This window comes from Manis pentadactyla, chromosome Y, assembly GCF_030020395.1.
Source record: "Manis pentadactyla isolate mManPen7 chromosome Y, mManPen7.hap1, whole genome shotgun sequence".
NCBI lineage: Eukaryota > Metazoa > Chordata > Mammalia > Pholidota > Manidae > Manis > Manis pentadactyla.
In genome coordinates this window covers 4450332-4522420 of record NC_080039.1, presented here as the reverse complement: position 1 = coordinate 4522420, position 72089 = coordinate 4450332, and the positions used below count along the sequence as shown (strand labels likewise).

General features: G+C 37.2%; 1 pseudogene; it reads right to left on the bottom strand.

Moving 5' to 3' along the window:
* Positions 1–18206: 18206 nt before the first annotated feature.
* LOC130682188 (regulator of nonsense transcripts 3B-like) lies at positions 18207–66922 on the bottom strand (annotated as a pseudogene).
* Between the last annotated feature and the right edge of the window lie 5167 nt (positions 66923–72089).

Below are 72089 nucleotides of genomic sequence, written 5' to 3'. Positions count from 1 at the left end.
CTGGGCCAAGTTCTCTATGTAACGCAATGATAGCTTACTGTCTAAAGGTATGGAAGCAGCAGCCCAGCAACAGGCCAGTTACATCATCAGGTGGTTTGAATACTAAAAATTAAACATAAGATTTTAGAGAGGGTGACATGAAATGTCTATAGGTAGGTACCTTCTTAATATATCTGGGGGTTAAGGCAACCCTATGCTGTAGGCAGCTATTGGTAAATTCTGTAATTCTCAAGAATATTCACTAGCTACATGTAGAAATTAATTTTTTTTAATCCATGACATTTATTTGTATTTAAAACTAATTGAAGTGAGCAAACCATTTTAGGTTTTACTGCTTCATTGTGTTTTCTAATCACCACCACTCTGAGTTCACTTTTCTCCTAAATAGCCAGTCTAGAGCTTGAAAACCAAGCAATCCTTTACTGTTGAACAGCTTTTTGTTTTTTTAATTTTAACTCTTTCCTGGTAGATGGCTCTTGCCACTGGCTAAACCTTTTGTGAAAAAAGTGATTTCAACAGTATTAAAGTTAAACGGAATAAATTCTTATGAATTCAGGCCAGTCAATAAAAATGTTAAGATCTATTTTAGCCAGATATTACTGATTAACAATATTGATTTATTGGGGTTAAGTGAGTGGTCAGCCCTTGTACCTAATCAACAGGCAGATCTTTTCTTGGAGACCTTTTGGCTTTTCCAAACTATGTCATACAGGCTTTTCACATTGTTTACAAAATTATAGAAAAGTTTCTGTCCTAGTAATGGGGTAGTAAAGTTTTAGACTTAAAAAAAAAACTAATGTGTTTTGCAACACCATGGATTAATATAGAGGGTGTTATGCTCAGTTAAATAAGCCAGGTAGAGGAAGACAAATACCACAGGATTTCACTTACTTGTGGAGTATAACTCCCAACAGAGCAAAACAGAAGAAAAAAATACCAGTAGGCTAATAGACACCAAGAAGGGACTAATGGTTACCAAAGGGGAGGGGTTGGGGATCATGGGGGTGTGGTTGAAGGGAGGGGTCTAAGGGGCACAATAGTCCACAATCATAATATAGGTTGGTCACAGGAACAGTAGTACAGCATGGAGAATACAATGAATGATTCTGTAATGTTTTCCAGTGTTGACGAATAGCGATTGCACTAGAGGGAATGAGGACTTGATAACATGGGTAAATGTCAAACCACTGTGTTGTGTATTTGAAACTAACATAAGATTGTATGTCAGTGACTTTAATAAACAAAAAAACTAATGTTTTGTTTCCTTGTTGGTATATTAGCCTGATCAAAGTGACAATTTTTATCCTGATAAATTTCAGTTATGTAAGATGAATAAGTTCTAGAGATCTGCTGTACAACTTTGTGTCTATAGAAAACAATACTGTATTACACTTCAAAATATGTTAAGAGGGTAGCTCTCATGGTATGTGTTCTTAGCACAATAGAAATGAAATGTTCTATCACATGTATAGCCCTACCAAAAAGAACTCCACCATTTTATAGTCAATTGTTTTGCTTACTTCTGCAGTTGAACTTTGTTTCAATTTTCTTTCATTCCTTTAGCTCTGCTGAAATAGTTTCAGCTACCCAAAAAGTTTTCCTCCTAGTTGTTTTGAAGCATAATGTAGATTTGGCTTTTGTTAACCTAGTTCTTTTCCTTTGCTCACTGCTTATTTTCCAGTGTTTTATTTTGAAAAAATTTAAACGTGATAGGAAGTAGAAATAATTGCCAATGAGCATATGTATATCCACCACCTAGATTCTACAATTAACATTTACTATACCTGCCTTATAAATCCTTATTTTTGATGCATTACAAAGAAAATTGCAAACTTAAGTACAGTTTACTCTTAAATATTTCAGCATGCGTCTTGTCAACTGGAAGTCAGTGTTAAAAGGTTTTTTTTTTTTGCTCTTGTAAAGTTTCCATGCACTGCAATGCATGAATAGGTCTTTGATGTAGTGAATTTTGACAAATGACACATCTGTGAAACCCAAGCTCTTATCAAGGTAACATTTTCATAACTCAAGAAAATTCCCCCATGCTCCTTCCCAATCCCCGCTTCCCTGATCCCCACCCCTATTCAAACACTGTTCTGATATTTCCCCCATCATAGATTAGTTTCTATTTTTCACAGTGTATGTAAATGAATCAGACTATGTGTACATTTGCATAAGGCTTCTTTCAGCATAATGTATTTGGAATCTCATCAATGTTGTGTCAGTATTTCCCTTTTATTACTGAGCAGCATTCATTGTAAAGATATGCCATTGTTTGTCCATTCTGTTAATGGACACCGGGGACATTTCCAGTTTTTAGATATGAATAAAACTGAACCTTTTTGTACAAGTCTTTATTAGCATTTTTCTTTTCATCCCTCTTGGAATGGAACTGCTTGGTCTTTAAGTTAGGTGTATATTTAGTTTTTTAAGGAACTGCAGAACATTCTTCTAAAGTAGTTGTGCCAGTTTACACTCCCACCAGCAATGTATGACAGTTCCACTTTTCATCCTGGTCAAGATATGGTTGTGTCAGTTTTTTTGGTTTTAGCCATTCTGGTGGGTGTGTAGTAAGTGATATCTTGTTATGGTTTTAATTTGCATTTCCCTGATTGTGTTTAGCATTTCTTCACTTGTTTATTTGCTAGTTGTGTATATTCCCTTTTGAAGTATATTCAAATTGTGTTCTATTATTGAGTTATAGGAGTTCTTTGTGTATGTTGGTTGCAGAGCTTTTTCAGATATTAATTTTTAATTGTCCTGAATTATCTAACCAATATATAAATGTTACATACGCAATCATGCTTAAAAGAAATTAGGCTGGGACTTGGAATGAGTTATTTGACTGAAAGGGAAATAAGCTATTCTTATATGCTAACCAGTGCTCTGGTGGCCTAAAAGTTAATATTGATTAGAAAAATAAAAGACAGTAAAACTTAAGGAATCTAAATTAATGAGGGGAAAGCTAATTGCTGAAAAGTCTATTACTACAAAATCTTAAAAAGAAATGTCAACTCATACTTGAGAAAATATTGCCCAAATGTACCCAGATTATACTAGTTTATACTAGATTTATACCCATTTATAGCCACCTATTATTAATTATACTAGTTTAATAATTATTTGCTTGATCCAGTTTACATGTGTTCTCACGCACAGATGCAAACTGTTCTGTATAACATGTGTCATATTTGGGGTACTCTTATAAGAAATTTCCAGGAGAAGGCCTGTAAGTTTTCTCAGTGTTGTAAGCTATAGCTTTATAGCTGTATTGGTCCTATCGTATCATCATCTCCAAGTTCTTTATAAATGCTATTCAATGCTTAAATATTCAATAGTCACAGCTTGGTTTAATGGGAAACACAAGTTAGAATGATACTTATTTTCAATCATGTATTTTTTCAAATATATTGGAATGGGGAGGTCTCCTTTAAGTGTTTCTGCTGTTTCAATGATAGTGTAAAATGCATTGTTTATAAGTGTTTATTAATAATAGTTGGCTATAAATGATTACATTGGAAAAGGAACAAAACAGCTTAATCTGAGCAGCCGTACATTTCAGGGGAAAAAATGAAATGCTCTATTTCTGTTTATACTGAAGCTAAAAATACACAAAATCATTTTATTGAACAAGATATTTTTGAACACATTTAAGGATGACACTGAATTTGCACTTTTTACAGAAAGTATTTAAAGTTATAGTTACTCAAGGAGGTTTTAGTTTTCAAAATGGTATTCTGCAAAGCCAAAGTGTGATTTACACAACTACATTTGAAATTTTCCATGTTCATGGTTAAGCTCAGGAGATACAATTTTAGCCTTAAGTTTGATGCAAACATTTTCTGTATGGTGATTCGTGACTGAGGTCTCCAGCTAGGCTAAGAAAGTGAATGAAACACCACTGGTTTTCTGCTCTGCTTTATTGTCTATCAAATGTTACCTCCAAACTACATTGTTTGTTTCAAATAAGAAGAAACTCTTCATCCTCAATTTCAACCCTGTGGAGAAATATTTGAAACAATCCTGTGAAAAGTTTAAATACTGATATTTTCTTGAATACTACCACTGGTGCACATTCTTATAAGAAGGACAAAATTCTTCACTTGAGAAGGGTGTGTTTGTTTATCCTTGTCTGAATTAAAATTTCCTTGAAAAAGTCTTTGTGTTTAGGTTGAAATAAGAGAACATGCAGCTTTACTTTTACTATCCTAAAAGAGTAATTCGAACAGTTAAAAATTTTTAAATGAATGACTTGTCAAATTGGATTGCCTTTAACATTAAAACCACAGACTAACTAATGTGTTAACCCTTTGGGTTTCGAGGTTTCCTCATGAACTGACACAGCATTCATTTTAAGTGCCATTGGTTCCATTGGTCCTATCGGACACTTGAGAATTCTGCCTCTCTTGACCAAGTATACTAAATACAGTTACCACTCTCCTTGTTGGGACTACAGGCTACATTGCTTTAGCTATTTAAATTGATCACTTAATACATGTTGTAAAAGGAAGTCCTACAAGGTGTGACCACAGAGTGATCAAGCTGTACTTTCATGTGACTAGATCGTATACAGGAAATACCTCGTCCAAACATGTGATTTTCAAATGACCTGAAAATTCAGCTGCTGCCGTCCTCCTACTAGAGTAGCAGCCTACTTCTGCTACCAAAGATTCCTGAGTCCAAAACTCTCCCTTCCATTTTTCTTTGACAGCTGGGCTTTTCTTCGTGCTGGAGTCTAGTCACACAGTGTCATTCCTTATGGATCAGATAAGCTTTGGGTTGCCAATTCTGGGTTTGTTTACAACATTAGCCTTTGAAACTGGGAATGTGTTTTACTGTTAAACACAGATGTTTCAAGGGTTCACTCAGGGTCCTTCCCAAATTAGTGGAGGTTCTATACCTAAATACCATGTTATCTCATGTCTCCTCCTTGGGAGGCTATAAACTTACTCTGGTAAGGCTCCCACATTTCAAGCATGTTTGATACTAGCTAGATTCCAGACTGCAAAGAGGAACAAGGACTCTTAGGGGTGTTGGAAATTTTTGTATTGTGATTTTTGTGGTGATCCCAGGGATATATATAACTGAAAATTCACTGAATTATATACCCTTTTAAATGGGTAAAGGTAATTGTAACCAGTAAAGTTAAGTATGTTGATTTCTCAATATTAAGTTGAGAAAAAAAGGACTGGATGTCTCACTGTTTTATAGTGGTGCCTATCAAAGTGCCTTTTGTGTATTATCGCTTGAGCCAGAAAAAGTAGAACTCATTTTGATCACCCAATTTTTTACCTAATATGAATCTAAAATTACTTCTGAACATTTCTAGAAATTTAATCATATAAGATGATGATTTTCTACCATGGAGGATATTCAGAGGTTATATTGTGGATTTTGAAAGTCCTCCCAAAAGCAGAAGTCCATGGTGATTTGACTAACGCCAGAATTTGAATATGGGTACAGCTTCAGGTAAACTGCTATAAAAACCAATGTTCATCTGGGTGTGTAAATTCTGGCATGTTTATGAAAATATCAGTCTCATTTATACCCTCACTTCATGTGTTTATTTCAAATATGTGAGGCTAAAATATGACACCAGATGTAGAATCTAGATTTCTCTCATACCAACCAATTTTCCCTTTTGTTTCCTCTCAAAGTATTTTGGCAAATTCATTTATTAGATAAAACTTGGAGAAATCAATCCTTCCAGTAATTGCTCAAATGTGCATATTTAGAAAAGCCAGTCTATATTTCATAGTTTAAAATATAATCGTATTATATGTCTGATGTGTTCAACTAAGGAATATGTGATCACTAGGGGAGAACTTGCTATGATATGAAATTCAACCTAAATATTTACAATTCATAGCTAGTTTTAATATACTGTTACACTTCTGGGTTTTGTTGAAGGGGAAAGTGATGTTGATAATGTTTTAATCCAGAAACATTTTTTTCCCCGTGGGAAGCACCATGTCATTTTGGTCAGCTAAAATGTTTGACAGTTTGGTGGCCTTATGTTTTAAAGTGCCTATCCGTGCTTGTCCTTACTTTGAAAGCTTTTCTGTTTCTTTGCTACCACCATGTAAGTACCTCAAGTTTATCCCACAAACATCCAAAGCCTCATTTTTATCTTGTCTTCCAAAGGTTAGTTTTAAAGGTTGAATAAGACCAGAGAACTGCCAAGAGGGTTTCTAGGTTGGAAGGCAACCAGCGGGAGTGAGTATTTGGGAATATAATGAACTTTGTGGGAAAAGACATAAAATGGCCCAGCCTTTCTTAAATGTATGTGCAAGTGATTGGCCACTTCATGCTAAAATAAAAGTCACACTGCCATACAGTCACTGAAGTGCCACTAAGGGTGATGCGTTTGTATGTGTGTGTGCATGTGCTGAGTTACAGCTCCTGGGATGTTAGGTTGCCCTGAAAACTGCTCATAGATAAAGTCAAAGGGGAAAATATGCTGCTAATTGGTGAAAATGACCTTCACACTGCAGGCCATTGTTACCTCTTCATCTTTTTTGGCACTGCAAGGTTGTTTGGAATTGTAAAGTCTTTTTGACAGTAAGTGATGAGGCTAAGGCAGATGTGCAACAATCATGGATTTATGAAGGTTGATTATAATGGTCAAAAGTTGCAGGCACATTCTGCTATTACATAAATTGTTTGCCTTTCATTTGTGTAATAACAGGAAGCTTCTACAGAGCTTTCACAACTTTTCACAGGTAAGAAAACTACCTTTTGGTATAAGGGCATTTCACTTAACTTTATATTTAAACAATTATTAATATGTTCATGTCTCAAGTACCATAAGCACTGATGGTATAGCTTCAGAAAAAGACCACAACTTACAGACAATAAATGAAAACATATACAAATCCACTCTAGAGTGGGAATAAAACAAATATAATGAGCTTGAAAATCCTAGAACATGGAGGAGCCAAGATGGCGACATGAGTAGGGCAGTGGAAATCTCCTCCCAAAACCATATGTATTTTTGAAAATACAACAAATACAACTATTCCTAAAAGAGGCGCCAGAGAATACAGTACAACAGCCAGGCTACATCTACATCTGTGAGGACTTGGCATCTCAGGAAGCGGGTAAGATACAAGCTGCGGCTGGCGGGACCCAAGCGCTTCCCCAACCCCAGCTCCCTGGCGGGAGGGGAGGAGTCAGACCGGGAAGGGAGTGGAAGCCCAGGACTGCTCAATAACCAGGCCTAGTAATCCACACCGGGAGCACAGACACACATTGCATGGTGCGCTGGATACTGGGGAAACGGGATAGTAAAATCTGCGAGCGGGTCCCTGCAGCCGGCTCCCCTGGGACAAAAGAAAAGCAAGTGATTTTTGAAAGTCTTAAAGGGACAGGGGCCTCACAGCTGGATGGAAATGTTACGGCACACTTGGCCCAGCAGGCTGGGAATCCTGAGGAACTCCAGGCACCCCAGCCCCCTGGGAGGCAACGCAGCCCCGAAGCCCCTCACGGCAAAAGCAGCCTGCTGTTCATTCCCCCTCCGGCATGGCCCCACCACAGCAGCTGAGCAGCCTGAGAGCAGCCGTGCCCACAGCAGCCGCCCAGGCCAGTCCCAGGGCTGCCAGTGGCGAGCAGCTTCTTGGCACAGAGGCACGAAGGGGTGCCATTCTTGCAGGAGAGCACACTTGGCGTGCCTCCTCTCCCTGCAGGGCTCTGGGCTACCCAGAGGGCTGCTCCCAGTGTGCGGGGAACCAACACAGGCAGCAGAGAGGGGCAGGGCGGCCAGCAAGCAGGAAGGGACTTTGTTGTCCCAGCTAACACATGCGCAACCTGCCTACGACTACCTCTATCGCCATGAAAAGGCAGAAGAATTTGGTGAGTCCAGAATCACCCAGACAACCCCTGAGAGAGGAGGGCCTGGGGAGACATATAACCAATCTTCCTGAAAAAGAATGCAAAATGAAGGTCATAACCATGCTGATGGACCTGCATAGAAATATGCAAGAGCTAAAGGAACAAGTTAGGAGGAAGAATACAGAAATAAAAGACTCTCTGGAAGGACTTTTAAGAGCAGACTGGATGAGGTGCAAGAGACCATTAATTGAATAGAAATCAGACAACAGGAATACAGAGAAGCTGAGGCAGAGAGAGATACTAGGATTTCGAGGAATGAAAGAATATTAAGAGAACTGTGTGACCAATCCAAACGGAACAATATTCACATAATAGGGGTACCAGAAGAATAAGAGAGAGAAAAAGGAATAGAAAGTATCTTTGAAAAAATAATTGCTGAAAACTTCCCCAAACTGGGGGAGGAAATAGTCTCTCAGACCATGGAAGCTCTCAGATCTCCCAACCAAGGGACCCAAGGAGGACAACACCAAGACATAATAATTAAAATGGCAAAGATCCAAGACAAGAAAAGGGTATTAAAGGCAGCCACAGACAGAGAAAAGTTCACCTACAAAGGAAAACCCATCAGGCTATCATCAGACTTCTCAGCAGAAACCTTACAGGCCAGAAGAGAATGGCATCATGTATTTAATGCAATGAAACAGAAGGGCCTTGAAACAAGGATACTGTATCCAGCATGATTATCATTTAAATATTAAGAAGGGATGAAATAGTTCCCAGACAGGCAAAAGTTGGAGGGATTTGCCTCCCACTAACCACGTCTACAGGATATTTTAAAGGGACTGGTCTAGATGGAAGCACTCCTAAGGCTAAATAGATTTCACCAGAGAAAATAAACTCACAGCAAAGAGAGGATCAACCAAATACTAACTAAAGGCAAAAAAATAAAATCAACTATTCACAAAAGCAATCAAAGGGAACACGAAGAGAACAGAATAAAACACATAACATAAAGAATGCAGGAGGAGGATTAGTAAAGGAGAAAATAAAGAATCATCAGACTGTGTTTCTAATAGCTTAGCAAGAGAGTTAAATTAGATGGTTAGATAGTAAAGAAACCACCCTTGAACCAAATTCAAAAATACATCAAGAGGATCATACACCATGATCAAATGGGATTCATCTCACAGATGTAAGGATGGTAGAACATTCAAAAATCCATCAATGTCATCCACCACATTAACAAAAAGTAGGGCAAAAACCACATGATCGTCCATGATCATCTCTATAGCTGCTGAAAAAGAACTCAACAAAATTCAACATCCATTTGTAATAAAAAACTCAACAAAATGTGTATAGAGAGCAAGTACCTCAAGATAATAAAGGCCATATATGATAAACCCACAGCCATCACCATACTTAACAGCGAGAAGCTGAAAGCTTTTCCTGTGAGATCAGGAACAAGACAGGGATGCCCACTCTCCCCACTGTTACTCAACATAGTACTGGAGGTCCTAGCCATGGAAATTAGACAAAACAAAGAAATACAAGGCATCTAAATTGGTAAAGAAGACATCAAACTGACATAATTTGCAGAAGACATGATATTGTACATAAGAAAAACCCTAAAGACTTCAGTCCAAAACTACTAGAATATCTGAATTCGGCAAAGTTGCAGGATATAAAATTAATACACAGAAATCTGTGGGTTCCTATACACTAATGAACTAGCAGAAAGAGAAACCAGGAAAACAATTCCATTCACAATTGCATCAAAAAGAATAAAATACTTAGGAATAAGTCTAACCAAGGAAGTAAAAGCCCTATACCCTGAAAACTACACGACAGTCTTAAGAGAAATTAAAGAGGACACTAACAAATGGAAACTCATGCTATGCTCTTGGCTAGGAAGAATTAATATTGTCAAAATGGCCATCCTGCCTAAGGCAATCTACAGATTCAATGCAATGCCTATCAAAATACCGACAGCATTCTTCAATGAGCTGTATTCTTCAACAAACTGGAATAGTTTTAAAATTCATATGGACCCACAAAAGACCCCAAATCACCAAAGTGATCCTGAGAAGGAAGAATAAAGCAAGGGCGATCTTGCTTCCCAAATTCAAACTCTACTATAAAGCCACAGTAATTAAGACAATCTGGTACTGTCACCAGAACAGACACACAGATCAGTGGAACAGAATAGAAAGTACCAAAATTAACCCCAACATATGGTCAGTTAATATATGATAAAGGAGCCATGGGCATACAACGGGGAAATGACAGTCTGTTCAACAGATGGTGCTGGCAAAACTATACAGCTACATGTAAGAGAATGAAACTTGATCACTGTATGACCCCATACACAAAAGTAAATTCAAAATGGATTAAAGACCTGAATGCAAGTCATGAAACCATAAAACTCTTAGAAAAAAACATAGGCAAAAATCTCTTGGACATAAACATGAGCAACTTCTTCATGAACATATCTCCCTGGGCAAGGAGAACAAAAGCATAAATGAACAAGTGGGACTATATCAAGCTGAAAAGCTTCTATACAGCAATGGACACCACCAATAGAACAAAAAGGCATCCTAAAGTATGGGAGAATATATTCATAAACGACAATCCGATAAAGGGTTGACATACAAAATATATAAAGAGCTCACCCACCTCAACAAAAATAAAAGAAATTAATCCAATTTAAAGATGGTCAGAGGATCTGAACAGACACTTCTCCAAAGAAGAAATTCAGATGGCCAACAGACACATGAAATGGTGCTGCACATCGCTAGTCATCAGAGAATTGCAAATTAAAACCACAATGAGATATCACCTCACACCAGTAAGGATGGCCACCATCCAAAAGACAAACAACAACAAATGGTGAGGTTGTGGAGAAAGGGGAACCATCCTACACTGCTGGTGGGAATGTAAATTTGTTCAACCATTGTGGAAAGCAGTATGGAGGTTCCTCAACTCAAAATAGAAATACCATTTGCCCCAGGAATTCCACTGCTCAGAATTTACCCTATTAATGCAGCAGCCCAGTTTGAAAAAGACATATGCACCCCTATGTTTATTACAGCACTATTTACAATAGCCAAGAAATGGAAGCAACCCAAGTGTCCATCAGTAGATGAATGAATAAAGAAGATGTGGTTCATATACACAATGGAATATTATTCAGCCATAAGAAAAAACAAATCCTACCATTTGCAACAACATGGATGGAGCTAGAGGGTATTATGCTCAGTGAAATAAGCCAGGAGGACAAAGACAAGTAACAAATTATTTCATTCTTCTGTGGAGTATAAGAACAAAGAAAAAAACTGAAGGAGCAAAACAGCAGCAAAATCACAGAACCCAAGAATGGACTAACAAGTTACCAAAGGGAAAGGGACTAGGGGGGGTGGGTGGGAAGGAAGGGATAAGGAGGTGGGGAAGGAAGGGGCAGCATGATTAGCATGTGTAATGTGGCGGGGGACACAGGGAAGGCTGTACAATACAGAGAAGACAAGCAGTGATTCTACAGCATCTTACTACACTGATGGACAGTGACTGTAATGGGGTATGTGAAGGGGCGTTGGTGATGGGGGAGTCTAGTAAAATGTTCCTCATGTAATTGTAGATTCATAGTATCAAGAAAAAGTACGAGAACATCCTGGTGTGCTGCCTGAATCATTCCATCAATTAACTCCTTTACTTCTTGAACATTCCATTTTTAAAAATCATTGCAGCAATAACTCTTTTTCTTCTTGAACATTCCATTTTCAAAACCCCCTACCAGCTCCTTTTTCTCTGGACCACCATGCAGCATACAGATAGAAATCCTAGGCCACATATCAGCATACATACCGTAATATCTCAAGTATGCAGTAAGCCTAAGCTATGCAGACTTAATTCTCCAAAAATATTTATATTTTTACAGGTAGGTTCTTCTGACCTAAATGATCATTTTATCTTCAAACCAGGTACCCCAAGTCCTGTGAACTCTCAATATTAGCATTGCAATTGTGCCACAGGGGATGCTGTAATGACAATTCATTTTAGCAAATCCTCACATCTTGTGAAGTTTCTTTCCATTGAAGTTATTCCTGCTCCTGCTCCCTTCAAAATGATTTTGTAGTTACCAAAAGTTATGAAGGGCCATGGCCAGAGCAACCAAATTCTATCAAGTTTCATTGGATGAGTTCTCACTTTTACAAATATCCTCCAAAAATCTATGCAAACCAAATCCCACAACTGTTGGAAAAGTTGATGGAAAAGATCACCAGAAATACAGTGAAGATAGCATTTATCTGTACTAAAGTATGTCTACATTGAATTGGGGTATTGGGTATTTGGTTCCCAATGGCTGGTTCTATACCAACAAAATTGATTTTTTGGAACAAATTTCTAGATAAAGCAAGCCAAGGAAACCATCTAAAATGCCTATAAATTTGAGGCCCAGACACAGGGCGTGGATTGGAGGGAGCTGACAAGTAGGTATAATGAGGTTATTTAAATGATGTGAACAATCACATCAGCTTCTATTGGCTATGTCTATACAAGCAATGTTTATTAGCACTGTTTTGAAAACTCTGTCACCAAAATAATATCAATTTTTCTTATGTCCTTTTTAACAGGAAAAATACATCTGCTCTTAAGTACTTTTTACCAGATGAGCTAACAATCTAAGGTCTGGGCCACTTAATACCACTTGACTTAATCAAACCATTTGAGTCTCACCCACAAGGCAATATGAACATCAAATGATTTTATTTTCTTGCTAATGTATCAACTTAATTTTCACCAAAATTCTCAGCTTTGCAGGAGAGGTTTTGCACTGTAATAAGAATTATAAAGTCCTTATTGAAAAAGTATTTGATTATTATTTAAGTCATTCAAAGGCAGAGGGTCTAGTTTTTTGTAAGTTGTTTAATCAAATTGTGGAGATACTTAGATGTTTAGGACTTCATTGAAATAGAGTAAATTAGGTCAGAGTGGAATGAAAAATGAATATGGGAAGCAGAAAATTTCCAAGATTCCCATATAACCAGACAGAAGTATAACCTGGAGTGTTTATCTCCCTGTAAAGTTTGGCATCTTCCAAAAATGATTTTGAGTTTGCAGTCTTTCCCTTGTGTTCCACAGGACTTAAAAGTAGAGGAGATATTTTAACAATGGCCATTTTCTAATATAATTAAGACATTTTCTTTGTAGCATTTTTACCTTTACTAATTATCAGGGAGACTTTGATGAAGCAAATGAATACAGGTGTCTAGAAGTGATAAAGCCAACAGTAATGGAGGTGAACCATGTTATAGACATTTAGACAAAGAGTAAATAATTTCTGTGCCACTTACCATTATATTTGGTGGAGTACATTTTTAATTTTGCATTTAAATGCATATGTCATTTTGAAATTTGTGCATTTCACAGCATTTGGGAAAATGAACAAAAATATATGTGTTGGTCATCCCATTTCCACATCTGCTATGTACAACATATATATGCTTACTAATGTATAAGTTTATGGTATAGAAGATTTGGATTTATTGGCAGCTGTGTGACTTGAGCAAGTCATTATGCTTTTCTGGGTGTGTTGTTTTTCCTATTTGTAAAAGAAGAGGTTAAATAGAGTAGATCCTCTTAAGGTTCTCTTTTAGCTCTAATTTTTTGTTTATATAAATTTACTCTCAAGATGGCTCATACTCTTTCTGGGGTCAGAGGACATACTTAAGCATTGGATTTGAAATACCTTTCTTGATAGTAGCTGATCCAGAGGGTGGAGAGTGGAACAGAAATCTCTTTCCCTTCCTATGTTTTACTGAGTTAGAGTTAATAAAAATGTTGGTGTCACCAACATAGAAGTTAGGGCAATAGCTGTTCAGCTTTAACAAATAACTGGCCCAGTCCCCAACATAGCTAGACCTCCACACAGCTAGTGACGTTTTAATCCCAAGGTACAAAGATAACCCTGAGAAGATCTGAAAAGGAATGTACTGCCCATGAAATAGGGCACTTATTTCTTTGAGTAGTAGAGACTGGCTGCTGTGATTCGTACACATTCTCTCTTTAGAACATAACTGGGAGGTGACTGTCTAGACCCTCTGCCTTTTGAATCACTTAATAATCAAATACTTTTTCAATAAGGACTATACAATTCTTATTATAGAAGTTAGGACAGTAGCTGTTCTGCTTTAACAACTAACTGGCCCAGTCCCCAACATAGCTAGACCTCCACACAGCTAGTGAAGTTTTAAGCCCAAGTTACAAAGATAACCCTGAGAAGATCTGAAAAGGAATGTACTGCCCATGAAATATGGAACTGCTTTCTTTCAGTAGTAGAGATTGGCTGCTGTGATTTGTATACATTCTCCTTTAGAACATAACTGGGAGCATGACTATACCTAGCTACCCTTTTCTGACAGGTTGATAAGCTGCCAGAACAATTATACTTAGGTTATCATAAGTATATTGCATTCAGGAGAAAGACTCATCTTTCTCTTGTGATGAAATAGGGCCATGTATTAGGTTTTGGTGCCATCAATATTAGAAATATAATCCAGATTCTATTTATTATTCAGAGTGAATTTGCCCATTGGAAAAGTTGGATCTGTTACTTTAGAAAACTTCCTTCTGGAAAGCAATCTGTTTTTTATGTCAGGGAAATTTATGATAGCCCTACTTAGCAAAGCAAGAGAAAAGTTGTATTTTTTAATAAATGATCATTCAGATATGAGCAAGAAATTATTTTGGGACCATGTCTTGCCAAATGGGTCTTGATTCAGCTTGTTCTCTTAATAACTTTTCCCTGGATAGATCTGAGCTTTATTTTTCAACTCCCTCTCTTCTCCGACCCCTGCCCAATTTGTCTCTTTTTCATGTGGACTATTTTGACCATCAGTCGATGAAGCTAGGCTGGAAATGAGAATCAATTCAAATAACAGAAACTACACTGTCAAAAAATATGTTTTGGGGGCATATTTACATTGTTTTAAAATGATTCATTTCACTCTCTTACTAGAAAGTAAACATGAATTTAGATGGATTTCTATAGCTGTTGACATTTACAAGAACAGAGTGACACTAGCTTTCCTACTCTTCTCAGCGTTACACTATTAATTTAATCTCCAGAATGCAGACTTAGGGCTGTTTCAGGTCAAATGTTAGAGTGTAAATTGGGGATACTTTTCTGCTAATGTTGGAAAAGCCACCCCTGTTCAGTAGGTTATCACACAGTTGTTATTAGGTCTAATGTGATGGCCATACACATTACAGACTTCATTTCTAACCTGCATTTTTATATACTGATGAGGTACTCTTAAGCTGTATAAAACAATTTGTTTGGATGTATAAATGCAGAATTCTTTGAAGACTGAATTTGGTTCATGTTTATAGTTCTAAACATGGGTTTAGAACTATAGGGTTCTTTGTTGTCTGGGCCACTTAATACCACTTGAGTTAGTCAAACCATTGGAGTCTCACCCACAAGGCAATATGAACATAGGGTTCTTTGTTGTCATATATGTAACATAAGTTTACACATGCAATTCCACTGTCTCCAATGAATATTAGAAGTGCAACCTCAATCAGGTTATCTAGATGTAAAATTGTTTTGTTGCTTTTATCAGAAAGCAATTAATTAAAATGAAGGTGCTCTTTTTATATTTCAATACCTCAACAGGATGTTATTTTTCTCATAAAAAATTTCAAATCCAGGCTTTTAGAAATGCTTTTGAAAGCAATAATGATTAAAGCTATCAACAGTAGATAGGACCCTATAAATATATCAGCTAGTTATTTTTTCTTGCCAATATATGAAATGTAGTGACTATTCGTTAGAGTACAGAAGTTTTTAAAAACAGTACACATCCTAAATACTAATCTCAATGCTATCAAAATGTAAAATGTAAGTTAACTGAAATACAGAAACACACAGATTCTCATTGTCCAGTTTCTTGGCTTTTTCTCTTTTGTCCAGTTCTTTTTCATCTCCTTTTCTGGTGACTTAAGCAGCTTTAAAGAAAAACAAATTTATTTTTATTTTGAAGGGTCGAACACTCTCGTCTGACTCCATCAAAAAGAACAGTATACTAAATATTCTAAATTTAGGCTATTGAAGGCCTTTATCTCTGCAGGTACTCAAACTTTCAGGTGAACAACTAGTGCACAAGAGCACTAAAAGGATGCTGCTAATGTGAAAGTGTTACCCACTCAAATGAAGAGGTTTAATCACTTTGTGGCAATAGGATCAAGGCTCCTTTGGCTTGAAATGCACTAACCTTCAAGTGAACCAGTGCACACTTCCATGTATGCCTTCTGTACCAAGGCAACATGTTTCTATAACTTGATGCAAAAATATGCCACAAATTTAAAAGGGTAGGCAGGTCACTAATGTGAGATTGTTTTTATGTTGTACTTGAAATGACAAATACTTTGGTCATCAAAGGAGTGATCCATTGCAAGAATAATTCTGCCTTGAGCCTGAGAGTAACATACTTATGATGGCACAATTGTACTATTAGAGGTGAACAGCAAGAATTACTTGGCATTTGGTTTAAAAATTAAAATACCTCATACAATGGAACAGTGAAGTCCCATCTGTACTGAGCAGGAACTCTATTCAGTGTCATAAAGATACGACAGAATGCAATTCCAAAGTAAATATGGTTTACAAAGTCCAAATTGCTAAGAAACATTTTCTCACACTACTGCTATAAATCTCTCTAGAACACCCCCAAGTGTTGGATATTCAGAGAGATTCTTAGGCAAAATCAAAGAATTTCATGTCTCAGAGTGAAGGCTTCATACATACATAGGCTCATCTCAGGGTGAAGGTTTCACACGAGTCACCAAGCAAAAGGCAAATCACACAAGACTTAAGCACGAGGTGTTTCAGCACAGCCGCTGCAAATGACAAGTCCAACACTAAGAAAGCACCATTGTAAAGTGAGGCTACCATGTTCAGGTTTCACTGGAAGTGTTCTTATTTCTCTAATGGACATCTTTGTTAGGAGCCAAGATGCTCATTACGCTAATAAGAACTTTAATGAACATCTGTAGCACAGCTGTCTCTACCTCCTGTCTTGCTATGGTTAAGAATAGCAAGTCAGGTCACTTGTGGCACGGCAGACAGAGCGACTGCTAGAAAGAATTAAATGGGAACCTCCACACCCTGCCACCAATGAGTCCTGGAGAGCCTTGGGGAACCCTAGCCACATAAACTATATTCTGAGATGGTAGGAGACCCTGTTACCATCTCTGTGGCACATTTTCTTTCTCTGACATGGTAGGTCTTAGTACTTCACCAGGAAATTTTTTGGAGCAAGAGCTGCCTAAGCCATGCCCTCAGAAGGGAAGCAGTAAGGCTGGGAGCTTTCTACAAGTTTTTCCCTTCCTAAGTGCAATGCATTAATCACAGTCTGCTGCTCACAGATTCCCAGGTAGATGCAAGAACATAATGGGGGGAATCGTGAGAAGGGAAAGCAGGGAATGCAGGATATTTATCCCTAGTATTCCCACAGGGAGGCTAGTTATGATAGGCACATAAACAGAAGACAAAGAGCTATGTATGCATGGTTGTCCTCTAACTGTCTATTGGTGAAGCTTCTGGGTACACAGCACATCAGGAAGTCATCTGGGCTTTCTCTAAATTAAAAATTTATAGCAGTTAAGCTTTAAGAAGCCTCAAGTCAGTCTGAATGGGTTTTCTACAGGTAAGACTACCATCAACACCAAAAGGGTTTAACGAAGACCTGGGTGTGAGGCATGATAGTAGGTGCTCTGTATCATGTACTTGGTCCTTACATTTTTCTGATTCACAGCTTGTAACAGGAACCTGTGAACCTGAAGACAGTGGAAAACAAACAGATGAGGCAACTTCATGTATCAAATATGAAGGAAAAGCTGAATAAAAACCTGTAATTCATGCCAGCCAGCCCTAAGCCTTTATTTATGAAGAATAGAGAACAATAATCCAAAAAGTGAGTATCTACAATGGTAAAAATAATACATATCTGCACCGAATATGTAAACTACTTAATCCTTTAAAATTATCTTAAACTAAAAAAAAAGAATGTTATAGGAAAGATTTCTATTGGTTTACCTCCCCCTCCCAAAAAGACAAAACCAAAACCAAAACACTATTTACACCAACACAAGGTGCATGCGTATATAAAGAAGTAAATACATGCAATTTTCAGCAACATGCATTCACTTTAAGTTATTTTCATAACTTAATCTTTGGTTCATCATTTAAATTGTCCCTTTCTGGAACACTATCTTCCTTAACTTTTCTCTATCTTTCCTTTTTTGTTTCTCTTCTTCTTTCCAGTTTATCCTCTCTTCTTCTCTTTGTCTTTCTCTTTCTATTTCTTGTCTCCTCCTTTCTTCTTTTTTTCTCTCATTCTCTAGAAAGAAATATCAACACAAGCCTTCAAACAAGATAATCATCACCAAAAACTCAATCCCAAAGGTATGATGTGCACCCACTAAAATGGATCATCTTTCCTTCCTATGTTCTACAAGTGGCATTCTATCTCCTTTACCCCCTCCCCACCCCATTCAGAACATGAGAGAGAATTAAGACCAAGGCCTGCTAGTGGCAGAGTCTCCTACTGCTGCCTTGTGCTATTTCCAGAAATTTTCAGAAAATCAAGAGAGTGGACTCTCTGGGTTTGCAGAGTGAATCCCTGGTCCAACAACCAGAGTGAAGGAAAAGGCCAGAGAGTGAAGCCAATGAGCTAAATCTTTACAGAATAATGGTAGAAAAAGAAACTATTTATCCTATAGTATCCCAATGCTCTTACATTTACAGAATGCAAACAATATATAAAAGTATTGAGAAAACTATAAAAACAAAAGGTTTACCTACTTGTCTTTTCAGGAAACTCAAAAGTGGGGTTGTCTTTTTAGCTACATAAATGTAAACATATTATTAATAATACTTATCAACCCCTAGAAAGGATTCCATTTTCTGACATTCCCTGACAACCACCAAGGTGGGAAAATAAGACCCCTTAACAGAAAGTTCACAGCTATACTGTCAAACAGATGTCTTACAGTATTCTATTTCAATTGTGAAGGTTTAAAATACTTCTGAAAAAGTGAAGAAATTCAAATGAAAACAGTACAATTATTTCAAAAGAGAAATTCCCAGTGTCAGTGAGAGTTAAGCACAAAAGATATTCTATTTTTTTCATATGTCACTATAAATTTGTTCAACTGGGAAGAAATTGGAAGAAGGGACTAAAATATCCTTTTGACACCTATTTCCATTTCTGTAAATTCATTGTAACATTAGAGATAAGCTTATACTATGCATCCATTAATAAAAACCAAGTTTTAGAATAATATTTATTTCATTTTTCAATATTCTGAACAATGCTATTTAGTCTCAGAGCTAGCGTTTTGAAAACACACTTCCTTTGGATGAATTCCTAGGACTACAAATCCTGTGTCAGAGGCTATGCTTATGTTTAGAGCTGATACATTAGCAACAGTGTATTAGAAACCAACATCCAAACTAGAATTTCTTAAGAGGTTTTCAATTTTGCAGTACCTCATTTCATTTTTTGATATTTTCAGGTCAAGAAAAAATTTTTAGGAATGTGAGTTTATTAGAAGAAAACACCAATTGATGTTCAAAGGCTTACCAAAATCTAAAGGTCCCGTGAGTCTCTTAACTTTTTATACTTATGTTCATTTGTGTGGCACTAAATAAAGGTCACAGAGAATTTCTCCCGTCTTACCAATGCATTCTCATCCTGTGAGGCTGGTATTATCATTCTCATTTTACAGTAGAAGAAACACAGTTTCAAGGAACTTAGTGCCTTCCCAGTGGCCACACAGCTAAGCTAGGATGGAAGTGGGAGTCACACAGGTCTTCTGAGGAAAAAGAATGCTTTAATTCCTCCTGCCCACTTACTATTAATTCTCTATTTTTTGCTTCCATTTCCTCTAGCAGTGTTTCTGGAGTAGATGTTATTTTCTCATTATCTGCAACATAACATTCCAAAAATGTTCTATATTCTGGATCTAAATAATTGTTTTAAGTAAACAAAATAGGAAATATTACCTAGGATGTTTATCAAAGGTGGTAATTTTCTACTTCACTGAAGATTGAAAACCAACCTAACCATACCCACAAGATAAACCTTTTAGAGCTTTACTGGTCACTTAACTCTCAGAACTCCTGATATCCACTAAGGGAGTGTGGGACTAACATGGGGTCAGGGAAAATGAGACACAGCACATTAAAACAGAACTTCCAGGGTTGTTAGTTGGCTTTTAAAATGCACTATTCCTACTAATCAGTCACACTTACGGGAGAACTGAAAGTCAGTTATGGGAACTTCAGAGGGTACTATGTATAAGCATGTAGCAATTCCTGTATGGGTATATCTCAGTTTAAGTGAACTCAACAAATGCAACTCAGTTGTTCAGCAAAAAGATAAATTGGGTGTATGTCCTAGCTGTGGCACTGGAGGTGATGTTAATTCCTGGAGTTCTTTCCTAGATATGTCTGACATCAGAAAGGGTAACAAACCCGAGTCACCCTATTGCTTATACTTGGGAGTTTCTATGCACTCTGGAGCATGTTACTTGATCTGGTCTTCCAGGCCTGAATCTGTGATACAACCAATAAGCAATGGTGTCTTGAGTCTTTTGTTTTTTCTACAAAATAACCATTATAGTAGTAAATAACGAAAATAAAATTAGATGATTCTAAAATAGCAGTGTGATACAAAAAATACTGCAGCTAAGTCCTTATCCAACATAACAAATTATGGAGAGCTCAGAATCTGGATCCAGTTTACCTTAAATGGCAATTATTAGTTTTTCAGTTCCTGTATTTCAGTTAAATGTAATTCCTAGGCATGCAGTTAACTGCATATTTAAAACAGAGAAAATAGGACTGGCCACTTCATCTACTTTATGTTAACTTACTTGAGTACAGAACATTTTCTATCACAGCTCTCAATGGTAATTCCTCCTCTTTATAAGAATAATGGAAACCAGAAGTCAAAAATATTATCATAAAAATGGTAATAAAAGGCGTTAAGGAGTTGCTATACTTTGAAACATCTGAATTTTTCCACTGTGTTCTAATCAAAATACCTAAGCTGATTTACTGCTCAAAAGACAGCAATAGATTGCTTAATTGTGGAGGAATGAAATGCTACCAGCCAAAGAGAGTGGAAATTATAGAGGAACCCCACCTACATTCTAACAATTAAGCAAAGTTTTCATCAGTGAATTACATTTCTCATGAACTTTATTCCATGTTTCACTATTTAAAAGACTGGAGTCCAATTAATTCCCACAAAGGTAATGTATTTTCAAAACCCAATGCAATAGTTTTACATAACTAGAACTATACTGTACCATCATCGATAGTCCCAACTTTGGTAACTCTTTTCTTAGTCTTCTTTTTTTGCAGCTTTTTGAAAAGTTGCAAATTCTACTATAGCAGGATATTCCTGACCTGTTTAGAAAAAATACCACACTTGCTACAACAAAGAAAATATCAAAGGTGGATACAAGAGTCAACCCACTGTTTTTCAGGCCTCTTTGGTGGTGGTCATCTTAATAGGACTTCTCCACAGACATAAATAACACTCACATAATTAAAATAAGCATATTACCAAAGGAAGCCCAAGTTCATACTGATAACATAATGAAAAGATACGGCAGGGAAGTAAAATATTCATTTAAGTTGAACTTTGAAAGCATGATATTTTGATACATAGGGGAAAAACTACAAATTAATTTTAATTTAAAAATATATCAGAAATCTCTAGAATAGGCAAATCTATGTAGATAGAATGTGGATTAGTTAGAGCTGGGGGTAGTTTTGGTGAGAATGAGGAGTGACAGCTAATAGGTATAGGGTTTCTCTTTGGAGTGACACATGTTCTTAAATTAGAGTGGTGAGAGTTGCACAACACGGCGAATATACTAAAAAAATACTGCACTGTACACTTTAAAAGGGTGAATTTTGTGGCATATGAATTGTATCTCAATAAAACTGTTATTAAAACATGCACCAGGAGCCACTAAAAGCATGGGCAATAAAAATAGATAAATTGGACTATATCAAAAATAAAAACTTCTGTGCATGTAAAGACACAATCAACTGAGTGAAAAGAAAACCTACAAAACAGGAGAAAATATTTGTGAATCACATATCTGATAAAGGTCAATATACAGAATATATAAAGAACTAGAACAACAAAATACCTACTTAAAAAATGTTCAAAGGACTTGAATAGATATGTTTCCAAATATAGTATACAAGTAGCCAAAAAGCATAAGAAAAGATGGTCATATGCTCAAGCATACGCTAAGATTAAAATATTACTTGACTAATCATTAGGGAAGTGCAAATCAAAACCACAATGAGCTATCCCCTCACACCCATCAGAATGTTTACTATTGAAGGAAAAAAGCAACAAGTGCTGGTGAGGACTTGGAGAAATTAGGGTAAATTAGAACCCTCATGCATTACACTGTGTGGGAATGCAAAATGGTGCAGCTGCTCTAGAAAATAGAATGCTGCTTCCATACAAAATTAAAACAATTTACCATATGACCTAGCAATTCCACTTTTGGGCAATGTTCAAAAGATGAACAGATGTTTGTACACCCACACGCATAGCACCATTATTCACAACAGCCAAGAGGTAGAAGCAACCCAAGTGTCCACTGATGGTTGAATATACAAAATGTAGTATATACATACAGTGGAATATTACTTAGCCTTAAAATGTAAATCCTAACACATGCTACAGGATGGATCAACCTTGAAGACATTACGCTAAGTGAAATAAGCCAGTCCCATAAAGCCAAATACTATATGAGTCCACTTACATGAAGTACCTAGAATGGTCAACTTCATAGAGAGAGAATGGTAGTTCACAGGTAGAATGGTAGTTGTCAGGGGATGGGAGGAAGAGGAAATGGGAAGTTGTTGAATGGGTATAGTTTCAGTCTTGCAAGATGAAAAGGTTCTAGAGATTGGTTATACAACAATGTGAAATGTACTCACCACTACTAAACTGTACACTTAAAAATAGTTAAGATGGTAATTTGTGTATTTCACCACAATTTTTAAAAATGCAAATAAAAGGGAATGAGGTAATGACACATGCTATATAAAATGGATGAAACCTGAAAACATGCCAAGTAAATGGGGCAGTCACAAAAGGCCACACGTTGTATGATTCAGCTTATATGAAATGTCCAGAATCCACAGCTAGATTAGGATCTACTGAAGCTGTAAGTGGAGGAAAGAAGGGGAGATGACTGCTAATGGATGTAGAATTCTTTTTTGAGTGATGAAAACACTCTGGAATTATATAGTGATGATGGTGGCACAACTTTGTGAAAGCACTAAAAACCACTGAGTTGTATGATATGTGAGTTGTATCTCAATTTTAAAAAGTGACTACTGGAAAAAATACACCAGATCGCTGCTATAGAGTAATGTCATACAAGATATGAAACGCTATGGTCAGATCATTGGCATACAGAATAAGTCACAATAAAATAAGTAGAATTGACCAGAAGGTGTCAGAAGGCAGTCATGGAAGAAACATGATTTTGGAAATTCTAGTGAATGCAGAATCAGATTAGCTTAATAACTGATATACGTGAGAAGAAATAGATAAACCAAACTGAATCAGAAGAAAACAGTGGAAGATAAGCTGAGAAAACAAAAGTGAGGCCAAACTGTGGAGACTTCTGCCTAGCAAGCTAGGAAGGAGTTTGAATATTTTTCCCACAACTGTTATATTTAATGAGTATTTCAAAAAGACTAATTTCATGGCAATTTAATGGACTGAATTACGTTGAAATGGAAAAATTGAAAATCCCGTAAGCTTAGATACAGTGGTTATTAATCATTAGGTGATGACAATATTAAGTGAAAGTTTTGGTAAGCCTAGGTGAACAAGATATTAAAAAACAATAAAATGAAAAGATTCATTATTTGTTTAATGTGAAGAGGAAAAAGTTAAACACAGCTCAGAATACCAGGAAATCACTGTCTACTGGAATAAAGTCTGAGTGGAGAAGTTGGTAGTTTGGGGAAACTGGCGGGGGGGGAGGATTAATAAAAGCTGGATAAACACAGTGGCAATCCTTCAACTTTTATTGACATGTTTCCTGACAAAGATTTCATTTTTACAAACTCTGAATTGATACTGAAAAAAACAACAAAAAGACACATCATTCACCTATGATTGCAAAGCCAAAAGAAAAGTGGAAAAATGCAGTTTAGACATTCTCTGGCTAAATGTTGTAAGCAGCAGATAATAAATAAAAGGAGTTGGGCCATACCCTTCAGACTCCTGGACACAAAGTGGGAGATCACCAGGTTCAGTGTTTTAATGAGGTACAACAAAATGTTAAACAGTATTCCACCTGGGAACTATTGGCTTAAAGGATTTGAATTGAGTTAACAAATGTTGATCCTTGAACCAAGATGAGAATTATACATTTAAAATTTGTCATACAAGTTTAGAGAGTCATTTATCAGTATTATTGCTGAAACTAGTAAACAGATCACCTAATCCAGGGCAAAAAAATTGTCATAGAAGAGAAAAGAGCAGCAATTTCATTCAGTTGATCAAACTACAGAAATAGCAGGTTAATAAAAGTACTGGACGGCTTCATATCTTAGAAAAGATATGAAGGCATTAAGAAAAAACTGTGAAACACTGTAATGCAATGTTAAAACATACAAATGATAAACTCCCCTTCAGTTTCAAAGACACACCTTTATTGTCAAGGAATACATAACCGTCAAAGCGATCCCTGAACAAAATAATGTCCTCCTGGTTTTTAAAGTTCATGTATGCTCTGGTGTACATATGAGGATAAAGACAGCAGAGAGGAAAGCAATTCTGTAAATGTGCTCGCAGGTACCTGGCTGAATTACAAGTATACATACATTAAAGAGACAGGCTCAAAAATCAAATGTAAAACGGGATAAAAAAGAATGGGAGAAACTATTTTTCATTTACCCTCTTCCCTCTTTTATTTATTTATTTTACATAGTATCATTAGGAAAAAAACTCAAAGTAATCATGCTCGGGCAGAGGCTGAAGATGTTCCTGAAGGTGCTCCTTGGTCAAACTGGGAGGTAATCTCCGAATTACCACCTTAAAACTGTGTCAGGAAAATAAAATTAGTACAAAGCAATTTTCTGTCATACCTGAAAGAAAGAAATCACCACCCCTGAAGAAGTCTGGGCTTTAAAAGATTATGAGATCATTTATACAAACCTAGGACAAAATATTCTTTTAATGCTCAAAACTAGTCAAACATAACAGTAACGTGGTTTTTAAAAACTCTTAGAAACGAGAACTGCACGGAGAAAGGAAAATTTCAGGTTCAGTTAACCCGAAGCCCCGCAGTTAACTAGGTTTTCGCATTTTCTGTCGCTCATCTTTCAATAAATACTAGTAGTGTTAAGAAATTAGTAGACCAACCCTGGTCTTTTGAGGATGCCACGAGTTCTTGATTATTTCCCCTCCACCTCCAACACATCCGAAAACAAAATCCTTCCTCTCATTAAGCATAAAGAACTCAAAACTCTAAGGAATACCAAATTCCCTTATTGCTCCCGAAACAGGATGCACCCTATCTGGCCCCAGACCATTAATCCCACCACACTCCCTCGGCCCGCCGCCATTAATATGCACACAAACCAGTCCCACCTGATGGCCCCTTCACTGCTTAGTAATTCTCCCCAGCTAACCTTTCAATTTCTCGTCCTCTTCACCCAGTGCTTCCCCGGCCCATTGGCCATCTCAGAGCTGTGACCTAAACCTTCTCGTCTGGGATTCCCCCGTTTTCCTCACACCCACGCAGGGGCTTCCCCCATTTCGGGCAAGTGGATGGGACAGGGTGATGCGGTTCTCACTCAGGTGAAGGAACAAGAGGGGGAAGCTGGGTGGGAAAGAGGACAGCCCCACTCCCAACCTTCCTCCACGGGTGTGGGACCTGTCCCGCCCTTTCCTGGGCCAACAGCCAGTCCAGAACCTTGCTCAGCGCCTCTTCTCCTTGTTTCGATCCTGCTTGTCTTCCCCTTTTGTGCTCTCCCCCGAAGCCCTTCCGCCTGCGTGTGGCCCGCGGGGGATTCAAGAGGGTTACTCGCTTCTCCTTAGGCCCGTGGTCCTTCTCCGCCTTCACTGCTACGGCTCTCTGCTCTCAACGCCGGCAGACGCGCCTAAATGTAGCTCGCGGCCCACTCGTGCGCCCCCAAGCAGCGCCCCTAGTTCTAAGCTGGGGCCAGTGTTCCATTGGGCCCAGCCAGGACCTCGCGAGACTTCTAGGCGCCCAGGCTTCCCTCTGTGGAAAGGTTCTAATTTCTGGTCTTAACCTCCCGCCTCCCGTATCGCACTGCCCAATCCGCTCGCGGCCCGGAGTCTCAGGGCCCGCTCTTCGGACGTCCTTAGTCACTCAGCCATCTGGATTAGGGTGACGCTTTCGCGAACCCCAAATCCCGGAATACAAAGCAGTAACCCATTTCGGGCCGGGCCTTCTGGAGTTGTAGATACCTCCATTTGTAAGCAAATGGAATTCTGAATCTTGGAAGTTTAGTATTTTTCCGATCAAAAGATACGTTTTGCGGGCTTCATTTTCCTCAGATAAACCCGATGTTTATCCAAAGTTTTGCCTCACCAGGGAAACAACTAATATTTTTTATTGTTTGTGAAAGTGTGCTTTCAGAAGCTTTAGAATTTATTTTCCTTCCATGGATTAGAATTCACAGATTTTTTAGTTAACAACTTTCACAGATACTTAAAGGGGTGATAATAACCAAAATATATGAGATTTGTTTTCATCACCCCTTTTTTAAGTAAAAGCATTCTATCATGGTAGTGATACCCCACAGGGAGGAGACAATAAAACCTAACTTGGGTTTAGATGGGATCACTCTCCTTCCTGCTTTAAAAGGGCCAATTATACATTATTTAAAATAGTCCCAAATTTAACAATCCAAATCTGTCAATGGGCAAATGAATAAACAAAATGTGATACATCCATAGAATTAAATACTACTCAGCAATAAAAATGAACTGATATGTCCATCAATGAGATTTAATCTCAGAATGATTATGCTGAGTGAAAGAATTCAGACACAAGGAGAATATACACTGTGCAATATCACTGTATAAAATTCTACAAAAGGTAAAACTATTTGATGGAAAGCAGAATAAATGATTGCTAGGGATGAGGAGAAGCAAGTGACTTCAGAGAAGCTCCAGGGAACTTGCAGCCATGAAAATGTTCTTACCATGATTATGATGGTGGTTGCATGACTGCACACATTCATGTAAACTCATTGAGTTGTACACTTAAAATTGGTGAGTAGAATTTTGTGTAAATTTATACTTCAGTAAAAGCCAGCCCCCCAATTTATAAAATGCAAAATTTGAAAAATATTGCCTTAGATTATAGAGCATTTGTATTTCATCAGCTCTAAGATACAATTGAATCTAATGTCACAGTTATTTTATATACAATAAAGAAAGAAATGATGCCAATTACTCTTTGATACACCATCAATTTCAAGATGTATCCTGATTTCAGAGGTCTTAATATGTGAAAAAAAATCTATTTGAATTAATTGAACATATTATTTCTTTGCTTTTGTATCACATGCAATTAAGAAAAAAGGAAGAGAAATGGGAAAAGAGGGCAAGTGATAAGTAGAGAACTATAGATACAACCACAGAGGTTAGTACCAAGTTAAGGATGCAATAGAATCCCAAGGAAGAAGGCTGGCTCAGGTCCCCAGTCTCATTTGGTTGACAGCTAGAATGCATTATCCAGACTTTGTACTTTTCTCACCTTTAATGCCAAGCATATGCTTGGGTTAGTTCCTAATTCCTGTTCCCAAGAACAGTCCGCTGTATTTGGGTCTATCACTCACTGTTGCCTCCAATACCTGCCTGTTCTTACAAGACTAGCTTAAGTATCTGCCTCTGACCTGCCATTTGGCTCTGTATTTACATCTTGGTGTATGCCTCGTTTTTGGAGTGCTTGTTAGCTTTTAACCACTGACAATATGTCGGTCATCAGAGTTGCGTGGTGGAAAAGTAAAAGGATTCTGTCTTGGTACTGATGCCCTACTGGGAGGACAAAATAAAACTCAACTTTCATTAGATGGGATCACTCTTCTTCTTGCTTTAGAAAGGAGCAATTATATATTATTTAAAATAGTCCCAAACTGGAAACAATCCAAATATTTGTCAGTGGGCAAATGGATAAACAAATGTGGTACATGCATGGAATGAAATACTACCCAAAGTAAGGTCCAAGGCTCAGTCCTTAGACAAGCTCTTTTCTATCTACAATTACTTCTTTTTTAATCTTACTCATTCTTTTCACTATTCTCTCTTTGCAAAAATTTCAATATTTATACTTCCAGCCCATAGCTCTTCCCAAAATTTCAGGCTCATATTTCCACCTGCCTATTTGACATCTCCACTTAGATATCTAACACATTCAGATTCCTTGAACACATCGAAAACTGAACATTTCACCATTCCCCACACCAACTGTACTAGTTTCCTACTGCTGCATTAAGAAATTACCCAAATTTTATGGGTTAAAATAACAAGTTTATTATCTTAAGGTTCTGAAGGTTTAAAGTCCAACAACGTGTCTCACTGGTCTAAAATCAAAGGACTGACTTCCTTCCTGGAGACTCCAGGAAAGAATCAAGTTCCTTGTCTTTTTTAGACTTTGAGGCTGCTTGTATTCCTTGGCTGGTGGTCGCTTCCTACATCTTCAAAGTGAGCAATGTAGCACCTAATTCTTTCCATGCTTCATCTGTGTCTCTATTTCACTCTCTCTTCTGACTCAACTTTTTACTTCTGAAGACCCCTGTGATTATACTGTGCTGAACTGGATAATCCAGAATACTCTCCCTTTGTTTATGTGAGGTGATTAACAACCTTAATTCCCTTTGACATAAAATTTATGTCATAAAACAAAATTTGAAATGGGTAAATTTGAAGATCTAATTGGCTTTATTAAGTGGGCAGCATGCCATTCAGCAATCAGATGTTCCAATGAGCTATAAAAAAATGGAAGGATTTTATTGACAGGAGTATGGGGCAAGGAAATGATTAGCAAAAGAAAATAAAGGATTGTTTGAGGCCAGGACATCTTCTATTATGGGATGGGGGTGGATGGCAGGGATTTTTTTTTGGTATAATTAATCTTCAATTAAATGAGGAACATTACATTTACTAGACTGCCCACATCACCAAGTCCCCCACACAAACCCCATTAAAGTCACTGTCCATCAGTGTAGTAACATGCCATAGAATCACTACTAGTTTTCTTCTCTGTGTCACGCAGCCCTCCTGTTCCCCGCACCTTATACATGCTATTTGTAATGCCCCCTTTCTTACACCCCCCATTATCACTCCCTCACCACCCATCCTCCCCAGTCCCGTTCCCTTTGGTAACTGTTAGTCCATTCTTGGTTTCTGTGTTTTTGCTGCTGTTTTGTAACTTCGGTTTTTTCTTTGTTGTTATACTCCACATATGAGTGAAATCATTTTGTGTTTGCCTTCTCTGCCTGGCTTATTTCACTGAGGATAATGCCCTCTAGTTCCATCAATGTTGTTTCAAATGGTAGGATTTTTTTCTTCTTATGGCTGAATAATATTCCATTGTATGTATGTACCACATCTTCTTTATCCATTCATCTACTGATGGACACTTAGGTTGCTTCCATTCCTTGGGTATTGTAAATAGTGTTGCAATAAAGATAGGGGTGCATCTCTTTTTTCAAACTGGGATGCTTCATTCTTACGGTAAATTCCTAGAAGTGGAATTTCTGGGTCAAATGGTATTTCTATTTTGAGCATTTGGAGGAATATTCATACTGTTTTCCACAATGGTTGAACTAGTTTACATTCCCACCAGCAGTGCAGGAAGGTTTCTATTTCTCTACAACTTCGCCAACATTTGTTTTTGTTTCTCTTTTGGATGGTGGCCATCCTTATGGTGTGATGTGATATCTCATTGTGGTTTTAATTTGCATTTCTCTGATGACTAGCGATGTGGAGCATATTTTCATGTGTCTGTTGGCCATCTGAATTTCTTCCTTGGAGAAATGTCTGTTTATCACTTCTGCCCATTTTTTAATAGGATGATTTGCTTTTAGTTTGCTGAGATGAGTGAGCTCTTTATATATTTTGGATGTCAACCCTTTATCAGATCTTTCCTTTATGGGTATGTTCTCCCAGACTGTAGGATGCCTTTTTCTTCTGTTGGTGGTGTCCTTTGCTGTACAAAAGATATTCAACTTGATATCCTCCCACTGGTTCATTTTTGCTTTTGATTCCCTTTCCCAGGGAGATATGTTCATAAAGAAGTCACTCATGTTTATGTCTAACACATTTTTTCCTGTATTTTCCTCCAAGAGTTTTATCGTTTCATGACTTACATTCAGGGCTTTGATCCATTTAGGATTTACTTTTGTGTATGGGGTTAGACAGTGATCTGGTTTCATTCTGTTACATGTAGCTGCCCAGTTTTGCCAACGTCAGGTGTTGAAGAGGCTGTCATTTCCGCATTGTATGTCCATGGCTCCTATATCATATATTAATTGACGGTGTATGTTTGGGTTAATATCTGAACTCTTTATTCTGTTTCACTGATCTGTGGCTCTGTTCTTTTTCCAGTACCAGATTGTCTTGATTACTGTGGCTTTGTAGTAGAGTTTGAAGTTGGGGAGTGAGATACCGCCTGTTTTATTCTTCCTTCTCAGGGTTGCTTTGCTATCTGGGGTCTTTTGTGGTTTTATATGAATTTTAAAACTGTTTTTTTCCAGTTTGTTAAAGAAAGTTGTTGGTAATTTAATAGACATGGCATTTAATCCGTAGATTGCTTTAGGCAGAATGGCCTTTTTGACAATATTAATTCTTCCTATCCAGGAGCATGGAATGAGTTTCCATTTGTTAGTGTCCTCTCTAATTTATCTTCAGAGTTTCTTGTAGTTTTCAGGGTATAGGTCTCTCACTTCCTTGGCTAGATTTATTCCTATGCATTTTTTCTTCTTCATGCAATTGTGGATGGAATTGTTTTCCTGATTTATCTTTCTGTTAATTCATCACTAGTGTATAGGAAAGTAACAGATTTCTATGTATTAATTTGGTGTCCTGCAAATTCACTGAATTCTGATATTAGGTCTAGTAGTATTGGAACGGAGTCTTTACAGTTTTCTAGGTAAAATATCATGTCATCTGCAAATAGTGACAGTTTGACTTCTTCTCTTCTATGAATCTGGATGCATTTTATTTCTTTCTTTTCTCTGAGATCTGTGTCTAGGTCCTCCAGTACTATATTGAATAACAGTACAGAGAGTGGGCAGCTCTGTCTTGTTCCCAATCTTAGAGGAAAACCTTTCAGCTTCTCACTGTTAAGTACAATGTTGACTGTGGGTTTTTCATATATTACTTTTATTATGTTGAGGTACTAGGCCTCTATACCCATTATGTTGAGAGTTTTTATCATGAATGGATGTTGAATCTTGTCGAATGCTTATTCAGCATTTATGGAGATGATCATGTGACTTCTGTCCTTCTTTTTGTTGATGTGGTGGATGATGTTGATAGATCGTCCAATGTTGGGGTATGTTACATCCTTGCATCCCTGAGATGAATCCCACTTGATCATGGTGTATGATCCACTTGATGTATTTTTTAATTCGGTTTGCTAATATTTTGTTGAGTATTTTTACATCTATGTTCAGCAGGGATATTAGTCTGTAATTTTCTTTTTTGGTGGGGTCTTTGCCTGCTTTATGTATTAGGGTGATTCTGGGTTCATGGAATGAGTTTGGAAGTATTCCCTCCCCTTCTATTTTTTGGAAAACTTTAAGGATAATGGGTATTATGTTTTCTCTATAAGTCTGAAAAAAATTCAGCCATGAATCCATCTGGCCCAGGGATTTTATTCTTGGGTAGGTTTTTGATTATCGCTTCAATTTCTTTGCTTCTAATTGGTGTGTTTAGACTTTCTGTTTCATCCTTGGTCAGTCTTGGAAGGTTGTATTTTTCTAGGAAGTCGTCCATTTTTTCTAGGTTTTCCTGCTTTTTAGCATAGAGAATCTCATAGTATTCTATAATAATTATTTGTATTTCTGTGGGATCCATCATGACTTTTCCTTCCCATTTGTTATTCTGTTGATGTGTGTAGCTTCTTTTTTTCTCTTAATAATTCTGGCTAGGGGCTTATCTATTTTGTTTATCTTCTCAAAGAACTAGCCCTTGGTTTCATTGTTTTTTTCTATTGTTTTATTCTGCTCAGTTTCTTTATTTCTTCTCTGATCTTTATTATGTCCCTACTTTTGCTGACTTGAGGCCTCATTTGTTCTTCTTTTTCCAGTTTCAATAATTGTGACTTTAGACTATTCATTTGGGATTTTTCTTCCTTCTTTAGATAGGCCTGTATTGCTGTATACTTTCCTCTTAGAACTGCCTTTGCTGCACCCCACAGAATTTGCGGCTTTATGCTGTCAGTGTCATTTGTCACCGTGAAAGGAAAAATCATGACAGATCCCACACAAATACAAATAATTATTATAGAATACTATGACATTCTATATGTTTGATCTCTGGTTTAATTTGGACATTGATCAATTGATTATCAGGGAGCATGTTGTTTAGCCTCGATGTGTTTGAGTCTTTTTGTTTTCTTTGTACAATTAATTTCTAGTTTTATGCCTTTGTGGTCTGAGAAGTTCGTTGGTAGAATTCCAATCTTTTTGAATTAGTGAGGCTCTTTTTGTGGCCCAGTATGTGATATATTCTGGAGAATGTTCCATGTGCCCTTGAGGATAATGTGTATCCTGCTGCTTTTGGGTGTAGAGTTCTGTAGATGTCTGTTAAGTCCATCTATTCCAGTGTGTTGTTCAGTGCCTCTGTGTCCTTACTTATTTTCTGCCTGCTACATCTGTCCTTTGGAGTGAGTGGTGTGTTGAAGTCTCCTGAATGAATACATTGTATTCTATTTCCTCCTTTAATTCTTTTAGTATTTCATTCACATATATTAGTGCTCCTGTATTGGGTACATATTTATTTATAATGGTTATATTATCTTGTTGGGCTGACCTCTTTATTATTATGTAATATCCTTTATCTCTTGTCACTTTCTTTGTTTTGAAGTCTATTTTGTCTGTTACCAGTACTGCTACACCTGCTTATTTCTCTCTATTTTTTACATGAAATATCTTTTTCCATCCGTCGACTTTTAACCTGTATATGTCTTTGGGTTTGAGGTGAGTCTCTTGTAAGCAGCATAAAGATGGGTCTTACTTTTTTATCTATTCTCTTACTCTGTGTCTTTTGATTGGTGCATTTAGTCTCGTCACATTTAGTGTGATTATTAAAAGATCGGTACTTATTGCCATTTCAGGATTTAGATTTGTAGTTACCAAATGTTCAAGATTCGCTTCTTTACCATGTAACTGTCTAACATAACTCACTATTAAGCTATTGTAAGCACAGTCTGATGATTCTTATTTCTCTCCCTTCTTATTCCACCTCCTCCATTCTTTATATGTTAGGTGTTTTTTATGTGTTCTTCTGTGTTTCCTTTAACTGGTCTTGTTAGTAGTTGATTTTATTTTTGCCTTTAGTTAGTATTTGGCTGGTCTGCTTTCTTTGCTGTGATGTTGTTCTCTCTGGTGATACCTATTTAGCCTGAGGAGTGCTCCCATCTAGAGCTCCCTCTAAAATACCCTGTAGAGGTGGTTTGTGGGAGGCAAATTCCCTCAACTTTTGCTTCTCTGGGAATTGTTTAATCCCTCCTTCATATTTAAATGATAATCATGTTGGATACAGTATTCTTGGTTCAAGGCCCTTCTGTTTCATTGAATTAAATATATCATGCCATTCTCATCTGGCCTGTAAGGGTTCAGTTGAGAAGTCTGATGATAGCCTAATGGGTTTTCCTTTATAAGTGATCTTTTTTCTCTCTCTGGCTGCCTTTAATACTCTGTCCTTGTCTTTGATCTTTGCCATTTTAATTATTATATGTCTTGGTGTTGTCCTCCTTGGATCCCTTCTGTTGGGAGTTCTGTGGGCCTCCATGATCTGAGAGACTATTTCCTCCCCCAGTTTGGGGAAGTTTTCAGCAGTTATTTCTTCAAAGACAGTTTCTATACCTTTTTTTCTCTCTCCCTTTTCTGGGACCTGTATAATGTGAATATTATTCCATTTGGTTTTGTTACACAGATCTCTTAATATTATTTCATTCTTGGAGATTCTTTTATCTCTCTCCGCCTCAGCTACTCTGTGTATCTGTTTTCTGATTTCCATTCCATTAAAGACTTCTTACACCTCATCCAGTCTGTGCTTAAGTCCTTCTAGCAATTGTTTTATATTTGTATTCTCCCCCCTAACTTGCTCCTTTAACTCTTGCATATTTTTCTGAAGATCCATCAGCATGGTCATGACCTTTATTTTGAATTATTTTTTTGTGGGGATTGGTTAATTCTATATCCCCAGGCCCTCTCTTGGGTGTTTTCTGTGTAATTCTGGACTGGCCCAAATTCTTCTGCCCTTCATAGCAATTTAGGTAGCTGTAGGCAGGTAGCACATGTGTCAACGTCCTTTCCTGTTTTCTGGGCACCTTGCCTTCTCCAATGCCTGAGTTGGTTACCCACACTCCTGGAGTAGCCTCCGGCTTAGTCCCCCAAGCTGCTGTGGGCCCTAGAATGAACCTCAATAAATGTAAAAGGATTGAGAGAATACAAAGTATGTTCTCTGCCCACTGAGGAATGGAATTAGAAATCAATAAATAGAAGAAAATTGGAAAACTTACCAATATATGGAAATCAATATGCTCCAGAACAATCAACAAAGTAAAGAGGAAATCAAATGGAAAATTAGAAAATACTCAGAGATGAATGAAAATGAAGACAGAACATACCAAAACTGAGGAGTCACTGCAAAAGCCATGCTTAGAGGGAAATGTAGAGCCACAAACTATTACATAAAAAAAAAGAACCATAGATGGGTGGAATCAAGATGGTGATGTGAGTAGGGCAGTGGAAATCTCCGTGCAAGACCATATATATTTTGAAAATACAACAAACACAACTCCTCCTAAAAGAGAGACCAGAGGATACAGTACAACAGCCAGACAACATCTACATCTGTGAGAACTCAGCATCTTATGAAGAGGGTAAGATACAAGCCACAGCCCAGCGAGACATATGCACTTTCCCCACCCCAGCTCACCAGCAGGAGGAAAGGAGTCAGAGGGGGAGGGATTGGAAGTGCAGAACTGCTACATAACCTGCCCCAGTAATTTGCACTGGGAGCACAGACACACATTGCATGGTGTACTGGATTAGAAAAATGGAAAAGTAAAATATGTGAGTGCATCCCTGCATCTGCCTCCCCCAGGACAAAAGAAAATTAAATGATTTTTGAAAGTCTTAAAGGGACAGTGACCTCACAGCTGGATGGAGTCATCCTGACACACTCAACTGAGCAGGCTGGGAATGTTGAGGAACTTCAGGCACCCCAATCACCTGGGTGGCAATGCAACCTTGAAGCCCCTCACAGTGATAAGCAGCCTACCATTTGTTCCTCACAGGAGTGGCTCCACCACAGCAGCCGAGGATCAGGAGAGTGGCCGAGTCCACAGCAGCTGCCCAGAGTCTCCTGTCTGCATGCAGCTGCCGGGGAAAGACCCAGAGGTTGCTGCCAGTGTGCAGATGCTCCACATAGATGAGGCTGGTGCAAGGCATGAAGGAGAGCACCCCTGATGCACCTGAAACTCCCTGCAGTGCTCTCAGCTGCCCCAAAGGCTGTCCCACATGTGATGGCTAAAAGGATTTACCTGATTGCTATTCCCAGTGTGTGGGTAATCACAGGAAGCAGAGAAGGGCAAGGCAACCAACTATTAGGTAGTGACTTTGTTCTCCCAGCTGATAAACGTGCCACCTGCCTGTGACTATCTCCAATGTCTTGAAAAGGTAGAAGAATTTTGTCCAGTCCAAAATTACCCAGACAACTTCTGAGAGAGAATCTGGGGAGATCAATGTAACCAAACTTCCTGAAAAAGAATTCAAATCATTAGATTAAATATATCATGCCATTCTCTTCTGGCCTGTAAGGTTTCTTTTGAGAAGTCTGATGTTAGCCTGATGGGTTTTCCTTTATAAGTGACCTTTTCTCTCTCTCTAGCTGCCTTTAATACTCTGTCCTTGTCCTTAATCTTTGCCGTTTTAATTATGATGTGTCTCGGTGTTGTCCACTTTGAGTCCCATCCCTTGGGAGTTCTCTGTGCTTCTGTAGTCTGAGAAACTATTTCTGCCCCCAGTAGGGGGAAGTTCTCAGCAATTATTTATTCAAAGACATTTTCTATCCATTTTTCTCTCTCTGTTCTTCTTCTGGTACCCCTATAATGAGGATATTGTTCCTTTAGGATTGGTCACACCGTTCTCTTAATATTGTTTCATTCCTGGAGATCCTTTTATCTCTCTGTGGATCAGCTTCTATTTGTTCCTGTTCTCTGGTTTCTATTCCATTAATGGCCTCTTGCATCTTATCCATTCTGCTTGTAAATCCTTCCAGAGTTTGTTTCACTTCTGTAATCTCCCTCCAGATGTCTGAAATCTCCCTCTGGACGTCATCACATAGCTCTTTCATATTTCTCTGCAGCTCTGTCAGCATGTTTATGATGATTATTTTGAATTCTTTTTCAGGGAGACTGGTTAGGTCTGTCTCTGCAGCTCCTCTCTCCAGTGTTGTCTGAACTATCTCAGACTGGAGTGTATTTTTTTGCCTTTTCATGATGACAGCGGTGGCTTTAGGCAGGTTGTGGTGTGTTAGCTGGGAGAAAAAAGTCCTTTCCTGCTTGCTGGATGCCTTGCCCTTCCCCACTGCCTGTGTTGGTTACCCGCACTCCTGGAGCAGCCACCGGGTTAATCCCCTAAGCTGCTGTGGGCGGGGTCTCTGTCAGAGCAGCACGGAGCCCTGCCGGGAGTGGCAGGCATGCCAGGTGCGCTCCTCTGTGAAAGCAGCACCCCTGTCTAGCAGCTCTGTGCCAGCAGCGGCCTTTGGGTCTGGCCCAGGTGGCTATGCATTGGGCTGGGATTCTGGTCGGCTGCTGGGAGCATGCCTGCTCCCTCTGGCACCACTGCAGGTGTGCACAGGGCTCTCCTGCATGAACCTCTCCCAGGCTCGTCTGTCTCTGCTGCTGCTGGTGCACACATGCCACACCCGGGCTGTTCTGTCGCCACTGCTATGGGCTCACGCAACTCTCTACCTGTCCCCTCTGGTGCCTTTGGCGCACACATCTGCTCCCAGTCCCTTCCAGTGCTGCTGCCTCCGGAACATGCTGCCACTCTCCTGCTACTGGCTCAGTGTTTTGGGGTCCGTGCTGGTTGGAGGAATGACTGGCAGGCTGCTTGTAGTGCCATGAGGGGCTTCATAACTGTGCTGCCTCCCCGGGGTTTATGCTGCCTAAAGTTTCCCAGGATTCCCAGCTGCTGGCTAAGTGTGCTGGGATGACTTTGCCCAGCTGTGGGGTCCCTGTCTCTTTAAGACTTGCAGAAAGCACTCACTTTTCTTTTGTCTCAGGGGCACCGGTTGCGGGGACCTGCCCACAGGTTTTGCTTTTCCTTTTCTCTAATATCTAGCACACTGTGCACCTTGTGTCTGCACTCTGGGTTCGGATTTCTAGAGCTGGTTGTTTAGCAGTTCTGAGCTTTCACTCCTTCCTGGTTCCAACTCCTTTCATCCTACTGGTTTCTGGGGTGGGGGAGCGTTCGGGTCCCTCCTGGCCGCGGCTTGTATCTTACCCCTTTCTTGTGATGTTGAGTTCTCACAGATGTACATGTATCCTGGCTGTTGTACTGCATCCACTGGTGTCTCTTTTAGGAATAGTTGTATTTATTGTATTTTCATAAATATATATGTTTTTGGGAGATTTCCTCTCAACTACTCCAGCCGCCATCTTCCTGTGATTCCTACTGTATAATTTTTAAAAATAAATATGATTGTATTTAAAAGAAGTAAAAAATGTGAAGTTGTTTTCAACTTCAAAATTTATTTCTGCTCTATGTCTGCTTTGTTAATGGTGGTAGCAGGGAGGTACTCAAGATGATAACTTATTCAAAGATTTATCAGAGAAACAATATTAGAAATGCTGCCAGTTGTCAAGAAAAACCATTTCAATTGAGCCATTAATTTTAGAAGTCAAAATTGCCAGTGAACTCAAACCTGAAGAGTTGGTATTATTAGTTTCCCCTTTCATACTTCAGATTACTCTTGAAGTTTAAAAAAGCTGTCATAATTTTATTTGGTTACATAAAATTTTCACACCCACTTAAGCTTTAAACTCAGGTCTGATTTTTAAACCCAGTCAACTAATTTTATCCAGCAACTTGACTGGTTTTTAGGATCAATTCATAACATGTCTTTGAAGATACATATGATAAATGATAAATGTATTTCACAGTATTTCTTCAGTTTCTCATAGCATATCCTATTCATTGTCATAAAGGTAAAACATCAAAATGTAACATGATCCAATAGCAGTATGTATCAGACAGAAAGTAACATTATGGAACAAGATGCTAATTAGTTTCTGTATCACATAATTTTTGCAGTTCTCAGCAAATGAGAGACTAGGTATTTTTAGGTTGAGTATAAATGTTTTGAATAAGTCACTGTGAAAGGTGGCTTTGTGTTCATTATTATTTAGTCATCTATTTGTAAATGTAGATAGATCATGAAGTTTTAAATTCTATTGCTTAATATTTTATTTGGATTATAAAAACATGCATTTATATTCTCTGTTTCTTGTAGATTGATACAGTAAAGTGCTTGCTAATGTAAAAATAACCTCCTGTTCTTGCTATCCAATTTAAACGATTTGGCTCTGACTGGGAAAGAGACTGTACAGTTAAATTCAATAATTACTTTGAATTTCCACAAGAACTGGATATGGAACCTTACACAGTACCGGTGTTGCAAAGCTGGAAAGAGATAATACCCAGAGAGTCAACTGATAAAACAGTATGTGCAGTCTGAAAGTGAGACACAGTAAGCACAAAATACAGACATGTGGGTGTGCTTGTACACAGTGGTCAAACAAGTGTTGGAATTATTCTTTTTTACTTCTTTTAAATTTTTTTCTTTTTTTTTCTTCTTTTTACTTCTTTTAAATACAATCATATTTATTTTTAAAAATTATACAGTAGGAATCATGGGAAGATGGCGACTGGAGTAGTTGAGAGGAAATCTCCTCCCAAAAACATATATATTTATGAAAATACAATACAACTATTCCTAAAAGAGACACCAGTGGATGCAGTACAACAGCCAAGATTCATCTACATCTGTGAGAACTCAACATCACAAGAAGGGGGCAAGATACAAGCCGTGGCCAGGCGGTAACCAAACAGAGGAATGATAAAGATGAGACAAATTGCTGGTATAAATTTGATGAAGGAAACGTAACAGTGTAAAATGGATGATGATGAAGAAATGAAAAATGAGTGCTTTGGTGGAGAATACGTCAGACAAGTATTTGATCATATGACGAAATGCGTGTCATTCAGGCAGCAGAAAAGGTGGTGGAATGCTTATGTACTTGTTTATAAACGAATGGACACAATAGACCAAGATGATGAAATGATAAGATACATATCAGAGCTCACATGATCACATCAGATTATGTCACCAGCCATTGAGAGAAGTGTATGGAAACAAAATGTGCAATTCATGCATAACCAAATGCAGTACAGTGTAGAGTATTTTTAGTTTATAAAAAACTACTTACATGTAATGGTATTTACTTAATTAAGCTGTGCTCCAGGTAAGTCAGGCATTTAGCTTCTTACTAGTAAAGAATACTTTTAATTTCACTTTTAGGATTTCTTATCAGGTATCGATATGTGTTTAATATTTTTGTTTCATTTTACCTTTTTTTCCCATAAAATCATTAATCTCATTTCATCTTAAATATGTGAGCATATTCAGTTCCAGTTACTTCAGAGTCAAATATTTAAGTGGCCATACATTTGAATTGTGTCTATCAGTATCTACAAATGTAAAACAGCTTTTATTTTGAATAGTTCTTTTTGTTACAAAAGCATTGCTTTGAAATATGATTTGTTGAAGTGCTAAGATAAGCAATAAAGATTACAAAATTTTATGTAAGACGTTTTAAACATAGAGCATTTATTTAAACAAAAATTTGTTTATATATGTGTGTTACATTTAAGGACAAGATTGCTTGTTGCCTGAAGCACAAGAAATAACTATGACTAGTATTCAACTTGCAGCTAAATTCCTCGTCACCAATAGGTTTCACACAAAGAAAATAGTCCATGGCCCTGCCAGTGATTGGTATATAGCTATTCATTGTATTCATATTAGACTTAAGAGTTGGTTTGTTTCATTACTGTAGTGCTTTGTTTTTCCCTATTATTGGAATCCTTTTTCAAATTTCCAATATAGAATAAAAATCTTAGTAGGAATATTGAGAGAAAATCAGAATAAAATTGCTTGATGTGCTTTTAATATTCAGAAATTGGCTCCTGTTTCTATTTCATCTTTTGTGTATTTTATCATGAAAGCATTAAGCTTTAATCTTTGTTGATGGAATTCTGTGTTTAATAAAGATACAAGATCTTAAAATTGTTATACTCTTCAGGTTAAGATTCTGATTGCAAAAATAATGGGGACATTAAGATATCTTGATTTCACAACTATTTTCAGCATCTTTCAGAATACTTGTTAAGGAAATATCACTGAATCAGGAAGAGGCTGATGATAGATTTGTATCTACCTACACATGTTTTCATTTAATTCATTTCTGTAATCGTGGGACTAGACTAAGTCTCAGGCCTAATTAATCCTAAAGAACATCTTTTTGGTTCACAGAAACCTGTTGATTTACTTGAGCCATCAAAATAGAAGCATGTCAATAAAAGTGATACTCGTATATTTTTCTGTCTTAGGTATGATGCACTGTGCATTCTACTCCATCACTGCAAGAATGTACATTTTTGGGCTCAATATGTTTTGTTAATATTCTGAATCCCTTCTCTGAATATCTTCTGGAGTGCCCTAGTACCGAAGTGAGGGGTGCGTTTGCAAAACCTGTAGTATTTATTGCACATTTTTCATTGCAAGATGGGCCTTGCCCTTCATCTTTTACAACTCTGGGGCCTTCCAGTCAGGTAATTGAAAGCTTTTCACTAATAATGCAATAAGAATAAAGTCTCTTTTTATCAAGATCAAAGAAGTAAACATATTCATTTATTTAACATAATACATGCCTGTATTACTGAGTTGATTAAAAGTATTTCATGTTAATGAATAATGATTATTGGGCAACTTAAAACATAAGGAAAGTTTCTTCTGTTTATTCAGTTATTTGCTGTTATATAGTCAGGTTTCCGACTGTATGTTCAGTTAAGGTTTACTTTTATAATGGCTAATTTTAAATCTTCAAGTCAGCTTTTTATTCACATGGGGTATTTTTTGCAGTTTCAACATCATAAAGCTTCTATAGTGAAATCCTCAGTTCTTCATTCCCTTCTGAGATTATATTTAATAATTTTTCTCTTGACATTTCTAAGTAATGCAGCTTTATATATATATATATATATATATATATATATATATATATATATATATATGAGCTTGTTGCCAATAAAATATTTTGTCTTTTACAGGCATGTGAAAACATAAGCCTGAGTGACCACTTACTAAGAGCAGTCTTAAATCTCCTGAGAAGGGAAGTTTCAGAGCATGGCCATCATTTACAGCAGTATTTCATTCTATTGTAGTGCATGCCAATTTAGGTAAGAACTTCTCACTCGGTTTACTGTATTATTTCATATTTGATGAAAGCATTTAATTGAAGTGATGAGATCTAATATATTCTAGACAGAAGTGGTATTCCATACTTAAAATTTTTTAACCCATTTCATACTTTCTATATAACTCTTTAATGGCACTTCGCATCTTGTACAGTAAAGTATTTTGGTATACTTTTTCCCTTGATAATTGTTCTAACCTTAGTTCAGAAACTGTCTTCCTCTTATTTTTATCTCTTAATGCCATTTTAAAATCTACTGATTTCCAGGCCACATCCCACACATATAAATAAAAATTCCTAGAGCTAAGGAAAGATATGTGTATTTTTTAAAAAGATCCTACTTTTTTGTGCTTGTCAGGCATGAAGTTGGCCTTTACATATGTTTTGCTAAAATTAAGATAAATTAAAATCACAGATAATGTTACATACATTATTCTCTTAAATTCTTCTGTTGAAACCAGTGTCAGTTAAAAATTATAATTTTCAAAAATACCTTTTTACAGGAACCTGCTTTTTCTCACAGCATCTGTGCATTTCTTCTCTGTGGTTTCAGATGCTTACCTAAAAAATTACCCTGCGTTATGCTGTTATACCATTGTATTTTGGTAGTTTTAAGTACTTTTGTCTTCCTCTCCAACTAGACTGCAAAATTCTGTGATCAGGAGTTGGCATAGTAGTACTCATTCACAGCTGAATGAATGAATGGATAGCCAAAAGTGTACATAAGAAATTCTACAGTATTTTCAGTGTTGTTTTAAGTCATTGTTAATTTATTAAAAAAGGAAAGAATAAATGTGTTATAATTGAGTTATAAATTTAACTGTCAGGGATTCAGGTGTTGGTGTCCCAGCAACTCAGAGTTCCAAATTTCTTGAGGTGTAGTCTAGATATGAGGTTTGCAATTAATATTTTAGGTTGTTATGAGGAAATGATTCAAAGAATTAGCATATTTGAAATTTGTTGACATTTTGAAGAATTAGCATACTGATACATGCCAAATATAAGTAAAATCCTTGTTTTAATCCTTTTTTAATGCAAAACTACAAATTTAAAGATTAAGAAATCCTATTTTATACAGTTTCCATTTTTAATACTGCTTCATAAGCTGCTCACAACTGGCCCCTGATATAATCTAATACCAATTTTCACTTCCATAAGTGAGTATAGATTGAACATCTTAATCTTAAATCCTTATGGCCAGATACAGGTTTGGGTTTCAGAATTTTTTAGATTTTAGGAAGGTAAAACTGCATTTGCCATACATGTGACATCCCCAAAACAGTATGCATCAGCACCCTACAGTCAATCATATAAATATTTCTGTGATGTATAATGAATTTTCATTCCTGGGCAATCAGTGGTTAATGGATAAGTGAAAAGATAGCCCATGTCTACTCAAGTAGGTTTTTGCCAAAAATGCCATAACTACAACTTTATGAAAAAACTTCATAGAACTTTTTGAATGTCAAATAAATCTTTGTGAATTCTTTTTGTGGTCCTTGGAATACAGCAACATATGAAGAATTTTAATGGATTACGAGTATTACATGATGCAACAGAAAATGCAAAGTGCTATGAAATACAAGCGGGGAATATCTGAACTACTCTTAGAGAGTAAGAAAAGACTTGCTAGAGAAAGTGGTGTGGGAATTGGTTGGTAAACAGAGTGAATGGTAGATGGAAAGACCTGGCTCATTGGATTTTGAAAACCATTTTGTGACTGAAAATCGCAGAAGGGACTCGCAAAATCCTATAATCATGCCCTCTCAGCAAGCCTTGTTAGACAGTCTGTGCTTAACCATGAGGGTGTTGAGAACCATTTTAGCATACACTGGTTCCCCTGTATCTGTGGTTTTGAAAGTTTCTGCAATTTTAATTACTGGAAGCCGACCTCAGCCAGGTAAGCCAGTGATTTGATCCTCCTTCTGACGTAGCATCAGAAGGTCAATGGGAAGCATAACACTATGTCATGTGCCTACATCATTCACCTTCATTTCATATCACACAGGCATTTCATTATCTCATATCAAAATAAGAATGAAGAGTACAGTAAAATACTTTGAGAGACCATATTATACAGCTTTTATTACAGTACAATTGTTATGTCCTTTTACTGTTAATCTTTTACTATGTCATATTTACAAATTAAGCTTCATCATAGATATGCATGTATACATTATATCCACACACACGCACATTTTTGGTTTTTATTTCAGTACTATCCACAGTTTCAAGCACCCACTGAGTGTCTTAAAATTTAACCACCAAGGATGAAAGGGCTACTTTACTAATGAGGTTTACCAAGTCCAAGGTGTGACTTGAAGAATAGCAGGTTAAATTTTGTCAGTGTTGGACATCTAAGAAGACCACAAAACAGTGTGATATCCAAAATTTGAAATCTGCATACAGACACTCATTACTGTAGATTGGGAGTAAGAAATTTTCAAAAAAGAGAGGTAGAATTAAAATGAGGGCAAGGGAATACAAAGCTAAAGCGTTTCAAGAACAGTAAGGTAGTTAAGTGTGAGAGCTGTTCTTGCACTTCAAACCAACAAGGTTGGGACGCAAATTAAATTGGCATGAGGAAGGGGAAAATAAGGAAAGTACAAATAGCAAATCTAGGTGCTTTTTTTCCTCAAAAAGTTTCTTTGATATAAAGGAAGGTGGAGGAAGAGGCAGGTTTACTAAAGATTTTTCTCATTGTATTTAGTTTATTTTTATCACCTTATCTTTCTCTGTTGAGAATTGCTATCATAGCCCCCAACTCTCAGTTCTAAAAAAAGGTACTTTTCCCTTAGGGCTCTGTAATTGGAATTCCAAAGTCATGATCACTACTCCATAGTTAGACTAAGTCAATGTATTTTCTGTTTTTTTCTGCATTCCATCTGCAGCTCTGTAATCTAAATAAATGGGATGAGCTTTAATCATAACAATAGTATGTGGCTATATTAATTACTTTTTTCAGTAATGCAGCACTTTCCATTTTAATTGTTTTTGTTTCTCTGTTTTTCCTATACATTATTTTTCTCCTTTTTTTACAGGTGTGACAGAAAAGACACAGATCCTGAAATTGGATGTACCTGCTACCTTTATGCTTGTGTCTTTAGATGAAGGGCCAGGTTCTCCAATCTAGTATGAATATGCTGAATTAGGCGAGTTATACTCAGTAGTAGCTCAGCTGATCTGCTGTTGCAATGTCTCATCAAGGATGCAGTCTTCAATCAATGGTAAAGTGGAATGTTCCATCCATTCTTCAGTAGTTCAAAAATAATGCTACTTTCCTATATAGCACTTAGTTAAAATTCTGAACATTTACAAAAACGAAAAACAGTGAAGATCCATGCTTTGGGTATATTATATCTTAAACCATTAACTTTCTCACATGTTTAAAAGAGAACCTTTTATAATTTACTAGGATAAAAATTCCTTATTTGTGAAATGGTTGCATTAAGAATCTTAACTAGGTTTTTTCCTTCAATGTCAGCATTTAGTTATGTGTCTTTATCATCTTAACTCTGCCTGATCATTTTATTGTGCTTAGAAATTTAATTTAACTTGCCAGTTTAGAAATAAAATTCAGTATTGTAAGTTTGCAAAGAAGTCAGTTGGCTTTTCATTGATGACAAATCTGTTCTAGGTAATCCTCCTCTTCCAAATCCTTTTGGTGACCCTAATTTATCACAGCCTATAATGCCAACTCAGCAGAATGTTGCGGACATTTTATTTGTGAGAACAAGTTACCTGAAGAAAATTATTGAAGATTGTAGTGACTCAGAGGAAACCATCAGCTTGCTTCATTTTTGCTGCTGGGAGAATCCTCAGTTCTCATCTACTGTCCTCAGTGAACTTCTCCGACAGATTCAAGGAAAATAAACATTCAAATGTCTATGATTTGATTCACTTCCTTTAAATAAGTAATTCAGTTATACCCATGTTTAGGTTACCTCCTCATACACCTGTGAACTTCGGCCATATTTGGATATGCTTTTGCAGATTTTACCGATTGACGATTCCTGGCAGACTCTCAGGTACACACTCTTTGCTACCAGAGTAAATACACTTTTTATGATTCTAGAAATGAATGAAATTGCCAGTAGCAAAATATATTCTTAATTCTTGAAGCTCTATTAAATGTGTTACCTTTAAAAAAATATGATGACATCATAAAAATGAACGAGGAGTTGCACCCATCCCAATATAAGCACATTTTAAATTCTTTTCTCTTAGTTGTTTCATACTTAATACTAGTTTTTCTCTTTAATTTATTTAAAGAAAACAAATAGTTTTTTTTGTTAAATACTTAAGTTCTATTAATATTGTAGGATTACATTGCACTCATTTTCTTAGTTAGTTATACTAGGTAATACTTGTTTTCTAAAAATAATCCCCAGCATTTTAGTAGTCTAATTAGTATATGAGGAGTTAATATAAGTTTTTAGAACGGTTAGCTTCCTAAAAGGCCTCAGACTTCCTCCTAGAATTCCTCCTATGTGTGTTCATTGTACTAAAATTCAGCCTGCAAGTTTCACTGGTGAAACTAGTTTAATATGGGAAATAAATAGTTTAATATAGGAAACAAATATGTGTACATACTGTTACCTTAGTTATTAGGAAAAACTAAAACAAGTTTTTATAAGAACACAATGCTTAAAAGATAGATCACTAAATTTCAGGGGGACTGGAAATACAAGATTCTTGAATTAATTTGTTTTCAAATTGTTAACTAATTCACCATCATAGATTTCAAGCAAATTAGTATTGTCAAAATAGCATTAACCAAAGTAAAAATTATGGACTATATACTTCATACACATTGTGGGACTGCTTAAGTGACATTTATTAAAACTATATTAACAAGGAAAATAATAGAGACATAATAAAATTTTTTAAATAAGGAAATACACAATTAAACATAAAATTGGTGACAATAATGTATAATTCCCCTCAAAGAATAAAACAAAAACCTAGCCATAAAGTATAGAAAAAAATTTTTAATGAACCATGAATGTATTAGATTACTCCAGAGAAAACAGGACCAGTAAGATGGAGATGCATAAGAAAAAGAGAAAGAGAGGAGGTAGGGGAGAGAGATTGAAGGTTAAAGAATTGGCTCACACAATTGTAAAGGCTGACAAGGTCAAAATGTGCAGTGTAGGCTGGAGATGCAGGAAGGAGTGCACACAGCAATTCAAGTCCAAAGAGAGAGTGGAGGAAGAATTCCCTGCATCTTGGGGGACGTCAATCTTTTCTATTAAGGCCTTCAAAGGATTGAATGAGACTCTTCCACATTACTGGGGGTGGGGGTAACCTCTTTTATTCAAAGTCTTCTGATTTAAATGTTAATCTCATCTAAAAATTACCTTCACAGAAACATCTAGAATAATGTTTGGCCAAATACCTGGTTACTGTGACCTAGCCAAGTTGACACATAACATTAACCATAACGGTGACCTGGGGTTGCATACTCTCTAATTTTCTTTCTAAATTATTTCCTATGTTTTCCAAATACCTGATAATGATAATTTACTTTTATGATGGAAAAAGACCTGTAAACGCACTTTAAAACACAGCTCCCTTGGAGTCAGCCCCAAGCCCCAGTGCTCTTCCCGGGGCTCTCAGTGCCCCTTGGAGGGCTCCCACAGCACTTCTCACCTGGGTCCTCTATCACTGCTATCTGTGTCCACCATGTGGCTTCCTCTGCTAAATGTCAAACTCTTAAGAGGTCAGAAGCCCAGTCTTACCCCTTCTTGACTCTCCTTACAGCATGGGAAACTCTTTTCTCAATTAACTGTCCAGTTGGACTGTATTAAAAACTTCAAATATTTCCTTCTTTAGGAGCATCTTCAAAGGAGTTTTAGAAACTAGGATTTTAGTGAACTAAGGAAGATGTGGAGGCAGTGGGAACCTGTGTGAAGGCATTAAGTTCAGCCCCAGGTTATATGCAGACTCCTAGGTGCACACCCTCCTGAGAGGAGTAGTTGTGTGTGAGTGGATGGCACTTGTATACCAGTTTTTAATAAAATCCGATAAATAAGATATTTTTACCTCTGTTAAAATTGCCTAAAAGTTATCAGTACTTTGTTTTCTGAAAATTCCCTTGAGTTTTAATTTGTTGCATATGCTTTATCTTTTTAGTTTTTGCTATATGTAATATTGATACATCTGCTTCACTTATTTCTGGTAGGTTCCTCATGGATGGAATGTCTATAGACTAAACCAATCTTGCTTTGATTTTCATGGTTGGAAATAATTTTCCAAAGATGAAATATGCTGCTCTCAAGACATAATTTAAATGTTACTTAAAATGATGTCAACTGCTTGATATATATACGTATTTAAAATAACATGTGATGAGATTAACTGTAATACTACATTGTGATAAAGAATTTAAATTCCACCATATGTATGAGAAACCTATTTTTGGAACGATAACCAGGGAAGAAAATAAAGATGCACCAAGTATTGTCTGGACCTTAAAAAAATAGCATTAACCAAAACCAGGGCCATGAAACTAAAATTTAAAATTTCTAAGCTACCATTATGTATTACTCAGTACCTATTTCAGTGTTATGAGACAGTTTGATAAGTCTTAAGGGATATATTTTAATGAGCTCTTTTTTTTTAAAAGAACTTCTAATCTTACATTGTTTACTGTAACTTATATATGTTTTAAAACTCATCAGTCACACCTGGCTTTCCTTTTTCTACTAAGGAAGTGATAGTAAAAGTATAAATACTGGGTTAATGTGGGAAACAGTGGGCTTTTGGGTACAAATTGACAGGGAATTATGAGCACAAGCTTGAAATGTTTTGTATAACGAATGTTTATTTTATTCAGTAAACCCTATTTAAGAGACATTTACAAACTATCTACTATGTGCCAGACACTGTTACAGGCAACAAAACAAGAAGGGCAAGGCAGAATTTGATTGCAATTTACATGAAAGCAGTTGCACTGATGATACTATGTCAGAAATAGTGAGTTGTCAACTTTGTTATCAACTAAAACTGAAGAATGAAGAAAACTATATACTACATGTGTTTCAAAGTAAACTGCCTATACATGTTACATTTTTTTGTCTGAAATGATTAGGCTGAAAAATCACTGAAATTATCAACGTGCTTGTGGTGAATCAAGCCTACCCATACATATACACACATATTTGTTTTGATTGGGAATATAATTATGCTCTATTCAGTAAAATTAAAGGATTTTTTTTGTTTAGATAACTTTGTCCAGGTAGTCGCAAAGCAAAAAGTTTTTTTTTTTTTTGCCAACAAATGATTTTTAAATTGGCAATGTAAAATGTTATGTTGAGATTTGGCTAGAACTGAGGTGCAATAATTGTCAATGGCAAATAAACCATATTTTACTCTTGCCAGTGAAAATTGCTTTACCCACCATATGTGTATTCTAAGGAAGATAATTCAAGTTAATTTTGTATTCACTTTAATAATCACTAGAAACTCACTTTGCATTCCAAGAAGCAATCTTTCAAAATGATCTGATTCAAAGCAAACAATTCTCAAGCCACAAAGGTAGGACATACTGGTAGATACCTTCAATAAAAATAATGCAGCATTGGTATTCTTATAGCAAAAGCATTTTGGATTGATAACAGTTTGTTAAGACTTCAAATTCTCAGGTCGGACTGGTAGCCAACTAACCAAATTGATTGTAACTCTGGCATATTGGCTGCTTTTTTATTTCTGTACTTGTTTTCTCAACAAGTAAATGAGTTTACTAAAGCTTAAGAGTGTTAAATAGATTAGATCATCACATCCAAAAACGTATGCTGAACAGTGCATAGTAGGCTTCAAATGTTTACTACCTGTCACAAATTTTTATATCTTCCCCTTTTTTAGAATTTGTAATGCTCTTAAAGGAATCCCAGATGATCAAGATGGATTAATTGATATAATAATCAATTGTTCTAAAAATCACTATTAAAAATGAGCGTATCAGTGTATAAAATGTGTGGTAGCTCTGTTTAGCCGCTGTCCTGTTGCTCACCAAATGTTAAAGGTGGAAGTCTTTCCTCAAGATTTGTAGTAACTGGAATCATGAAAATTTGGAATTTGCATTTTAAATTAACATTGAAATTATTCTAAATTCTTTTTCATAAATAGTTTTATTTCTTTTGAAGGGTAGTGGAGATCTTACAAGAAAGTGAATCTGGGCTGTAGAATGGCTTGCAGATGAACTTGAAAGAAGACTGTACCCTTGCAACCCTCAATACACTTATAGAAATTGGTCTTATCCAGTGCAAAGCAATAAAATATCATCATGTGGTTATTTATTAGGGAGGTCACATAGTGCTAGGATGACACTTGAAAAGGCTTGTGAATTCTGTCCAGAGGAAGTAAAAAAAAAAAAGCCACCAATGGACAGCAAATCGAAATGGAAGAAAATAAAGTAATTTTTTATAGGGCATGTTAATGTGTAAAGAATATGTGTGGCAGTTTGTTGGTTTTAGTGTTTTGTGATGATTGATTTTTTTAAGAAATCAACAGAGCCTAACCTCCTCTGTTCTCATTATTTTGAAGTACTTTCTGCAAAACTATCTAAAAACATATTTAGGATACTCTAAATGTTTTCCTCTAATTGCAGTTTATTTTATCACAGTAAATGAAAAAACATTAAATAAACATGGCAGCATTTAGGATTTAAAAAAAATATCTCACTGGTAGATTGAAAATAAATTTAAGTTGCTTTTATAATCAACCTTTTAATCTCTTTTAAATATTTAAAATTAGGATCCACAAGACCAAGATGCCCCAGATGAGCATCAGTCCCCTGCACCAGAAGATGCCCATTACATACTAAGTCATCTGGATCTCACTATCAGCAGGTAAATAGGAGTTGGAGTATTTTTGTTTTTAATTTTTATCACCCAAACCAATTCTTTGTGCTTTACTTAAACAGCATTTATTTTTCTTAACTGTTTTGTAACTTACTAGTTGTGATGTAACATAATAAGGGATTATCTAGAATAGCTTGCCAGGTTGATAAGGAGGTATTGGATTGAAATAGCATGTTTCTATCTGCCCGCACGGTATTCTCTCTGCCAACTACACAGGCCTTAATTAATAAAATTGTGTGATGTTTTACATTAACATAAAATTGATAGCTATCAAATAAATGTTAAGAAAGGGATGTCTTGATTGGTTTGGCTGCAGTATTGAATTTCATAAATTTTTTTTAAATTAAGTTTTTGATTTTTCAATAGATGGTTCACTGAGAAACACAGATGATCAAATGTTCATTTAAAAATAACAATTTTGGGGACAAGTTTTATGAGGATGGTTCTGAGTTTAAACCACAAACATGACTAATTCAAATCTTTCAAGACTGTAGTTCTTAAATTTAGAATGCCTCAGAATCACCTACAGGCATTTGTTAGAAATAGAGGTTGCTTCGTCCCACCTTCAATATTTTTCACTCAGTCAGAGTGAGTGTATTTGCAACACTTTTCATTTCTAACAAGTTTCCCACTGATGTTGATAGTGTTAATCAAGGACCACACTTGGAGGAACCAATGCTCTTAGCAGAGGCATTGGTGAAAAACAGTGTCAAAACACTTCCTTGATGAGGGGAAAATCATATTATATCATAGCCTCACAGATTTACGTGTAGCTTTTTCTCAAAACACTGTTTATCATAGCAGTACTTGTAGCAATTCAGGAATTGACTTCTAAGTTATTTCTTAATTACTGCATTTTTTAAAGATAAATTCCTAGAAATAGGAGACATATCTGCTTTTAGACAACCTTCAGCTCATGCATTTTAATTGATTGTGATATGTGAGATGTTTAACCTACAGGTCTCTTTCACCCTCAGAGTAATCATGTGCATGGACAGCCATATACAGGGCCTGCAGCACAAACCTTGAACAACTACTAGCAAACTGGTCAACAAGCACAAGAAAATTATGAAGGCAATGAAAAAGTATCCTTATCTCAAGTGAAGGATCAGTGAAACACCCGTATTTAACTGGTTCCTTTAACCACACACTCAGGCTTTACAGTCCAACTTTTTCTGTGTCTGGCTTCTATTTACAGTCCAAACTTTTACTGTGTCTGGCTTGTATTTAAAACTAGAAAAATTGTTTACCACAGAGGGTATATTCACTGTTTCATTTTCAGAAATTTGCTATGAATATATAAGCCAATTTAAGGGAAAGTGTACAGTCTTTTGTAATAAATAGCTGGTACTAATATGTAAATGGCAAAGGGGTATATGGTATATTAATATTTGTTAATTCTTAGGCAAGAAAAAGTTTTGGATTAGGAGTCAACTACAAAAAATAATTTTTCTTACGTCTGCTGCATTCTGCAACCAGTATATCTTCTTCAAAGCAATTGGATCAAAAGAGCTCATCCATATCAATCATGCCAGTAGTATCTTGTTGATTTTTAGTTATTGCAGCTTTGCTAAGGCTGAGAAGTAGCCCTTGAATTAATATGGATAATACTGGAAAAACTGGTATATAACATTGTTTCTGGGTATTTTTCATTGTCCCATTATTCTGTTACTACTTCAATAATTCAAATATGGGTAGTTATGCTAATGGTAACATTTAGCATGTCACACTGTGAGTTTGTGTAGCCACTGAGGACAAAATTACCTGAATGACAGAAATTTACTCCCAAAAGATCTTTTCACCAAGAGTTTTTATGTCTTATGGAAGAAAAAATACAATAAGGGGAGATATGTGACAAACAAGCAGTTTTTAGTTATAGATATTCTTTATTTTCAATGTTTGACAGTACATTCTTTTGATGGGATTAAAAAACATGGAAGTTTTAAAAATTGGAATTTTAAGATATTAAAATAAATATGCAAAACTTTGCTCTGTCAGAATGTATGGAACATAATAGGAAACTGTATTTGATGTGTTTTATTTCTGATAGTGATTATTAGGTGAAGGTTCTAAAATTTTGTCTCCACAGGAGACCAGTGAAGTGGATGTCATCAGAATTCCACAGTGTTTTGAAGCAACATTGCACCAAGATGTCTGGCTGATTTTCTAGTCAGTCACAATTTACTTGAGGCAAGAAATATCCCAGATCCTTTTCCATTCCAAAACTCGATTGTTGTGGAGTTTGAAATATAAACTTCTCAAGTGTAATTCTGAAGTACTGTTTTAGAATAAACATTTGCCTCAGAATTCCAAGAAACTCAAGTTAATGCTCTATTTTAAAAAGAATTGGTAACTCGTGAATGTGTGTAATATTTTGGAACCAGTTTATAAAACAAATATCCCTGCAAAAAAAGATACATCCCATTCTGTACTATTTAATATTTTTCTGTTTTGTTTTATAGAAATTATTTTGCTTAATTCACAAATAGAATTTGGCTTGAGAATAATTTTGTCCTGTGCTTGGCTTTGGTTCTGGTTATTCTTTTGTTCTTAAGGACTACACATTAAAATTAATTATTTGCAAAATATGCATTGGAATAACAATGAGTTCAGTATTTCAAATACATTGTGCTGTTATGCTAAAAACGGATTCATCCTTTGCCCACGTGTATAAGGATTAAGAGGAAAGAAAACTAAGCACTGATACTTCAAAAATTTCCCACATTAAACAGAATCATACTTTTGGCACATTTTTACAGGCAGTTCTTGTTATTTACATTAGTTATATTCTATAAAGTCATTGTGCACACTGAGTTAGCAAACATTGAACCAGTGCTCATAGGGGAAATACAGGGTTAGATCCTATAAACCTCTGATCATATTTTCATCAGCCTATTGATATATTAACTGGTCTTATATTCATATATGCATGAAGACACCTTACTTCATATCCGTTGTTAATCCACATTGAACTCAAGTCTACCAGGCTTATGACTCATCCTTAGTCAATGCTTATCTAAAATGTAATTTCTCCATAAGGCATGACAGAGCCTTCCTATGCTTCAGAATATTAGGCAGCACTTAGTGTTTTGCTTGGGGACCATTAATAGCAAAAGCCCAACAAGAAGCAGGAAGAAAAGGAGTAGAAGTGGCACTCACCAAGAAAAATACATATATATGAAGGTCATTTTCACCTCCCTTAGCTTTGTCTGGGGACATTCATACCAGGCTACTAAAATTTTTGACTGTTTTGTGCACTTCAGTGAATGGCAACACAGTATTGAGTGTGAGGTTAAAAGTGAATTTTACTAACCAGACATATTAGTAAATACAGAATCTACAAATGTTAACTATATTTCTGTGAATTTGATGGTATTTTAATGGACAAGGAGGTTTGGCGGTTTTTTGACATAAAGCGTTTGGAACTGAAAAAGTAGAAATACAAATATAAATGGAAGGTATTATTTCCACTATATATAATCACTACTGTACATAACCAATCTCTTATTTTAGGGTTTCTTTGGTACTACAGAAATATAAAGCCAGAGAGATTCTTTTTTTATACATGTGATTAAAAAAGTATTTTATTGGGATATAATATGTCAAAAGCTGTATTTACTTAATGGTGTACAAGACAGTGACTTTCGGAACAAGTATACACCTGTGAAAACATCACCATCAAGGACATAGATTATATCCATCACCGCCCACAGTAACCTCCCACTGTTTTTCCTTGGTATCATTAATCTACAGTTACATGAGGAACATTATGGTTACTAGACTCCCCCCATCACCAAGTCCCCACAAATCCCATTACAGTCAGTGTCCTTCACCGTAGTAAGATGCTGTAGACTCACTACTTGTCTTCTCTGTGTTTCAACAGCCCTCCCCGTGCCCTGACCATCACATTATACATGCTATTCGTAAGGCCCCCTTTCTTTCCCTCCACTCCCCCTTACCCCTCCCTTCCCACCCATCCTCCCTAGTCCCTTTCCCTTTGGTAACTGTTAGTTCATTCCTGGGTTCTGTGATTCTGCTGTTGTTTTGTTCCTTCAGTTTTTGCTTTGTTCTTATACTCCACATATGAGTGAAATCATTTGGTACTTGTCTTTCTCCGCCTGGCTTAGTTCACTGAGCTTATACCCTCTAGCTCCATCCATGTTGTTGCAAATGGTAGGATTCGTTTCCTTCTTATGGCTGAATAATATTCCATTGTGTATATGTACCACCTCTTCTTTATCCATTCATCTACTTATGGACACTTAGGTTGCTTCCATTTCTTGGCTATTGTAAATAGTGCACAGATAAGACAAGTAGTGATTCTATAGCATCTTACTATGCTGATGGACAGTGTCTTAATAGGGTATGTGGGTGGGCGGACTTGGTGATGGGGAGAGTCTAGTCAGCGTAATGTTCCTCATGTAATTTTAGATTAATCATGCCAAAATAAAAGAAAGTAAAAAAGTTTCTGTTTTTTACTGGCTTACTTGTCAATCGAAATTTAATTTCTCAGTCTTCTCCCTTAGTTACTTATATACAAAAATTAGAACTGCACAAATAATATTTCTTCATGGTTAATTTTTAAAAGTGAATCATAACAATATCTAAACCTAATATTGGTTAAAAAAACACAGAGCAGGAGGCACTTCAATTTGAATTTCAGTGATTAGGGAACATAACTACATATTCAAATAACTAAATTAGAATATCAGAATATGTTTTTCCCCAGTATTTATTAGTATTTTTCCTCTTTCTGCTCACCCATGAGTTACTTTTACTTTATTTGGAAGTTCTATGAATTTCAAATTGAATTTTAAGTACCTGTAATGACCCAGGTTTCCCCCAAGACGACCCCAAGGTTTGATAATTCACTTGAAAGAGTCGTGTTAACTCAATAAGAGCTATGAAATTGGTTCTTGTTTGTAACCTACTTACATAAAAGGCTACAGATTAGAATAAAATCAGCCAGCTGAAAAGACACATGAGGCAGAGTTGTGGGAGTTAAAATTAGGTCAAAGCTCCTAGTTTCCCTCCCTCCATGAAGTTATGGATAATGCTAAGTAGTTCCACTAGCAATGATGTGTAACAGTATGCATAGAGTATTAACAGGAAAGTGCACATAAACTTTAATGCTGAGTTTTTATTGGATCAATCTTTTAGATATGAATCTTGATACTGCAATGTAGGCTCCTCAATAAATCTCACTGTGGTAAGTATCAGCTGAAACCCCAAAACAACAGGAAAACAAAGACAGGTTTTATCAGGGAAGACATTCTGAGGCTTAGAGGCTTACCACTGTGCAGGAGGTAGACCCTTTTCTACACAGCCCACCCTCCAGCTGTTCTACATAAAAACTATTTATATTTTGCTGAGCATCTACATTTAGTCTTGCTTTTGTATAGCATATACAGCAATACATTATCAATATAGATATCCCTAACATTTGAAGGAACCAGTATGGGTGGACGTAGATTTTAAAAAATAAATGCTTCCTTTAAATCCTATTACATAGGTTTTCACATTTCTGTACTAATTTGATTACTAATTTTTCCTTTGACCTGCTAAGTATATCTTCAGATGAACTTTTGTAAAACTATTTAGTATAGATGACTAGTTAACACCATTTCTTCCTCAGCCAGTCATTTTCTGTAATATTAACATGCTAAAGGGACTTCAAATCAGTTTCCCAATACATCTCATCAATTCTAGTACTATATACATAAAGTAGTTAAATCTTATCAACTATGCTGGTATCACATTAAGTAAATATACAATTCAGTTTAATTATAGAACTTATCAGTAAGGATTGCAAAGGCATTACTTGCTATGGCTATGTGACAGAATCAGTGCTTGCTCTTATATCCCATATCATTATGGATAGGCATTATTACAGTTCACTGTGATTTCAGTTTTCTCTGGATATCACTTTCCCAAACCTAGCCCAAAAGTCTAAAAGGGTAGAAGAAATTTTCCCATACCCTACAGCATCATGCTAATCCACTTAAACTTTACTGGTCCTATGTTTTGATTCTTCTGTAAGAACATAAAAATAAATGATTTAACAGTGCTTTCTCAGTAAATGCAGGATATCGTTCAGAATGTCCTTAGCTTGCGTTCTTGCTCTCATGTAGAGTCATTATGAGCAGGAAACTGTCGGGAGCCACAGGCCATAGAAACAATGGTCTCGCCCTTTTCGCCTAGGTCTCTATTTTCTCAAGCCTGCCGTGTTTACGAAAGATCAGTTGACCCAGCTTGCGATTAGACCGATTAGACCGCTGGGATAGAGATTAAGCAGCTGCCGTGATAACATCTCCTCCTTAGTAAAACATTCTGTCTTTCCTCAGTAATCCCCCACCCATGATCTTTTCCAGAGAACATTCTTCAGTTAGGTATCCTAGCAACCTAGATAATCCTTGCCACTTCAGCTGGGGCTGTTTCCCCCTCCTAGCTCCTATATAATCTACCTTGTAAGAATAAACTTTGAGACCTTGATCAGACTTTCGACTTGGTCTCCTTCTTTGTGTCTGGTTTGTCCCTCATCCAGGTTAACTTCCCCTCGAGCCCTTGTTGAACTCCCTGCCAGCCGGGGCAGGAAACAACTAGAAAAACCAACAATTTACAGCTTTATTTTAATGTCAGTTTATAGTGATTTGATAAGAACACAGCCATAGGAGCTCTACTAGTAACCTCATTATTAACCTCTGGTAAGTAATATGACTCCTATATATTTTGTTTTCATCATGTGTAAAATGAACAAATGTGTGAGAGTTAAGAAGTAGTATATTCTAAGAGCCTACACAGTACTTAAGATGAATTCCTACATCTTTTCATTATCGAAATTTTTACTACAAAATTAGCTTGAAGACACAGACACTTCTGTTTTATTTCTACAGAAGCCGCAAACAATAAATTTCATCCCTTGTATTGTTTTCCATCATTATGACAATCATTTTATTTACTCCTGCAAGATCATAACCACGGGGGAATACAGTGCCAAATAGCTAACATTTCCTTTTCCCTAAGGGTCTTAATACTACTACTGTTTTTAGAGAAAGTTTGAAATACCCTGTTAGTCTCCCCTAATTTTTTTCATACCTGAATATTTAATTGATTGCATTTAGCCTTTCAAATAATCACTAGCCATCCTGGAAGCAGCTTCTAGGATGCCAATAGCTAGGTCTTCCATGTGTCTTTTCTGGTAACTTTCCCATCCATCAGTGGTTATTTGTGAAAGGAAATAATTTGTTAACCAGTGAGTTTAAATAGAGGCAAGCCCCTTAGTTAATGTGAACCATTGAACATTAATCAGAAATGAAAGCATAGTTAGGGAAGACTCAGGTATTGACAACACTTAAGGAATTTTTTAATCCTGTATATTACTATCACTAATCCAGATTAAAAGAATAGGTAAGAGCCTTTGAGCATTTCTGAAATGTCAATTTGCTGTAAACACTTTACGTATATTACCTCAGTTCTCAAAGCAGCCTTATTTTGGGGGTGGGTGCTTAATTATTCCAAGTTGTAGGTAAGAGTTAGACTTGAAGAGAATAAAGGTCTCAGTAATATGTGATACAGCAGTGATTTGAATTCATTGCATAGTAAGTTCATTGCATAGTACAAATTTCACCATCCTACGATAATAACAAATCTCAGAGGTAAGTTTTGTATCATGGTTTTTCTCACCCAGGGTGGACTTACTCTTTTCAGTCAAAATAATTATAATCTGTATGTGGAAAATTTGGTCCATAAACATTTATTTTTCTAGTTTCATTTTTTAAAGTGCCCAAAAATGAAGAGCAAATTCACTCTTGGTTCTCATAAGCACCAACAAGAAAATCCTGTTATGTGCAAGCAGGTATGTTAAGCACCAACTCTTTAATAGCTAATACTTTATATAGAGACCATCTAGCTCAACTGATTTCCAACACTGACTGCAGATCAGAATTCTGAGTTTAAAAAATAAATAACAAAGTCCCATCCTGAAACAAACTAAACCTCAAGTTACTTAGGGCTGAGTTTGGGTGCAGTTTGCTTTCAAAGCTCTAAATGTAAAAAATTTTCAGATGCCAGGGCCTATTCTTAAAATATGAGAAAATGTGATTGCCAGATTATCTGTCAACTCAATTTTTTTAAGCTCCCAAGGCATGTTTGAGAACCATGATCTAAAGCTCATACTTCATAAATAGTGTTTTATTATACCACATTATCCTCAGAGTTTCTGAAACAGGAATATGGGAGTAGTTTACTTGGGAGTTTCTGGCTTTGAAGTTTTAGGTTGTTGGCCAGGGATGCAGTCATGTAAACCCTTCACTGAGTTGGAGGAGCCACTTCTTGGAGGTTCAATCACATGGATGTCAAGTTGATGTTCAACATTTGTTGACAGATGATCTTGCTTGCAACCCACATGGAGCTGTCCTAAGGTTTTTCTAAGTGTCCTCAAAACATAGTAACTTCCTTGAAAGAGCAATCCTTGTAAGTCACACCTTGCTACTTTGGCCATATTCTATTTGATAGAAAAATGTTTTCATGTAAAACCTGACTGGGCCACAGTGTACTGAGATATTTGGTCAACTATCTGGTATTTCTAGGTAAGATCAACATTTGAATGGTAAAATGAGTAAAGCAGATTTTTCTGTCTAGGATAGATAACGTTTTCCAATCAACTGAAGACCTGAATAGAGCACAAAGGATAATATGGAATTCCTCCTACCTGTTTGAGCTAGGACACTAGTCCTTTTGGCTTTTGGAATCACAGTGAAAATCAGGTCTTCCTGGGTCTCAAGATCAAGGCTGCTGGCTTTCATACTGTGAATTGAGCCACTGGGTCTACACCTTGCTGTATGCAGATAATAGGGCTTGTCAAACTCCATAATTTTGGGAAAAGTAATTCCTTATAGTAATTCTCTTTGCATAAACACATATATACATTCATGTATATTGTTTCTGTTTCTCTGAAGAACTCTAAATAAAAGGAAATCACAGGTCCATCCTACATTAAAGGTAACAATTGCAAATTTTTCCAACTATCTTACACATCATGCTAACAGGTAAGCTTTTTATCTCCATAATTTTTAAAAATTGCAACAGCAATCAGACCACATGCCTTTTAATCAGAATTAAAAGGCATCCATATTGTTATGGAAGAAGTTTAACTGTCACTGTTTGCAGATGACATGATATTGTACATAAAAAACCCTAAAGAATCCACTCCATAATTACTAAATGTAATACCTGAATTCAAAGTTTAAGGATACAAAAGTAATACACAGAAATCTGTTGCATTGCTATACACTAGTGATGAACAGGCATAAAGAGAAATCAAGAAAACAATTCCATTCACAACTGTATCAAAAAGAAAAAATACCTAGGAATAAACCTATCCATGGAAGAGAAGACCTTGTGGGTAAAATTGCAATATTTCCAGAATGTCTCACCTGGCTTTGGTGCATTCGAATACCCTCAGGGCTGGAGAGAAATTCATCTCCTTGTCAGTGGGTAATTACCTGGGCAACCATGAGTGTATGAACCTGAGAGGTTAGGGGAAAGAGTTTGCTTGGTTGCTTCTTCCAGAGCAAGGGAAAGAGATGGTGCTGGACTGTAGTTTGTAAGCAATAAACAGATTTTAAACTTTATTTATCCCTTTGATCTCAGTTTTTAGAGATACTTTGCCCTGGGATTTCCTCCCCGTGGACTTACAGACATACACAATGAAAACTACAAGACACCCCTGAGAGAAATGAAAGAAGATACCAATAAATGGAAGCACATGCTGTGTTCAAGGATAGAATTAAAATAGTCAAAATGGCCATCCGGCCTATAACAATCTGCAGATTAAATGCCATCCCTACCAAAATAGCAACAGCATTCCACAATGAGCTAGAGCAAATAGTTCTAAAGTTCATATGGAATACAAAAGACCCCAAATACCCAAAGCAATCCTGAGAAGGAAGAATAAAGCTGGGGAAATTATGCTCCCCAACTTCCAGCTCTATTACAAAGCCATGGTAACCAAGAGAATTTGGTCCTGGCATAAGAACAGACACATAGACCAATGGAACAGGCTAGGCAGTCCAGATACAAAACCAAGCAAATATGGTCAATTAATATACGATAAAGGAACCATGGATATACAAAGAAGAAATGGCTGCCTCTTCAACAGCTAGTGTTGACAAAAGTGGGCAGCTACATGAAAGAGAATGAAACTGGATTATTGTCTAACCCCATACACAAAACAAAACTCAAAATGGATCAAATACCTGAATATAAGACATGAAACCATAAAACTCTTAGAAGAAAACATATGCAAACATCTCTTAAATATAAACAACTTTTTCCTGAAAGCATTTCCTCAGGCAAGGAAAACAAAAGCAAAAATGAACAATTGGGACTACATCAAGCTAAAAACCTTCTGTACAGTAATGGACACTCTCCATAGAACAAAAAGACATCCTACCGTATGAGAGAATATATTTGTAAAAGATATCTGACAATGGGTTAATATCCAAAATATTGAAGAACTCACACACCTCAAACACCCAATAGAGCAAATAACTCTATTAAAAAATAGACATAGGACATGAACAGACACTTCTCCAAAGAAGACATTCAGATGGCCAAAAGGCACATGAAAAGGTGCTCCACGTCACTAATCATCAGGGTAATGCAAATTAAAACCACAAGGAGATATCACCTCACACCAGTTAAGATGGCCAAAACAGAGAAGATTAGGTGGGGTAGGAGGAGGGTCCATGCTTAATAAACTGAGGATTTACTGGACGGAACAATGTCAGACGGATTTCTTTGTTGCAGAGCTTTGCAGAATCTTTAATATGTTCATTCAGTCTTCAAAGATCATTACAATGTGCATTACTTATATGGCCAAGGAAGGCTTGCTTTAATGAGTACCTTGCACTTTTGGAAATGTCCCTCTAGACGAACAATCACTTCCATAACTATTGTTATGATTATAAGGGAAGTCAAACTACTACTCTTTATCGAAATGTCATCTTTAAAGACGTAAGAACAAGGATCTGCATCTTCCCATCTTTCCTCCCTTAATTTGGCTTTGTAGTTCCATTCCAAGTAATACATTATTAGTGATCATAAAAGATTGCACGTAGGGCACTTACCACTTCACAGTGAACTTCCCCCCTTCCTCTTTCTGCTCTCAACACATCCTACTCATTAAAGAACTAGAAAGATCTATATTCTCATCTCCATATTAAAAGGATGCAAAAAAAATGAATCCCATAGAAACTGAGCTTCAAAGTCACACTCAGTCAGTGACTGAGCTGGTTCTGGAGAACAAGCTTCCCAACTCTGGACTATACCCATGGCAAAGCCTGTCCCTCTTCTGTCATCACTGGTCCTTCCCTCCCTATCAGCTGCTGCATTTATCTCACTGTGCATCGGAAAGTGGGTGGTAATGCTGTGGACTCCTTTCTGGCTCGATTTGGGCCTTTTCTTTCATCTGCTAATTGAATTATGCACTTCTCTTATAGGAGAGCAGAATCTTCAAAAGGGGCGGAAAAAGACTAGGAACAACAAATGCTGATGAGGATGTGGAGAAAGGGAACCCTCCTAGAGTGCTGGTAGGAAGGTAAACTAGTTCAACCATTGTAGAAAGCAATATGGAGGTTCCTCAAAAATCATAAAATAGAAATACCATCTGACCCAGAAATTCCACTCCTAGAAATTTACACTAGGAATGGAGGATCTCAGATTCAAAAAGATATGCACCCGTATTTTTATTGCAGCACTATTTACAGTAGTCAAGATAGGGAAGCAAACTAAGTTTCCATCAGTAGATGAATGGATAAAGAAGAGGTGGTACATATACACAATGGAATATAATTCAGCTATAGGAAACAAACAAATCCTACCATTTGCAACAACATGGATGGAGCTAGAAGGTATAATGCTCAGTGAAATAAGTCAGACAGAGAAAGACAAGTGCCAAATGATTTCCCTCAATTGTGGAGCAGAGCAATGAAGCAAAACTGAAGGAACAAAATACCAGGATACTTGTAGACTCCAACAAGGGACTAGTAGTTACCAAAGGGTAGGGGTGTGGAAGGGTTGGTGGGGAAGGAGAGAGAAGCTGATTGTGTTGTATCATGATTGGTGCACATGGTGTCTGTGTGGAGTCACAGGGAAGACAGTGTAGCTCAAGAAGACAAATAGGGAGTCTGTGGCATCTTACTACATTGATGCACAGTGACTGCAATTGGATAAGGGGGGTCGACTCAATAAGAGTGAATGTAATAACCACGTTTTCCATGTGAAAGCTTCATAAGAATGTATATCAATGATACCTTAATAAAAAATAATAATAAATAAATAAAATTAAAACAAGAAATTTACTGCTCTGGTCACCTCCCAGGAGAGCAGCTTGGTTTGAGAACATATCAATTAAAACTACCTGCCCAGCTCCGCAAGTTGGGCTAAGTTATTGTCTGCTAAAGAGTACATAAAGAATCTTACTTCTTATTTTCCTGAATGGTAAAATGCAATTTTATCTTTAAGAAGGAATCCTTCTTGTATTTCACTATGGTGTTTACAGCTGGGCCTGCATGCTAAATTCAATGCAAAGGTTTCAAATTACTTGATAAGGGCTAAAGGAGAAAAAACAGCTTATAGATAGGTTAATAAGATCTGGGCCTGCATGTTTAACAGAATAAAGACATGGGCTATGGTTGACATACGTTCCTTTATCTCGGTAACATTCAAACATTGCAGGCCAAGTTACTCCTGGGTTGTTGAGCTTTAAGTGAGCAACTCATTAACTCTGAGTCTTTTTTAGTGGGCTTTCCTGGACTTTTTCCTCTTTCCACCCCACTCATATCTATTTTCCTAACACGTATAAGCAATCATCCATTTTGGCTCACCCATGTCTCTGGGAACTCAACTGCAAAAAGGGTCTCCACCAAACCTCCCAATCCAGGTATATACCCTTGATCGCCCCACCTTGTAATCAGCTATTGATATGGAAATGTACTACTTTTCTCCACCCTTGGAAACACTACTGATATGGAGATGTACAAAGGCCAGGCAAGAGATTCTGGAAATACTGCAATTTGACCCACATTTATGTCTGTTGTTAGGGCTAATTTTCACATACATACATAAGACCTGTCAGAAACATAGCTTTGAGACAGGAATGGTGGGTGTAGTCAGAGTAGGGTGAGGGCCTCCGGGAAAAGCAGGGTGGAATATTTACAGTCAGAGCCATGTAACAATGGGCAAAGAAGTTCCTACTGAAAGTTTGTGCTAAGCACTTTGCAAATTCAAGATCACACTAATTCTCTAGGGTAAAGATACAGACATCTTCAGTGAGATCAGTGAAAGGTCAAATGGCCAGGAGCAACTTGGCCTTGAATGTTTGAGTGTTCTGCAAGGGTATCTGCATAACCCAGGACTCTGCTGTCAGACCTAGCAATCAGACTATGTCCCAGCCCACCTTTAGGACAGGGCAGGTGATGCAATCCCACATCCCTAAGTTTCTTTCATGTTCTCGAAAAATCCTCAACTGCCTATAAAACCCCCTAGACAATGCACCACTATGGACTCTCTTGTCCTCTCCTGGTGTGAGCCGAGAGCTCTGTCCTTTCACTTTATCTCTAAATAAAAGCCTGTACCTTGCTCTACTTCCTTGAGTGTTTGTGAAGCTCATTCTTCGGCTTCGTCATCAAGAACCCCTGCATCATCTTCTAAGTCTCAGACTCACATTTTGTTCTACTCTAAATGAAAAGGAAATGATGCGAATACACCTCCCTAGTGCTCCATAGCATGAACTCACCAATCTCAGAGTTCAAAAAGGTCCTTAATATTAGGAAGATTAGTTTCTCAGGAAAGCATTTTGCAAATTTGTGTAATCTGGTTTTCACGATGACTGACAAGTGCCACTGGCCACGGTTAGCAAAGGGTCAGGCATGTCCTATGTCCTGAAATGCAGTGAACAGTTAGTTCTTTACAATCTTTCACATGGGTGAAAATGCAAAAACCCTTTCTGTCAGAACTCTGCTTTTCATATAAATACAAAGTATTTTGACTAGTCTCAACATATTAGGATATTTTTAGGAATAGGAATGCCATATAATTGTAAATACATATTTCCACCATTTTGGAAAACATTAGCTCTGTTTACATAAGCAATTATGAACACATTGTATTTGTATATGTGGACATTTACATATTAAATAATTTTTATGTATATTCCTTTTATTTTGTTGTGTTAGATCATTTTGGGGAGGAAATGCATTAGGGAATTTAGTTTATATCATACCTTTTAATCATATTTATGCATTAAGTTCACAATGGTAAGTGTCCTGGTTTTTTACTTGCTGAAAAAACGTTTATGTAAGCTAGCTTTCCAGCTAGAAGTTGAAAAAGCAGTAAAGAAACTTGATCCAGTCACATTTGAGTGTTTTAAAACTGAAAAAGCAGAAATATCTTTTATGTGACAAATTTTTTGAGAATGTAATATGAATCCCAGCAGCAGGACACCCATGGAGGATGGTGCAGAACCTTGCATATTTAATTGTTTCCCTAAGAGGAATGTTAGTGCATTTCTTACACAGAAGCTGTTGCTCACTTGAATGTTCTCTTTCATTTGAGGGGCCTATGGCGCTAAATCTGAACTAAGGAACCTAAGAGAGAAGTGATTCTTCTGACAACAGTTGCTCACTTCCTTCCATTCCAAGCCTATGTGGACAAGCACAGTTCTTTCAGCAGGTGGATTATGCCCATCCAAACAGCACTAAAGCCGTTGGGCCCCAAGAGTATCATCCACAACCTCCAGGGCCCAGTGGCTTTGGACAGCAGTGCAGCAGTAGAAGCTACAGAGCCTACACCACCGGAGAAAAACGAAATGCCTCCTGCCAAGAGGAAGGAGAGGAGGAGATGGGATGGCACTTTACCTAATCGTCATTCACCTTAAAGTAGTTTCATTGTCCACTCACGAAATAACGGGTGGCCCCCAGAGCATGGGTTACCTCTCGGCCGCTGCGAAAGCAGAGAGGCCTTGGGTTCCTGCCCAAGACCCCAGCATCCTAAACCATTCAGACGGGCAGCTTCCCACAGCCAGCTGGAATAACCCCTCCGATGTTCCTCAACCTGAACATCCTCTGCAGACTCTACCCACAACGTCTTTTCTTTCCCCTCCCAGAGTATTCTACTCAAGCCACTGTTGACTTCTGCACAAACTGGCCACGCACCCGACGACACCTGAGGTCACATGAATCAAACGTTATTTGGGTGTTTTTTCTGTATTTTTTAATTAAGGTATTATTGATAGACACTCTTACTTAGGTTTCACATTCACATGAAAAACAGTGTGGTTACTACATTTACCTCTATTATCAAGTCACCACCCATACCCCAGTGCTGTCCAGTCACTGTCCATCAGCACAGCAAGATGCCACAGATTCACTGTGTGCCTTCTCTGTCCTACGCTGTTCTCCCGGTGATCCCCTCACACAGTGCGTACTATGGATATTTTAATAGTCTTGCATAGGAAAAACTTCCCAAAGGCAAACGAGGGCTAGTAAAAACGTAAACATTTTGTGTGAATTCTGACTACTGGAAGGGAAAAGGAAAAGAGCGCTAGCTCAGTAAAGAAGGAAACCTACGAAAACACGGAGGAGAAGAGGAGTTAAAGGGGATTTGGCACTACGTTTAAGCTCTCGCGATAGTTCGAAGAATGACCGCTTATTCTCAGCTCCCAAGAAGTCCAAGACGTTGCGGAAGGACGGAAGAAATAAAGCTCTCGCGAGTTCTGAGAGCTTTAGGGAAACGCGATTAACCAGAAGACCCTAACGCGATTTAGTCATTTATACGTAAGAGGGGTGGTGCCGGGAGAACGTAAGAGGAATACACAGAACGGACAACGCTGGACCGAAGGTGGAAAGCTCCGGTTTCTTGGTTCGCTTCTGGCATGAGTGAGCTTGAGCGGGTCCACCAGCAGGTAAGGAGAAATGTGCCTTCTGGGCTGTTTGCGTGCTCCCCCTTCCCTGCTTAAGGTAGCCTATGGCGTAATGGAAACTAGACGCCTTGAAGGAAACTGTGGCTTGAGGTGAGTGGGAGTCTAGGCGGTGAGAAAACCCTATTAAGCTTGTGCAGAGGCGGCGGCAGTATTTCCGGCTTTCACTGTTACTAGGGTCAGGCTCGACTCAGGTATCTTACCCGGCTGCCCACAGTGGCGGCTTCTGTATGTGTGCGCGTGCAGTCTCCCAGAGGTGCACGTGTGCTGCGATAACTAATTAGTAAATGGATGGAAGTACGCGAAAGGGTACGAGAGGCTTGGTTGTCATTGGTCGGCCTTGATTAAAGCTTGGAAGTGTCGTTGGTGTGCGCATGAGAGTAGTTGGCGGCCGCGGAATGTGAGAGCGTCGGGAAGGAGTGAGGCCGTCTCTTAGCGGTAATGGCGGCGGCCGCTTTGTTTAGGCTGTTTGGCTGTGCCTCGCTGTTGTCGGGTAACAAGCCTCAGGCCCACCCGATCTGGGTCGGTGGGAGCGGGGTCGCCGAATGACTGACTACAAAATAAACTATGAAACGGTTATTTAGTTTTGTCTCGCGGGCCTTCTGCCTCCTTGTAATAGCCGGGTGCTGCCGATAACGAGGCCGCGTTTCGGTAGTGGAAAGTTTTGTGATGCAGGAGAGCCGGAAGAGTCACTAGAGGAGGGAACAATGGCCTCTGTGTGCCTCCCTTAACCGGTGACTGGGGGTAATGGAAGCTGGACGCAGGCTGGAAGACTCTTGGGAAGTTAGGAAGCTAGTACTGCCCTGCTCCCTCTCCTAAATCAGTGAAGTCGCGGGATGACTGTTTAGCCGTGGGCCGTGCGTATTTGCGGAGTGGTACAATGTGGTGTTCATGTTCTTCTGTTAATCGTTCAACTTTGGGGTTAATGAGACAAAAAGTACTCGGACAGTAGATCAGCTGAGTAGATAAGGTTTTTGTTACTGACTTTATTGTGCCTAAGGAGAGAAACCTTGAAATAGTCAAAGCTAAGGATTTCCCTAATTAAGCAGAATAAATTTTTCGCCAAACTACTGGGAATGGGGGAAAGGATACGTAGTCTGAGTAGCCAGGAGAGCTACTCTATTTCATTTTTCTCTATTTTCTCCAGAGAAACAGTAAATGAGTCGTTTTGCACTTTCAAGGCACACCTTATGTCTTCCATATTTAGTAGAAGGAATTTATAGAGCATAACTTTTTACACAAACTGACGAACTCCTACTAAATTGTGCAAGAATCTTAATGACACTAATTGTTCCTAAATTTTAGTTACATGTATATTTAAGGGATTTGATAGATCTCACCGCTTGCTTTTATGAGGATGTTTTCCTGCTAATGATGCGTTATGTTAAAAGCCTGCAATTTTATGAGATTTGACGTGTTTAAAAGAGCACAAAAGTTGAAAATAAATCTAGAGCAAAGGCATTCACACTTGTAAAATTACCTGTGCAAATGGAATCTGTTTAACTCGAAAAACTGCACCCCGCAGCTCATTAGAATTAAGTAGTAAACAAATTCGTCCAGGAAAAGTTGTGATAATTAAGATTTAATGCCTTAATGTTGACCCTTGGTGTAATTTGGTAACGTTATCTTAAACTTTTACTCCAGTGTTTATAAACGTTATTGTGTTAGTAACATTTGGTGACAATGCTGTTTGCTCTTCGTGGGTTGTTTTTTCTTTTGGTGTATATAACTGTTCTGCTTCTAAATAGAACTTAATTAAGCTTCTTTGGTTAGTTACAGTGCAACAAAGCGGAATAACCATTTTCTATGGTGTTGAAATCTCACCAGTGTGTTGGCAGGTAGGAACTGAGATTGAAGACAGACTTTTACAAGAATGAAATGTCAGTTGTGCCACACTATAATCCCTGCAATGCGAGAAATAACTGCTTTTCAGTTGAATGATCCAGTGTTAGTAAAGTGCCACAATGCTTAACTGCCAGTTGGTGATGAGGGGTGGGTTTCTGCTTAGGGATTAACCGAATTGAATAGTTGATCAGTCTTGAGATAGGGTTATTTAAGGAGATTTCAAATTGTGCTAAACGTTTTTTGGGTAGATGTTTTTAGGCTTAAAAGAATACCAAGCAGAAAACCAGTGGCTTTGAGAAATGATTAACGATTTAGTTTGATAATTAAAGATCTTTTAGTAAGGAAAATTTTTGCAGGGAAAATTGCTTTAAATGAAGGTGTTTGAACTATCTGTAGTGGGGTGCTGGCGTCCTGCCTCTTGCATTTGTCCTTTGTAGGGTTTATAAGTAATTTTTAGTATCTTTGGTGACAGTAACTACATTTTTCTTGGTGAGTAGTTCATAATGGGTATAAGTATTGAATCACTATGTTGTACAGTTGCAACCAGTAGTATATTGTGTATCAACTATACTTAAGATTTTTAACAGCTGCAGACAGGGCAGCTAGCCTATATATAGGGTTAAAGGGAATGTAAGTCTTGAGATTTGTATTTTGTTTGTAATGCTATCTATACTTGATTTTTACCTTAGTAGTGTAGTAATGCGTGTGTCAGCATGTGAAGTTTTAATATCTTATCTTTCAGTTTGCTGGTCTAGACCTGAAATCCTCTGATAATCAAAGTGAAGGAGGAATTACAACAAGCAGTAAGTAATTTTTTTCTCTCTAAAATCTTCATTAGCTTAATGTTCACATGTCATTGTTTTTGCTAATTTTAATTGAAGCTTTTTTCCCTTCTGTTTTCCACATGAATTACTTTGACAGGCCTGGACAGTAAGAGACTTGTGGTTCTTTTTGAGTGGTAACTTGGTTTAGAAGAAAATTAATGTAGTACCAATACATTTTTATTGTTGTTTCCTGGGCAAGCAGGAAGGAGGTGGAAGACATGTTCTATCTGTGAAATTACCTGAACTGTTACCATATTGTACAGAACCTGTATTTGTTTATGTGTTAAAGTTACTGCCATTTATTTCCCATGAAGAATCTGAGACAAATAGAACTAGGCTGTATGGGTTGTTAGGTGGTAGTGAGAATTTAAAATGTCAGCTGTATGGTGGGGACTTGGTGCTGGGAATCTAGTAACCACCATGTTGCTCATGTAATTATCTGACACCAAAATAAAACAAATAAAATGTCAGCTGTATTAAATTCTTTAAAATGTTTCTACATCTTTTTGTTAGCTCTTGAAATATTTTGTTCTTTGGGGGAGCAGAGTTGGCTTGATTTCCTGTTTTGAGGACTTCATAGACATTACTGTTTGGGTAGGGAGAGGAATTGGTGGTGGTTTATCATTTGGCAGCTGATCTCACCTTGGGCTCAGGCTTGCAGGAAAGCAGTGGATACCCTTCAAAAAACTTCTTTAACTATATGGTTAGTTCAGGTAATGTTATTTGCCATTATATGGATAATTTAATTCTAACGGTTTGGGATACTTAATTCAGTCGGAAAGTTAGAGATTAAAATTTGAGTTTTAAGGTATAAAACTGACTTTCTTCTTCTACTATGTAGATTTAAGTGTTTTTATTCCTTGGTGATAGACCAGGCTGTTCATTTACAAACAATCGAGGTAACACACACTGTTCTTATTGTCATTTTCCTTTCCCTGCTCTTTAATTTAAACTTGGACTTCATTTACCAGAATAGAAACAAAGCCTTATTTTGGGTAATTGGAGTTGATTTAGTGCATTTTTTCCCCTCAGATCTGTGTTTTTTGTTTGTTTGTTTGGTATCATTAGTGTACAATTACATGAGGAACATTATGTATACTAGACTCCCCCAATCACTAAGTTCCCCCCACATACAATATTACAATCACTGTCCATCAGCATAGTAGGATGGTGCATGTTTTTTTATTTTTTTAATTTTAATTTTGTTATCATGAATCTACAGTTACATGAAGAGCATTATGTTTACTAGGCTCTCCCCTACCCCAAGTACGCCCCACAAACCCCATTACAGTTACTGTCCATCAGCATGGTAAGATGTTGTAGAATCATTGCTTGTCTTCTCTGTGTTGCACAGCCCTCCCCTTTCCCACACCCAGGACATTATACATGCTAATCATAATGCCCCCTATCTTCTTCCCCGCCCTTATCCCTCCCTACCCTCCTGTTCTCCCCAGTCTCTCTCCCTTTGGTAACTGTTAGTCCATTCCTGGGTTCTGTGGTTCTGCTGCTGTTTTGTTCCTTCAGTTTTTCCTTTGTTCTTATACTCCACATATGAGTGAAATCATTTGGTACTTGTCTTTCTCCTCTTGGCTTATTTCACTGAGCATCATACCCTCTAGCTCCATCCATGTTGTTGCAAATTTTAGGATTTGTTTTCTCCTTATGGCTGAATAATACTCCATTGTGTATATGTACCACATCTTCTTTATCCATTCATCTACTGATGGACACTTAGGTTGCTTCCATTTCTTGGCTATTGTAAATAATGCTGCGATAAACATAGGGGTGCGTCTGTGTTTTTCAAAGTGGAGTGCTGCATTTTTAGGGTAAATTCCTAGAAGTGGAATTCCTGGGTCAAATGATAAGTCTATTTTGAGCATTTTGAGGAACCTCCATGCTGCTTTCCACAATGGTTGAACTAAGTTACATTCCCACCAGCAGTGTAGGAGAGTTCACCTTTCTCCACAACCTCGCCAACATTTGTTGTTTGTCTTTTGGATGGTAGCCATCCTTACTGGTCTGAGGTGATATCTCATTGTGGTTTTAATTTCCATTTCTATGATAATTAGCGATGTGGACCATCTTTTCATGTGTGTCTTGGCAATCTGAATTTCTTTTTTGGAGAACTGTCTGTTCAATTCCTCTGCCCATTTTTTGATGGGATTATTTGTTTTTTGTTTGTTTAGGTGGGTGAGCTCTTTATATATTTTGAATCTAAATCCTTTATCTGATCTGTAATTTACAAATATATTATCCCATTCTCTAGGGTACCTTTTTTTTCTATTGATGGTGTCTTTTTCTGTACACAAACTTTTCAGCCTAATATAGTCCTGTTCATTTTTGCTTTTGTTTTCCTTGCCTGGGGAGATATGTTCAAGAAGAGGTCACTCATTTTTATGTCTAAGAGATTTTTGCCTATGTTTTTTTCCAAGAGTTTTATGGTTTCATGACTTACATTCAGGTCTCTGATCCATTTTGAATTCACTTTTGTGTATGGGGTTAAATAGTGATCCACTTTCATTCTCTTACATGTAGCTGTCCAGTTTTGCCAGCACCATCTGTTGAAGAGATTGTCATTTCCCGATTGTATGCCCATGGCTCCTTTATCGAATATTAATGACCATATATGTTTGGGTTAATGTCTAGAGTCTCTAGTCTGTTCCACTGGTCTTTGGCTCTGTTCTTGTGCCAGTACCAAATTGTCTTGATTACTATGGCTTTGTAGGAGAGCTTGAAGTTGTGGAGTGAGTTACCCCTCCCCCACTTTATTCTTCTTTCTCAGGATTGCTTTCGCTATTCGGGGTCTTTGGTGTTTCCAGATGAACTTTTGAACTATTTGTTCCAGTTTGTTGAAGAATATTGTTGGTAATTTGA